The 56,517-nt window shown below is 55.7% G+C and overlaps 5 protein-coding genes across 17 annotated transcripts; 3 read left to right on the forward strand and 2 right to left on the reverse strand.

The window, feature by feature from the left end:
- Positions 1–3,118: 3,118 nt before the first annotated feature.
- Positions 3,119–6,052, forward strand: SSTR2 (somatostatin receptor 2). The gene is made up of 2 exons (XM_054083699.1): positions 3,119–3,188; positions 3,699–6,052. Exon 2 carries the CDS (start codon positions 3,761–3,763, stop codon positions 4,874–4,876), a length of 1,116 nt encoding a protein of 371 aa, XP_053939674.1. The 5' UTR covers positions 3,119–3,188; positions 3,699–3,760; the 3' UTR covers positions 4,877–6,052.
- A 6,818-nt stretch (positions 6,053–12,870) lies between these two features.
- COG1 (component of oligomeric golgi complex 1) lies at positions 12,871–23,198 on the forward strand. Of its 2 annotated transcripts, XM_054082936.1 has the most exons (15): positions 12,871–13,169; positions 14,017–14,261; positions 15,134–15,315; positions 15,656–15,826; positions 15,934–16,087; positions 17,109–17,319; positions 17,449–18,237; positions 18,513–18,659; positions 19,614–19,775; positions 20,095–20,222; positions 20,807–20,915; positions 21,378–21,487; positions 21,598–21,673; positions 22,050–22,089; positions 23,046–23,184. In XM_054082936.1, exons 1-14 carry the CDS (start codon positions 12,912–12,914, stop codon positions 22,065–22,067), a joined length of 2,760 nt encoding a protein of 919 aa, XP_053938911.1. In that variant the 5' UTR covers positions 12,871–12,911; the 3' UTR covers positions 22,068–22,089; positions 23,046–23,184. The 2 variants fall into 2 exon arrangements, with proteins under 2 accessions (XP_053938911.1, XP_053938910.1); XM_054082935.1 differs by lacking the exon at positions 22,050–22,089 and having other exon boundaries at positions 23,046–23,198.
- Positions 23,199–24,213: 1,015 nt separating this feature from the next.
- Positions 24,214–32,829, reverse strand: FAM104A (family with sequence similarity 104 member A). 6 transcript variants are annotated; one of them, XM_054082946.1, is made up of 5 exons: positions 32,628–32,829; positions 30,628–30,724; positions 26,458–26,499; positions 26,125–26,187; positions 24,214–24,456 (listed from the first exon to the last, which is right to left on the reverse strand). In XM_054082946.1, the coding sequence occupies exons 1-5, from the start codon at positions 32,672–32,674 to the stop codon at positions 24,214–24,216; spliced, it is 492 nt and encodes a 163-aa protein (XP_053938921.1). In that variant the 5' UTR covers positions 32,675–32,829. The 6 variants fall into 6 exon arrangements, with proteins under 6 accessions (XP_053938921.1, XP_053938923.1, XP_053938922.1 ...); XM_054082948.1 differs by lacking the exon at positions 32,628–32,829 and adding an exon at positions 29,106–29,238 and having other exon boundaries at positions 30,628–30,726; XM_054082947.1 differs by lacking the exon at positions 26,458–26,499 and having other exon boundaries at positions 32,628–32,828.
- Positions 32,830–33,137: 308 nt separating this feature from the next.
- C18H17orf80 (chromosome 18 C17orf80 homolog) lies at positions 33,138–37,145 on the forward strand. The gene is made up of 3 exons (XM_054082937.1): positions 33,138–34,506; positions 34,923–35,349; positions 35,823–37,145. The coding sequence occupies exons 1-2, from the start codon at positions 33,177–33,179 to the stop codon at positions 35,135–35,137; spliced, it is 1,545 nt and encodes a 514-aa protein (XP_053938912.1). The 5' UTR covers positions 33,138–33,176; the 3' UTR covers positions 35,138–35,349; positions 35,823–37,145.
- Positions 37,146–42,567: 5,422 nt separating this feature from the next.
- Positions 42,568–50,404, reverse strand: CDC42EP4 (CDC42 effector protein 4). 7 transcript variants are annotated; one of them, XM_054082940.1, is made up of 4 exons: positions 50,295–50,358; positions 49,398–49,448; positions 49,138–49,220; positions 42,568–45,141 (listed from the first exon to the last, which is right to left on the reverse strand). In XM_054082940.1, exon 4 carries the CDS (start codon positions 45,004–45,006, stop codon positions 44,077–44,079), a length of 930 nt encoding a protein of 309 aa, XP_053938915.1. In that variant the 5' UTR covers positions 45,007–45,141; positions 49,138–49,220; positions 49,398–49,448; positions 50,295–50,358; the 3' UTR covers positions 42,568–44,076. The 7 variants fall into 7 exon arrangements, with proteins under 7 accessions (XP_053938915.1, XP_053938914.1, XP_053938919.1 ...); XM_054082939.1 differs by lacking the exon at positions 49,398–49,448 and having other exon boundaries at positions 50,295–50,366; XM_054082944.1 differs by lacking the exons at positions 49,138–49,220; positions 49,398–49,448; positions 50,295–50,358 and adding an exon at positions 49,523–50,089.
- Between the last annotated feature and the right edge of the window lie 6,113 nt (positions 50,405–56,517).

Genomic DNA, 56,517 nt, shown 5'->3' on the forward strand with positions numbered 1-56,517 from the left:
GGGTTATATTGGCTGTCGAAGCCGTGTGGGAAGAGGCCATGCATTTCGCCTATATCCAGCCCTGCCAGTAAATTGCTTTTCAGCACAGTGGATGCTTCCCAGGCTAAAGGACAAAGAGGAGTTTATCTGCCAGCACCAAACCAGCTGCTGGAGTAAGACAATGTCTCTCCGAACCAGGGACCACCCAGAGGAACAGATCAGACCCTACACCAGGCTATAATGCAACCCTAAGTCTAGGCAGAATATCTTCAAAAGGCTCAAGCACGGCTCCCCAGTTCAGCTGGCAGCTGCTGTTGCACACCTCGTTGGATGGATATTGGCTCAGAGCAACCCCTTAATAGAGTTCAGCCCATCATTTCATTAGTCTTGTGGACTTTTAATGAATATCAGATCTGGTTTTAGCCAAATGAGTTTGCTGGCTGAAGTCACATAGCTCCTTGGCCCCTGTATCCAACACCAGCTCCCCATGGAGGTGAAAGCCCAGGGTAGAGGGTGGCTGAAGCCCTGAGGCTCCACAGCAGCCCTGTAACCAGTAAGAGGCATCCCAAGATCCCTTTGCTTCCCTGCCCTGGCCGCCCACTGCTCCAGCTCCCTCGGAACAGAGGGAAGAGGATGCTCAGCACCACGCTGGGCACTGGGAGAGCCGTCAGTGATCCAAGGTAAGGGCAGGGCAAGGCTAGGGCTACCTGACCTGACGGGCCACAAACAAGGCTTGCCGACAACAGGGGCTGCATGCCAAGGGACCCCAGGGATGGATGTGACAGTGTCACTTATTCAGGGGAGATACGCAAGGAGGCAGCACTGGAAATGCACAGAGCAAGGCTTTACACTGCCCTTCCCGCTGCCAATGTGCCTTTGAGGGAAGGGCACGGTCAGGACATCCCTTCTGGGCACAGAAAGCAGCCAAAAGACGATAAAACTGAAAGGTCACAAGGCATCAACTCCCTCTCCTGTGCTACGCTGTATGCTACACTCCCTTCTCCCCAGCATCAGGGACAATCTCGGCTCTGCCTGCTCCTTTGCCTGTGTTTCCAGCAGGCAGCACAGCATGGTCTCCTGGTCCATGTGCAGGCACCTTGCCTGGAACAGCATCCCAGGCAGCTGCCGTCGGGGCTCACACAGCTGACACAGAACGGGACAACCCAACCCCAGTGGGCAGCACACAGCAGAGACCCAAATCTCCCATCCTCATCAACCAAACTGTCTTCCTTTCTGTCCTCTCTCCTCACACACATTTACTGGGACATTAATTTCCCCATCATTTATTTCAGGAGAAGCTTTTTTTTCCCAGCGTCCTAAAGATTTATGAGGCTGATTATGATTCTTGCTTGTGCTCCAGGACCTGGTGTCTTCAGATCCACCTTGGGAAGTGGATGGCTAAGTGCAAACGAGAACCCTCCGGCCCCTCTTGCTGCAATCAGCAGCCTTGCTCCAGGCTCTTTGTTCCAAGTCACTCTTAATTTCCTGGTTTCTATTGTCTTTTTGATAAGTGATGGAAAAGGGAGGGGGTAAGAAATAGCTATTATTTAATTGCTTTCAAGATCTCAAACAAACCAGAGCAGAGGTTATCTCCCCCAAACCTCTCTTTTTGGTCTTCCCCTTCCAGTCATCGTTACTGGGTAACTGCAAAGGGAGAGGTTGCGGTAGTGTTGTGTAGCCACCCATGTTGTGAACTTCCCCAGAGACCTAAAAGCTATCACTGCATCACCTTCCCACCTCCCCCAGGCTGTACCAAGCCAGTAAGGACCTGACTCGGAGGCAAGGTGCAAAATCCTGGAGCCAAGATACTCCCAGCTTCCGTAGAGACACTGAGACTCTCCAACACACCTTGGGGGGTCTCCAAGTGGGGTCACAGTGTAGCCGTCACACTGTCATGGCCCTGCCTTGTCCATTCAACCTCAGTGACCTTGGAGACACCAGAAGCTGAGCCTTTTGCACCATTGCTGGAAGCAAAATGTTGCTTCTGCAGCAGGAACAAGGCCAGGGCTGCGTGAGGAAGAGGAAGGAGCCAAGGGATGCATGGCCTTGTGAGGTCTCTTAAGGAAGCCTGTGAATACAGGCAGATCCCACCACCCCTCAGGGGGAACCACAGTCTCTGCATCTACACCACCTGCTGCACAGCACCTCCAGCCCACACCCTATGGCACCTCCTCATGAGCCTCTGGGTTTGGACACCCTTCGCCGTGCATCAACATCCTCTGTGAACAGGAGAGGCTCTGTTCCCAAGCACAAAGCCTGGGGTGCATGGGCAGCTGGACCGTCAGGAGCAGCACCCAGAGGTGCTTTGCGGCCAAGGTGCCCTGCTTGGCTCACCAGGTGCTCGCAGGGCAGGGGGCACAGCAGGGTGGGCAGAGCAGTCAGGGAGGGCAGAGAAGGGAGGGCAGTGGGGAAAATACGGGCAGAGGAGAGCAAAGACAAGTGGGCAACAAAGGCATCACAGGCATCGCAGGCAGAGTAGAGGGGCAAGGCGGGCAGCAGGGCAAGAGGGGGCTGAGCAGCACAGGCAGGGCGGGCAGAGCAGGTTGGGCAAAGCACAGTCATAAGCATGGGCTGGGTGGGCAGCAGAAGCAGAACAGCACAGGCAGGGTGAGCAGGGAAGGGTGGGCAGAAAGGCGCAGGTATCACAGGCAGGGCAAGGTGAGCAGAACAGTGTGGGCAGTGAGGGCAGAGCAGGCAGCAGGCAGGGCAAGGTGAGCAGGGCAGGGCTGGCATCACAGGCAGGGCAGGGTGGGCAGAGCAGGGGGCTAGCAGGCAGGGCAAGGTGAGCAGCGTGGGGTGGACAGCACAGGGTGGGCATCACAGCCAGAGCAGGGTGAGCAGTGTAGGGTGAGCAGCACGGGCAGGATGGGCAGAACAGGGTGGGCAGAGCAGGGCGGACAGGGCAAGGTGAGCAGGAAGCACAGGGAGGGCAAAGTGGGCAGAGCAGAGTGGGTCCCACAGAGAGCGCAGGCTGAGCATCACAGCCAGAGCAGAGCGAGCAGCCGAGGGGCGGCATGGCGGGGGGGGTATGGCGGGGGGGGCATGGCAGGGGGGGGCAGGCGGGGCTGTCCCCGCCCCGGGCCCGCAGAGCCGCCCCGCGTGGGGCGGGGACAGCCGGTGCGCTGGCTCGGTGGCGGAGCCGAGCGGAGCGGAGCCGAGCGGAGCGGTGGGCGCTGGCGGCTCTCCCCGCTGCTCCGGGCACGCAGCAGGTGAGCGCTCGGGCAGCACCGCAGGGACGGGGGTCGCTGGTCCCCTACCCCGAGCGCATCCTCCGGGGGACCCGTCCCGGCTCGGGGTCCCGGTCCCGGCTCCAGGAGGGAGGGAAGGAGCTGGCATCCCGCCGCAAGGCAAAGCAAGGGAGAGGGTTTCCCCCGCACTCGGTGCTGCGGGCATCCCTCGCACACCCTGGGGAGAAGGTTTCCCCCGCACTCGGTGCTGCGGGCATCCCTCGCACTCCCCCACCCCACCGCGGGGACCCCCCAGTTGTGTTTCGGGGACCCCGAGGGCTTGAGTGTCGCCGCGGTGGTGTGTCCAGCCCAGGCTGCTCACCATACACGCTCTGGAGAGTACGGAGGTGTTTTGGGAAAAGATGCTCCTAGGGTCATCTCTCCCGCGGAGCATCTCTCCCGCAGAGCTCAGCAGCAAAGTGGGCAAATCCTCCCCAGGAATCCCTTGATTTCTATGTATTCTCTAATTTCTAGAATCTTCTCTGTCCCCAGAGCCAAAGAAAGATGACATCTCAGCTCCTGTGAGCCAGCAGTGCCCAGGGACCAGCAGAGCCATGGAGTTGGAGTACGAGCTGCCCAATGCCACCGCATTCTGGTTCTCCCCAGCTTCCCCCTTCGACAACTTCTCTGTGGAGGCACCCTCGAACGCATCGCAGAACGCCACGGGCCAGCACTTTGACCTGACCAGCAACGCCATCCTCACCTTCATCTACTTCATGGTCTGCATCATAGGGCTGTGCGGCAACACACTGGTGATATATGTCATCCTTCGTTATGCCAAGATGAAAACCATCACCAACATCTATATCCTCAACCTGGCCATTGCAGACGAGCTGTTCATGCTTGGCCTGCCCTTCCTGGCCATGCAGGTTGCCCTGGTACACTGGCCCTTTGGCAAAGCCATCTGCAGAATCGTCATGACAGTGGATGGGATCAACCAGTTCACCAGTATCTTCTGCTTGACTGTTATGAGCGTTGACCGGTACCTGGCTGTCGTCCATCCCATTAAATCTGCCAAGTGGAGGCGGCCCAGGACAGCCAAAATGATCAATGTAGCCGTTTGGGGCGTCTCCCTGTTGGTGATCATGCCCATCATGATTTATGCTGGGGTCCAGAATAATCATGGCAGGAGTAGCTGCACCATCATCTGGCCGGGAGAATCAGGTGCCTGGTACACAGGCTTCATCATCTATGCCTTCATCCTGGGTTTCCTGGTGCCTCTCACAATTATCTGCCTTTGCTACTTGTTCATCATTATCAAAGTCAAGTCCTCGGGCATCAGAGTGGGCTCTTCCAAGAGGAAAAAGTCTGAGAAGAAAGTTACCAGAATGGTCTCCATCGTGGTTGCTGTCTTCATCTTCTGCTGGCTCCCCTTCTACATATTCAATGTCTCTTCAGTATCCATCCTGATCGTGCCCACACCTGTCCTCAAGGGAATGTTCGACTTTGTGGTTGTCCTTAGTTACGCCAACAGCTGTGCCAACCCCATCCTTTATGCCTTCCTGTCCGACAACTTCAAGAAGAGCTTTCAGAATGTCCTCTGCCTGGTCAAGGTCAGTGGCATGGATGAGGCAGATCGGAGCGACAGCAAGCAGGACAAATCCAGGCTCAATGAGACCACAGAAACCCAAAGGACCCTGCTCAATGGTGACCTGCAGACGAGCATCTGAGAGGATAGCGGGGTTGTCCTTCCTTCGCTCTCCTCTCACCACCTGCTCCCAACTGGCAGTGACATGTATGGAGTCGGGGCAGGAGTGCCAGTTTAGGGGATGGCGGTGCGGACACAGATGGGTGGTGAGGGTCCTTGGCTGGGCTCCTCCGGAACTGCTGGCAGGTTGGCTTTCAAGTGCTGAGAAGGATACGGATCAAGAGATGCTGCCTCACCAGAAAGACAAAGACAACTTGTAGCAATGCAGTGCATTTTAAACACCAAAGTGCTACCATGGGCCACAGCCATCGCTGAGATGGCTTTGCTGGTGTCACCCTGGGGGCTAGTTGGCTTTGGGTGCTCTGCCCCAGAACGGATGCTTGCACATGGACACACACAGAGCGAGGTGACCTCAGGAGGAACCAAGGCCACAGGCATGTGCCAACACATGTGCCATTATGGAGATGCACCGCCTTATAGCAGAAACCTGGTGGGAGCTCCCTGGAGAGTCCGAGCACACTCCCACAGCCACCTTCCCCGAGGAGACAAGGATATTTGGGGCTGCGTTTTGCCCAGCTTATGAGTTACTCCATCACCTCCCTGCTGCCATTTGACTGCATCAGCTGCAAAAGCTGTCCTGCCCAGAGGTTGCACACCGGGATGGAGGCGTCCATCCTGCGGGAAGCAGCTCTGTCACCTCTGCAGCTCTGTCACCTCTGCAGCTCCTCTGGTTCCACCATGCTACTACCCTGCCTGCTCCAGCCCCACCATCTCCCACTGCAGGAGACCCCATTCCCTTCTCCTGCTATGACGTCACCTGCCCACAGGTTTTCTCCTCGGATGAAGGATTTCTCCAGTAGCCGCATCTGCTCCGTGGTCAGTTCCAGGCTGTGCCGGCAGCTGAGACCGCTGCTGTCCCCAGCGAGCTGTGGCCAGGCTGGTTGAGCAGCCACAGCACCATCACCTGGCACCAGTCTCTGGTGGGAAATCCTTGGAAGCATTTAAAGAGCAGAAAAACACTGTAGGGGGTTGGAGCACCCTGACACCAGCTGCAGCACATCCCACTGCCAATGGCTCCCACACCTGGGTGACACCTGGGCTTATTCTGCCCTGGCCACAGCTCTGAGGATCGCTGGGGCTGCTGGCCCCACGGTGCACAGGGAGCGAGCATCGCCCGGTGACAGCCCTGCTCCTTCCAGGCAAGTCACACCGGAGAAAGGGGTGATGGAGAGGATGGGGGACGGGAGGTGGGGGGTGCCGGAGCCAAAGGGACAGGGCAGAGCAGATGACAAGGCTTCCAGTCCCAAGCTGTAAGAAAGAACAGAGCAGCATGTGTCCAGCCCCCTCCATCCCTCTCCTGCACCACAGCACGGGAAAGAGGGGGACATGGAATGTAGCACATGGTGTTAGGAGTGGTGGGTCTGCCTCGGTGTCTGCTGTGTTAGGCTTATCAAGTCCATTCTGGAGCACTCGGCTCTGCTGCTGCCTCTGCACCTCTGGGTCAGCACACAAACCCGGGGCTCAGGAGCCCTGAGCGCCTGCTCCTGCCCCAGCAAAGCTACCCTCCTCAGCCAGTGCAGCAGGAGCAGCGGGGGGGGGGAAAGCCCAGGGGAGCGGGAGAAATGCTGTCTTCCTGCCAGAGCACCCAGAGCAGTTTCTATGCCAGAGGCCAGCCCCTGTTCACAGGCTCCTGCTCCAGAGCTGAGCCGTGGGAACACAGTAGTTTCAGTGGAGAAAACAGCCTGGTCTCACCCACTCTCCTCTTCCCATTCCCACTCTCACATCCCCACAGCAGCCTCATTGCTGGCAGACATGGACCCTTCACATCATGCTGCCAGCGCGGCAGGAGGTGAGGTGGAGCAATGCCCACAAGGTGCCACTGCTTTGGGGTGCTGCCTTGTTAAGCTCAACTCAATGAGAGAGCTCTGGGAGAAGTTTTCCCAAGGCTCTGCCCTGCCTCTGCAGCAAGCCCTGCCCAGGGCATCACACACACCCAACTGTGCCACCCCAGCACCCCTGCCAGCCCCTCAAAAAGACCTCAGAGCTGGGCTTGATGCCTGCTCCCCGGCACAGCTCTGTTGGACACTGGCTCCCACACGGCAGCGCCAGCATTGGGAACAGGGCTGAGGGGCTTTCACAGAGCAAAGCAGAGCCTTTCCAGCATTTGTTTGCTGCTTCTCCGAGGAACACACATCTGCGTTCGAGCACACAGAGGCACCACGCGTTATCAGTGCCGAGCAGGGTATCGGTGCTGAGCAGGCACCTGCTCACCCAGTGCATCCTTGCACGGGTTTCATTAAGTAAAGCCAAACCCCGTGCTCAGAGGCAGCACAGGCTGCCCTGCCGATGCTGCAGGAATTCCAACGCGAGCAGCGTGTCATGCTACAGGGCTGGTGATGGCCAGGGCTGGTGCAGTCAGAGCCCTGTTAGAATAAGGCTTCAGTGTCAGAGCTGCAGCACTGCATTAACTAGGCTCTGGGTATTTCATGTTTGGTGGGCAGTGAAGGAGTTATTTGTGTGGAAAGCAGGGGAGGTGGTGGGAAGAGGGGTGCGTTCAGTCCTGCAACCATCGCACCCGCCAGCACTCACCTGCAGTGGGCTCAGAGTAGGACCTGCCGGCAGCCAGCTTCACTCTGGTCCTGTCTGTGCAAGCCCTGCCACCAACACCGGGACCGATGGGGTGGGGAGATGCCTGTTCCACGACACAAACCCAGAGGAGTCTCCAGTAGGAATCCCTGGCTGGGAGCATCTCCTCTCTGTGCTGGATTAATGTTGAAAATACGGAAAGTGCAGCTTTCTAGCCCTGGGAAGGACCTGTGTCCAGCACTGTGTGTGTCCAGGTCAGCTTTATCCTGGCAAAGCCCCCCAGGCAGTGACCCTGCTGGCAGCTCAAAGCTTGCAGGGGCGCTGTGATCTGAAATATCCTATTCCCTCACTTTGCACCCAGGGGCTCTCTTGGGCTGGAGATAACAGGTGAGGAGCAATGGGCATGGGGGGCTGCCACCAAGATCCCAAAGGCCACCAAGCTGGCATACAGCAGGAGCACAAGGAGGGTCCCAGTTGGTGCCAGGGCACCCCACGGCTGCCCTGCTGTAGCTCACCCTTGGGGAAAGGGTGGTAGAGTGAAACGTGCTGCCTCGGAGGAGCAAGAAGGGAAGGGAGCAACAGCCACAGCCCAACGCTTGCAGTAAAAGCAGCAAAATAAAACCTTCTGCTGGTTCATTGCTGGCTAATAAACAGCAGTGCTGTTGCTGCTGCGAGTCACAAAGTTTTCCTTCCCAGCCACTTGATTTTAGTGGGAACTTGACCTCATATTGGTTGTGTTCTGAAAAGCCTCACAGGGCTGCTGGCAGCATAAAGGGAAATCTCTCCCAGTTATTGCAGAGCGAATGGGCTGATCTTGCAAGTGCTGGAGTGGCTCCACTGCTACTTCACACACAGACTGTTCCCAGGCAGGCGAGGTTCATTACAGCTCCTGCCTGCCGGGCTGGAGCAGCAGGAATGGGTTTATCCCAAATCAGAGGTGATGGGAAGCAGAGATCTGGGTGTCCTGTAGAGCTTCCCGGTATGCCAGGGGCATGGATTGAGCCCCACGCTCCATCAGAGCAGAGCTGTGTGCACAGCAGTGCTGCCTCAGCTGGGGCTGTCACCAGGGGTGTCCCCAACAGGTCGCTCTTGCAAGTGAGTGGTGGTCTCAACACCTGCGTAGCTCCCCAAAGCCCAGGAGAAACCAACTCCCCCACAACTCCGCTGGCTTCCCCCTGTGCAAACGAGGAACTCCAGAAAAACCAAGGGTTGGTTCCACAGCTCACCCGAGCCCCCACAGGACTGACCTGTGTGGAGGCATCCTTGTTGTCCCAACTTCCTCAGCCCTTGGAAGCTGCGGATGTGAAGCCCGGCACTGTGGCTGCGTTGAGCATCGCTGGGATGGCCAGTGCCGCTCCCACCCCCCTAGTGGTAAAGAGCTAAACCCAGTTCCAGGGTTTGGACCTGGAGCCTTCCTGTTGCATCTCTACAGCTCCTCATACCAGCACCAAAGCTGCCTTGGACTTCTTTAAAATAATGATCTCCTAATGATCTCTCACGGTCCTGTCTCTGGAGGGCTTCCCAACTCTCCGTCCCAACAGGAAGAGCCTTGTTTTTGATGGACACTACACGGAGAGGTCTCTTCCCTCTTCTCTCCCTGGACCTGCACGAACACAGGTGGCCTCGCAGGCAGTTGTGCAGCCAGCGATCTCCAGCCAGGTCCATCCCTTGCAACGAGAGGTCCCAGGCTCTGGATCCATGCTGCTGCTTTAGAGCAGAGCTCAACTCTCACATCTCTGGGGGACGTTTCAGCCCTTGCTGTGAATGAACCAATTTCAAACCGCTCAGGAAGAGCCTCCATCCCCTCTGCTGGGGCTGCAGCAGCTGCACCCCTGCCCACAGCTGCTCAAAGCGGGGATCACCAGCAAGGCACAAGCAGGGGACACAGCAGACCCCAAAACAGCACCAGATCAGAAATGAGAGCTGCTGCTTCCTGACCCAAGGACACCTCTGCTCTTCTCCATCAGCGACTGCCCCCAAGCCTCATACCTGTGTCTCCTGTCAGATTTCAGCCTCCTCCCTCCTTGCTCCAGGACCCAGACTGCAAGAAGCCAGGGCAGGAGGACAACCAGGCTGCAGCTGAGATCCAGGGGAGCCTGTCTCAAGCCACGTCCTGACCAGAAGGAGAGGAGGGATGCAAAGCCCCAGCCATCCCACCCTACACTGTGTGGCCAAGAGGGAAGGAGTGGGTGGTTGTACATATATGTATATACTGGATATGCCAGCAAAGGGATTTGTCTTACTGGCGCTGTAGAGAAACTCTGCAGCCTGTGTTTTGCTGTGGCTGCTGGAGCAGCCCTTTCCCCATGCACGCTGGAGGGAGTGGGACCCAGCCCCTTGTGTCCCCACCTGGGTCCCTTGGCTCCCCCTCACCATCCCCGTGTGCCGTGGGACTGGTGGCACTGTGCAGAAGCCAGGAGGAACCACAGAGGCTGCTCCCACACAATAGGTGGCTCATGCAAGAAGGCACAGAAGGGTGAGTTTTAGTCTCTACTGAACACAGGAGCCCTTTCCTGCCAATCTGGGACTGTGGTGATCCGGGGGTTGTCGCCCCAGCAGCACTGCACCATGCTCCCACCTCCTGTACATATATTCCTCTGTATCCATAGCTGTGTTCCGTGTAGTGTGTGTGGGTCTGCTGTACAGCATGTGCTGACTGGAACCCACCGGAGAGTGTTCCTCTGCTTTGAGTCTTGCTTTCTTCCTCCATAGCCATTGTTTCTCAGTGTCTCAGTGCGGAGCTTCCTGCAGCGAAGGCTCCCGACTGCCACAGTCTGTGCCATGGGGGGGAGTTGCAAATGGGGTGGGAGGAAAGTAAAGGAGTTTTCCTACAGTTTCTGACTCTGTGTGTGTGTGTGTCAGAGCCGGGCAGGAGCAGTGTGGTGTAACAAAGGCTTGGATTCTTCTGTGGGAGAAGAGGCACCAGCCCTTGGGTTCCACCGCAGGAAGAGTCTCTCTCCCAAAAACAGTACTTCCCGGAATCCACTGCCCTGTTGGCAAGCAACACACCCGGTTCTTCACTTCTGGGGTGGTCTGAGGTTCAGAGGGTCCATGCAGCAGGAGAGCTGCATTTCAGAAAAGGAACAACTTTCCGCAGCAAACAACTCTCCATGGGGAAGGTTAGGGTTTGAGGCTCCCTGTTCAGAGTTGTCCTTTTCTGGAGAGTTTGCCTAGACTCCTGCATTTGCCCTAAAACCCTACAAGATCACTCCCCAGTCAGCACAAACTTGGGGAGCTGAAGTATAGGCACATTTGTGCCAGATTGAACCCCAAATAAATGGGTCACAGATGAAGCATGACCACAAATACCTCTTAGATACAAAGGGTCACACAAACTCAGTCTGAACAGCTGGAAGGGAGAAGCTTCTCTTCTCCACGTGGCAACAACCTCCAGGATGGTTTTGGTGAGATCAGGGCATGTAAAGGGCCATCACTGGAGGTTTCATAGAATCTCTAGGTTGGAAAAGACCTTTGAGGTCATCAAGCCCATGACAAGGGCATTGGAACTAGATGAATCTTTGAGGTCATTCCCAACCCAAACTATTCTATGATTCTAAGTCCAGTTTAACCCACTTGAGAGACTGGCATTGGGAGAGGGTGTGCTTGGAGAAGAGGCACCTTACCAGGGAAACACAGTGATGTAGAGGAATTGGCTGTGCTGTAAACCAAAAGTCCACTGCACAGGACAGCTTTACCATCAACAGCCTCCACGCAAATAAACCCATTCACTCCAAGACACTGATTTTTTTCCTTTTCTCCCTCCTCTGGTTTGTAACACAAACAGGGTTTTATGGGATGTGAATATCCCAACAGCCTCCACACCCACACTCTCCGGTTACCCCTGCACCTCCTGTGGAGCTGGATGCTCTCCTGCCTCTCAGCAGTGAGCAGCAGGGAGCTAGGGCAGGATTTTCCTCTGGGAACAGGCGTTTGTAAGAAAGCAATTACCACGCTTGCTGCTCCACTGCGTTGAAGCTGGCTGAGTCAGCATTAGGTGCCAAACAGGTCCATTGGCTCCAGGGAGTTCTTCTGGTCAGATTGAGATATAACTATACATAGGCCCAGGTTCACACACAGGGATGGCTCTGGGTTTCTGTCAGAAAACATGAAGTCTCTACACAGAGGCTGGTAGGAGAAAGGCAATACCAAAGCATGCTGCTTTCATTCTGCCTCTGCAGGCTGGAAATACAAGAGATTTCCTTTTAGCCAAGAGGAAAGGAGGCTGAGGGGAGACCTTATTGCCATCTCTAAGTTGGTCTTTTGGTTCCTAACAGTTTCATTCCCGCTGTGCCCCCTGCAGATACACTTTAACCCTCTGTGATTTTGCCAAACCTGAGCTAGGGGAGCACTTTGCTATGGAAATCAGGGCTGGCAGCGTGCTGCTGGAAGTGTTTTGGGGGGAAACTTCAGGGTGTAGAGTGGGGGCTGTTGGACAGGAGCTTGGCATGGCTTGGCCACCCTCAGCCTGGGCAGAGCCCACCCAGCCTCTCACTGCCCCCATTCCTAGAATCACAGAATGGTTTGGGTTGGAAGGGACCTTAAAGATCATCCAGTTCCAACCCCCCTGCCATGAGCAGGGACAACTCCCACTGGCTCAGTGGGTTCCAACCTGGCCTGGAACACCTCCAGGGATGGGGCAGCCACAGCTTCCCTGGGCAACCTGGGGCAGTGTCTCACCACTCTCATGGTGGAAAAAATTCCTCTTTATGTCCAGTCTAAATCTGCCCCTCTCCAGTTTGTACCCATTCCCCCTCATCCTATCACTCCAAGCCTTTGTGAACAGTCCCTCTCCAGCTTTCCTGTAGCCCCTTCAGGTACTGGAAGGTCGCTATAGGATCTGCTCGGAGCCTTCTCTTCTCCAGGCTGAACAACCCCAACTCTCTCAGCCTGTCCTCGTAGGGAAGGTGCTCCAGCCTTCGGATCATCCTTGTAGCCTCCTCTGGACCCATTCCAACAGCTCCATCTCCTTCTTATGTTGAGAATTCCAGAACTGGACCCGATACTCCAGACGAGGTCTCACAAGAGAGGAACAGAGAGGCAGAATCCCCTCCCTCCCTGCCGGCCACGCTGCTTTGATTGCAGCCCAGGACACGCTTGGCCTTTTGGCAGAGCCCACCCAGCCCCAGGGTGCACAGAGCCACTGCGGCACCCGCAGGACGCCGGGCCCGCCCCATTTGCCCAGGAAACATGCAAAACATTAAGGAAATAAACATGACAGCGTGTGCTCTCTCCTCCCCGGGCACCCTGCCCTACACAAAGATGGACACCACCGCAGGAGCGCCATCACCTTGCCCGGCTCCAAAATGGCGGCGACGGCGCCCACCCCCTGCCCGCCCCCAAGGTGGTGGTGCCGCCTACCCCTGCCCGGCTCCAAGATGGCAGCGGCGCCCGCCCCCAAGATGATAGTGCCAGCCCCTGCCCGGCTCCAAGATGGCGGCGGCAGCACCGCCCACGTCAGCGGGGCCGCGGCCATGGCGGCGCGGGGCGCTGAGGCGGAGGCCGAGGCGCTGTTCGAGACGCACACGGCGGCCGAGCTGCGGGCGGTGGAGCGGCAGCTGCGGGCCGGCATCGAGCAGAAGCGGGAGGAGCTGCGACAGATGGTGGGCGAGCGCTACCGCGACCTCATCGAGGCGGCCGACACCATCGCCGAGATGCGTCTCAGCGCCCAGCGGCTCCTGGGCGCCGTGCGGGGCCTGCAGCGGGGCGGGGCGGCGCGGCGGGGCCCGGCGGTGAGGGGACCCCTCAGTCGCCCTTCTTCCCCACCTCTTGTCCCACCCAGCCCCCCTTCCCACCCCCCTTTTGTCCCCCTCAGCCCTACTTCTCACCCCTCTAATCCCCTTCTTCCTCCCCTTTCCCCTCCCAGCCCCATTTCTCCCCCCTTCTCCCCTCCCAACCTCTCTTTCACCCCTCTTTCCGCCTCTCGTCCCCTTCTTCCCCCACTTCCCCTTTAGCCACCCTTCTGCCCCCCTCTTTTCGCCCGCAGCTCCCCCTTCTTTCTCCCCCACCTTCTGCCCCCTCTTCCCCTTGCCAGCCCCCCTTCTTTCTCCCCCCTCTTCCCCGCCAGCCCCCCTTCTTTCTTTCCCTCTTCCCCGCCAGCCCCCCCTTCTTCCCCCTCTTCTCCTGCCAACCCCCTTCTTCCTCCTCCCTCTTCCCCGCCAGCCCCCCTTCTTTCTTTCCCTCTTCCCCGCCAGCCCCCCCTTCTTCCCCCTCTTCTCCTGCCAACCCCCTTCTTCCTCCCCTGCCTTTCCCCGCCAGCTCCCCTTCTTTCTCCTCCCTCCTTTCCCCGCCAGCTCCCCTTCTTTCTCCTCCCTCCTTTCCCCGCCAGCTCCCCTTTCTGCCCCCCTTTTTCCCTCCCAGCATCCCCTTCCCCCCTTTTCTCTTCCTCTCCCCTTTCCTCCCCATCTTTTCACCCTCAGCCCCCTTCTTTTCCCTTCAGTCTCCCTTTCCCCACCCCATTTCCTCCTAGCCTGCTTTTCTCTTTCCTTCTCCCACTTCTCCGCCCACCCCCAGGCCTCCCTTCTTACCCTCCTCTCCTTCTCCCCCCTGCCTTACCCCTATCTTTTTCCCCCCTTCCAGGCTCAGCCGCCGGCTCAGGACAGCTTCTACCGGGCAGCAGCACAGCTCAAGCTGCTGCTGGAGGTCCCTGAGAAGGTGTGGGGGGCTGTGGAAGCCGGCCGGTTCCTGCCTGCTGCCCGGCTCCACCTGCTTGGTGGCCACCTCCGCCAGCAGCTGCAGCTCGATGCTCCCCGTGCCCGCTCCAGCCCCATCCTCGCCCGCTTCCCCATCCTCCTGCGACAAGTGGCTGCTGCCAGCCACCTCAGGTGAGACAGCCTGCCGGCCACAGCTGGCCCCACTGTGGCCACCACAAAGAGATGTTGTACAAGGAAGGTGAGGGGACACGCTGAGTGCCCCGTCACTGGTTAATACCAGGCTGGATAGGGCTTTGAGCAAAATGGTCCTGCCCATGGCAGTGGGCTTGGACTAGGTGGTCTTCAAAGGTCTCTAACCCAAACCATTTCATGAGCCCATGACCTAAGATCCTACTGCTGCCCCAAGGCTCTCACTGCCAGCCACGCTTCCCTGTGGGGCAAGAATGCCTTGTGCAGTCCCAAAATACCCAGATAGTCCCATTTCCATCTGGGTAAAATAGCATTCTTGCTTGGGTTATCATGTGAGGACATAGATCTGTTAGAGCAAATGCAGAGGAGGCCGCAAAGGTGATCCAAGAGCTGGAGCACCTCCCATATGAACTCAGGCTGAGAAAGTTGGGGTTGTTAAGCCTGGAGAAGAGAAGGCTCCGCAGAGACCTTGGAGCAGCCTCCAGTACTGCAAAAGGGGCTACAGGAAAGCTGGGGAGAGGCTCTTGATAAGGAAACACAGGGACAGGATGAGAGGGAACTGTTTTAAGTTGAAAGAGGGAAGATTGAGATGAGATCTTAGGAAGACGTTTTCCTGTGAGGGTGGGGAGGCCCTGGTGGAGGCTGCCCTATCCCTGGAGGTTTTCAAGGCTGGGTTGGATGGGGCTTAGAGCAATCTGATCCAGTGTGAGGTATCCCTGTCTATGGCAGGGGGGTGGAACTTGATGAGTTTTGAGGTCTCTTCTAACCCAAACCATTCTATAGTTCTAAAACTGCAGCCGAGTGTCTCACTTAAGCACCAAGACCAGTGACTATGCCTCTTTTTCCCTTGATAGATCCACCATCCTGCAGGAGAGCAAGTCCTTGCTGAAGAGCCAGACAGTGTCAGACGAGGCAGTAGCAGAAGCCCTTTGTGCCATCATGCTCCTGGAGGACAGCTCTCCACGCCAGGCCCTCGCCGACTTCCTCCTGGCCAGGAAGTTGGCCATTCAGCAGCTTCTCAACCAGCCACACCATGGTCAGTACAATGGGCTGCCTACTTCTGAGGGTCTGGGTAGCCACCTTTGCTTTATCTCCCTCTTGCTCTGCAAGCAAGGGAGTCCCATAAAGCTCACAATGGTGGGGACACAACCACGTGGTGCTGTCACTGGCAGCATTTTGCCACAGCAGCAAAACACCCAAAAAACCTAACAGTGCTCAGGGCTTTACGCCAGTCCTATCTGCAGTAGGGAAGCAGGCAGCACCTGGGACCGAGTCCTTTGCCCTGCAGCCCTTCCCTGGAAGGTTTCACTGGAGCCACAGGGCTGCTTCCACTTCTGCGCAAGGGGCTGCCTCAGCTGAAAGGCATTTCTCTGCAGGTGCTGGTATAAAGGCTCAGGTGTGTTCACTGATGGAGCTGCTAACCACTACACTGTACCAGGCTCACGCTGTCTTCTACACCGTACCTGAAGGGATGCCACCAGATCCAGCCCTGCCCTGCGGCTTGCTCTTCTCCACCCTGGAGAGCACCACAGGCCGGCACCCAGCAGGTGAGTGCCTGGACACCCTGGCATTCACCCTCTGCCTGCCCAGCGATATACAGGCAGAAGGCCACCCTACTGCTAGGCTGATTCCCTCCAACCCCATGTGCTTCCAGGGCGAGGTGGGGTTCTGGAGGATGAGGTGAAGCTGAGCAGTTGGTTCAAGTACCTCCCAGAGTCCGTGGTAGAGTTCCGGCCAGCCCTGCGGACCTTGGCACACCCCATCAGCCAGGACTACCTCAGAGACACGCTGCAGAAGTGGATCACCATGTGAGTGTGACAGCATCCTGTTTTGCAGGGCTCTCCCAGACCACCCACCCCTCTGCGCCAAGGCAGCAGCACAGAGCTAACCCACTCTTTATGCTGCTAGAACTGCCAGCCAACAAGCGCAGAATAAATCAAAAGAAAATCCTTACCTGGCTCATTCAGCTTTTGCTCCAGCACCCTCCTCCTAGGCCTCCCAGCTATCCTGAGCTCTCATCCAGCTGTGTTTTCCTTCAGAATCAACAAAATTCAGCTTATAAAGTTCACTGCATGAGGCTGTCCAGCCCCTCCCATACTGTGCAAACACAGAACTCACTCTTGCCCAGCCATCCTCTCCTTTCATGCAATTCCTGTTTTGTCCATGAGGGTGACAGAGCATTGCAACAAGGTACCCAGGGAGGCTGTGGAGTCTCCTACTCTGGAGATCTTCAAACCTACCTGGATGTGACCTTGTGCAACCTGCTCTGGGTAACCCTGCTTTAGTAGGGACTTTGGACTGGATGAGCTCCAAAGGGTCCTTCCAACCCCCACCATGCTGCAATTCTACCCTTGCTGCCCTGTCTTGGACTGTGGGGGGCAGCCAGAGCTTCTTTACACAGCTTCACCCCTTCCCACCATGCCTTGCCCTGTTGCCTGACGGCCCTGGCAATCCTGTCATTATCCAATGGGAGCCAGCTGGTCCCTGCTGTCAGCTGCAGCCCCCCTAGGATGTGCTTTCTGGCCATGTTTTCCCAGAGTCCCTCTCGGCATGTTGGCATTCTTGGGGTGCCACACTCCCAGCTTCAATGCACATCACAGCCCAGAGTCCTGTTGGTGGACTTGTGGCTTTCCTGCAGGCCCCACTGTGGGATCCAGGGTGCAGCCGCCTCGGTGAGAGGCTGAGCTACTCTCAACCCTGCAGGTGATTCTGCAGGCAGAGCCTCTTACCAACAGGTTGAGAATTCCCTCACCTCAATGTGGCTGATGTTCTCTCCTGCCTCTCCTGGGGCTGCGAGCATGTCAGACTGAAGTAAAACGTTGCCTTCAGGTGCAGCGATGACATCAGGGCTGGAGTCAGCAACCTGCTCATCTATGTGAAGAGCATGAAGGGCCTCGCTGGGATTCGAGACGCAGTGTGGGAGCTGCTCACGAGCGAGTCCGTAAGCCAGAACTGGGAGGCTGTGTGCCGTCGCCTCTTGGACAAGCCGGTTTCCTTCTGGGAGGAGCTGCTGCAGCAGCTCTTCCTGGACAGGCTAGAGGTGGGTGCTCTGTGCCCCTCTTGACTCCATCCCCTGGTGCCTGTTAGCAGCGCTAAATGTGCATTTTAAGTGCTGGGTGGCAGGAGGCACATGTAAAAGCTGTTTTTTTTTCTCCTGGTTCTGTTCCAGACACTGACCAAGGAAGGGTTTGACTCCATCTCGAGCAGCTCCAAACAGCTTCTCACCTTAGCCTTGCAGGAACTTGAAGTCAAATCCAGCACCTCTGCCCTGAACAAGCACATCCAGTTTGAACAGAATGTGGCCCTGTTCCTGTGGTCCGAGAGCTCCAGCGACCTGCCTTCCGACGCCGCTTGGGTCAGCGTGGCAAACCGCAGCCACTTTGCCAAGAGTGGCCTGTCCATGAAGGCCCAGGCACTCACGCCGTGTGTGCAGAGCTTCTGCTCGGCTCTGGACTCCAAGCTGAAGGCCAAATTGGATGATCTCCTGTCCTACCTTCCCACAGACTCTTCAGCCACCAAGGAGGCTGCTCCCGTGGTGCAGCCACACTCTGCCTTTGACCGCTACGCTGATGCCACCACGGTGGAGGGACTGCTCCGTGACCACTGTGTTGCCTGCATCCACCACGTGCTGGGCTGCATGCAGGAAGAGCTCCAGAGTGCCCAGAGCCTGCTAGGGGGACAAGTGGATGCTCCTAGCAATGTCAGACTCAACGCTGTCCTCTTCATGGCGAGACTCTGCCAGTCCCTGACTGAGCTCTGCCCTCACCTGAAGCAGTGTATCCTCGGCCAGTCGGGCAGCACGGAGACAGCGCTGAAGGAAACCCGCTCCACCAAGAAGCTGGGGAAGGGGAAAGCCCAGGAAGTGACACCTGTGCAGGCCAAGTGGCAGGGCGTGAAGGCAGAGCTCCTGCAACAGAGCCTCTTTGCTTACCAGATATGGAGCTCAGCTGTCACCAAAGTAAGGAGCTCCATCTCTTGTGGGTTTTGCTTCCTTGGGTTCCTGCAGTTCAGCGCTGCTGTTCCCTCGCTGGCTGTTCTGAAAGCTCAGTCAGCCTGCAGGGAGGAGGAGGAGGTGGCGTCCAGTGGGATGGTTTCAAGAAGAATCACTTGGGGAGGAGCAGGGGGATGCGGGAGGCCAGTGTATCTGCAGGCAGGAGCAGGCTGCCTGTTTCCTGGTGCTTCTGTTGGAGCTGTGTGTCCTGTGACCGGTTGCATTTGTGTTTTGCACTGTAGGGTCTGGTTCAGTGCTTTACCCACACGTTGCTGCTCGACACAGCTGGCTCTGTCTTGGCCACAGCCACCAGCTGGGATGAAACTGAAATTCAGGAGGAGACAGAGTCTGGAAATAGCGTAACGTCAAAGATCCGGTTGCCCGTGCAGGTATGGGAAACGTTCCCTTGGTAAACACAAGGAAACGGTCTACTGGGAGGAGAAAAGCCCTGGTGTCCAAAGCTTTGTCAGATGGTGCTAACCTGCCACGGAGTTCGCTTGGTGTTGTGAGCAGAGGGCAAATGCTCTGTGGTGCTCCTGTTTGCTCTTTGAGGTACTTACATCCTAAGGACAGAGGTCAGGGAAGGAAATTAGATGCTTGCTGCTGTGTATTCAATCAAATAAGATTGGCCCAGATCCTGTAAAACTGCGCCCAAGAAAGACTTAATGCCTGTTTTATACAGAGAGGCCCCCAGGAGAGAGATTTTGTGGACACTGAATCCACTGACGGGCAGGGCTGCAGCAGTGGGTCTGTACAAAGCCTAGGAGAACCACGGCTTGCAGCTTTCCATAGGCGTGCTGTGGTGCAGGAAGGGGGGACAAGCGAGTAGTGATTGCACAGAGGGAAAGGAGGGCTGGGCAAGAGCGAGTCCTGTGTTTGCACAGTACAGGAGGGGCTAGACAGGGCAACACCCTCTTGAGTGAACCTTACAAGGTGAATTTTGTTGATTCTGAAGGAAAAAGCAACCAGATGAGAGCTCAGGATAACTGGGAAGCCTGCGAGAAAAGCAAGGAAGTAAATAACAAGCCAGGTAACAGTTGGTCAGAACAGGGTCAGTATGATGGAAGAGGCACAAGCAGCAATTTTGTTCTGACTACACTCGGGTGAATAACTCTGGTAGAAGTATTTCTGGGACTTTTGAGGACTTCAATAGCTGTGCCTCCATAAATAAAACCCATGAGATACTTGAGCCATGCTGTGGGGGCAGGTAGGTCTCAGCAGCAGAACTCTGTGGTTCCTGAGGAAATGGCAAGCTCACTTCACAAGAACTGAAGTGATGTTGGGCTGTGATAAAGCTAGCACAGTTTACAGACCACATGAAAATAACTTGTTTTCTTCAACAGCCATCCTGGTATGTCCAATGCCTCCTCTTCAGCCTGTGCCAAGAGGTGAACCGGGTCGGTGGCCACACTCTTCCAAAAGTCACCCTGCAGGAGCTGCTGAGGACCTGCATGGCAGAAGTACTTGCTGCTTATGAAAAGCTTGTGGAAGAGAAGCAGGAGAAGGTACATGAGTAGGATCAGCCCTCGCTCCAGCTGGCATGGGATGGGAGGGTTGCTGAGCATGCGGCGATGCACGCGCTCCTGTCCCTCAGCACAGAAAATATCTGCCTGTGAGAGCTGGAAAGGGCAAGTACATTCTTCTTCTGCCTCCCCAAAAATGAGGCAAAAAGGGATCAGACTGGTACCAGATTGCATGCTTGGAATGGTTCAGTTCAGCTGGTTGTTTCTTGGTGATGCTGTTTTTAAATGTTCCCCCTGAAGCAGCCCTTTGACAGCCCTCTCTGTGGGCGAAGAGCCCTGTTCCTGACTGTCCATTTTGCAGAAAGCAGACACCTTCCCCATGACCCAGAACAGAGCTCTGCAGCTGCTCTATGATCTGCGGTACCTGAGTATCATCTTGACAGCAAAGAGCGAGGAAGCAAAAACCAGCAGGATCAAGCATGACTCCAGGTGTGGTACAGTTCTGGGGTTCAGATAGTTAAAGTAGTTTGTGGGGCTCTAAAATGATTTAAACCCGAGCAGCTGTTGGGGAATGCCTGCAGGAGAGCGGTGCCTTTGGCCTGGTGGGAGAAGGGCAGTGCAGGCTCTAAGCACTGACATCTTCACTGACACTAAGCTTGTGTTCAGAATGTAGGGGGGTGGGATTCTGTGGCTGAGAGCTCAGAGACAGCAGGCTGGTCCCCTCTGAGTATGCAGTGTGTGTCTGTACAGCAGCAGGGACACCCTCAGAGGATGGAAAAGAACAGTAAAGCTTCCACCCAAGAGTTAAAACCTCCAGACTTGAGACCCAAGGCATCTCTCTCCGAGACGTACTGTGGGGAGAAAGTTCTTTTGCAGCAGCAGCAGCCACGTTGGGTTTTGTAATAGCTGGAAACCCTTTAGGCTGCTGCTTATCTGCTGAGTAATTCCCATTTTGCTCAGTCACCTCTTGGGGGCAAGTCCCTCAGGATTTTGGATGGCCAGTGAAGCCACCCCCTTGCCATCAGCAGCCACCACTAGGACATAACCCCTGACAGGCTCCACTCTGCTTGCAGGATCGAGAAGGTGACCGACTTCCTGGAGGCACACATAGATCCCTTTGACCTGGATGTTTTTACTCCACACCTGAACAGCAACCTTAATCGCCTGGTTCAGCGAACCTCCGTAAGTTCAAGGGAAAGGAAGGGATGGATCAGGAAGCAAGGATGCAAAACACATTTTGAAGGGCAGCCAGGGTGGCTTTAGAAACTGCTTCATGCCTAAAGATAATGACTGTCACTGCCTCAGAAACAGGAAAAGCATTTAATGCCAGCTGAAGATAAGAGGAGCTGGCTGAGCTAGCTGCACTGCACGTAATTGTGCATGGAGTCGACTGAACTTTATCTTACAGGACTCAGTGGAGCCTGTGCAACACTAATTGGGTTGAGTAGTGCTGAAACAGGTCTAGAACTCAACTGTGGTAATAACAAGCAGTGCCAATTAAGAGCAAGAGTTAGAGGGGGAAGGGAGACTATGTTCATACTTAAACCTGATCACCAATGGCGTGGCAGCAGACTGGCTAGCAAGGCACTGTGTAGTCAGCTCTGCAGCTACCCCAAACCCAGACCGCTCCCTCATGCCTTCTAGGTTCTCTTCGGCTTGCTGACCGGGACAGAGAACCAGTACACGAGCCGCAGTGGTGCTATGAGCTCCCAGGAGCTCCACAACATCTTGCCGTTGGCCTCCAGCCAGATCAGGTAAGGCACTCGGCTCTTCTGCACTTGCTCACATCTCTGGGAAGCCGGTCTGGGGTCTGGAATTGCTGCCCCTCCATAACCGGCCATATTTCTTTCTTCCACCTCTTCAGATTTGGACTTCTGCCGCTGAGTATGTCGAGCTCACGGAAGAGCAAGTCTGCTACCAGGAGCACAGAAAGAGTTCAGGTTGGTAAAATCAAGCTGTATTAACTTTTTGCCAGCACTCATTCTCCCACCAACAGTAGAGCTTGCAGGAAAGAAGAAAGTAGCCAAGCAGTTAATAGTTAACCTGATTTTTATTTTCGGTAAAATGAGAGAACCATTATGGCAACACAGCATGAGAAGGTTCCAATTTCCCCAAGACCCTCAAAAAACCCCTGATGACCCCTGCATTTTTGGGGTCTGCTGCTCTGTGGTAAAACAGGCAACAACCGCTGTGAGAATGCAGTGAAGACTTACACAGATGAGGCATTTTGAGATCGATGCATAAAAGACAATTCATTTAAAGACAGTTGCAAGGAATGCTGAAGAGTGCTAGCTAATTCTGTGAACTCCTTTCCAGTGGGATGCTGACCCTTAACTCCTGATGAAGCCTGGCTGGGGTATTTAAGCCTGTGTGAACAGAGTGGCTTGCTTCTCTTGCAAAGGCTTCGTGTTGTCCTGTTTCTGAGTTTTATCAGTAGACAGCCATTATGGCTAAAACATCTGCCTAGATGGAGTTCTCTGTGCTGAGGATTGAGAGAGCCAAGGAATACCTCACTGCTGCAGGAAGCAGTAATTAGTAATCAGTTTTCTTTAGCTATTATTAACCTGATAATCCATCTATGAGATGTCTTTTCAACAGGGACAGAAAAGTAAAGGTCTGGTTTTATCAGAGCAGAGCATTACGCGAGATGCTAATGTTTCCTCTGCAGCTCTTGCTCTCTGTTACTCAGAAGCTTTAAGGACCAGACAGAGTATAAGGGTTCTGTAAAAGCCCAAAGCTTCACAATAAAGGTATTCCTTGCCTCTTGCACCTCAGCTGTAGTAGAGTGTAGGTGTGTGGTGTTTTGCTCGCTCCTGCTGCTCCCCTCACCTGCTGTGGTGGCACACGTCTGTTCTGCACAAGCCCCACTTCTCCGAATCCCTGACAAATGCTTGCTCCTCCTTTTATGCTAAAGCAGTTCTGTGGAGGTTGAAGTCCATAGTTACTCAAGAACAGCTCTCTGCAGGGCAACAGCCGTACTCCTGCCATACTGTTACCTCCTTGCTCCAAGAGCAATAGCCCCCCCCCCCGCACTTAATAGTTTGGCGTTTTTTTAAGCATTGAATGACCTCTGAAACGTTACCTGTTGGTGACAGCAGCAAGGCGCTGTGCTGTGGCCGCTCAGAACTGCTTCTGTTTGTCACTAGGCCCCAGAGGTGACACAGCTTAGGCTGTGGGCCAAGCTCAGATTGCCTGGGAAGAGCTGTTCCACTGTAGCCCACGCCTCCTTGCAGCTACTGCAGATGAGGGGATGGAGTAATTCAGAGGTACAGTGCAGTAGTTACTGATGCTTCTGTTCTTAAAAATGCCCAGGTTCCGCCTCCTGCGCTCACAAGAGTGGAAGATGAGGCATCGCGCCCCGGCTCGCTGTTCAGGCAGCTCGTAACCGAGGATGAAGATACAGCTGCATCTTCGCTCTTCAAGCTGGGATGGCTTTCTGGCATGACCAAGTGATGCAATAAAACATACAGCGTTTGTCTGTGTACTCCTCTCTCTCCTCTGGGCAGGGACCGGTGATGCTTCTGGTACTGTCCCAAGAGCAGTACTTCTCCATCCTGTGCCAGGTTGCAGCGTGCCACTTGAACCAGGCACAGCTCAGGCCTGTCCTGACCCTCTGGCTGCTGGAACAGAGGTGTAGCTACTCTGTCACCTCCTGTTTCTTAGAAGTTATTAGCCTTGAAAATCAAATTAAAGAAAATAAAAAAACCCAACCTACACACTGTAACAGAAAACAAAAGATTTCACAGCTAGAAATGGGTACTGGAGCAACCTAAGATTCATCTTCTGCAAAAGCTGCTCCTCTGGCTACTCTATTCTTTCCTCTAGAGGCACTGCGATCCTGCTTCATGAGCCCAGCAGGCTGACAGTCCAGCTGCAGCTGCCTCAGCTTCCCTGTTTCTAGTTCCGCATGTTTTGTTTTCAAGACTGCAGCAGCACAGATCAGCGAGATACAACTCGTCACACACTGAGCTGCATGGAAAGTAGGCATCCAGGGCAGTCCTGAGGGATTCAGGGACTGCACCTACTCTGTCTTTTAACTCTAAATGCTCAAAAAAAAATTATGTTGCCAAATAAATTTTTAACTAGTTTATTGAAATTAAAAAAAGACTTATAAAACTGAAGATGAATGTTTGAGAGAACTTTACATAAAGCAACAAATTGCTAACAAATAGATTTAGGCAGTCGATTGAAGTTGGACATTTTGCAATCCTATAACAGCTGTGGGTTCCTCCATCTCCTCCTGACACGCACTTTAGAACCACCCCAAAAAGAATCCTATAAAAATTGCTTCCAAGCCCCTTTTGCATTGCAATAGTGCAGCAAACCACAAGTAAACAATTTCCTGTTAACCTGTTATTTCAAATATAGACTGAAAAGGCAACAGGCGTTTTGTGCAATTCCATTTTAACAAACTTTTAAGTTGAAATATCAAATCAACACAGTGCTGTCCCTTCACAGAAGGCAGGGAGCTGTTGGTTCATCATGTTGGAAGGCGCCCCCGGCTCTGTAAGCTGTGAAAGTGTGCCTCCTTCAGGATCTGGTTGATGTGGAAGTAAGGGCCTTGACTTAGTGCAGACTGCTCATGGAAGGACTGAGAGGAGACAGGACTGGATCCCGCAACGACTGGGTTTAGGCTGGTTTCTGCACCGCACGCTCTGTCAGGGCTGTTGATGCTACTGCTACTACAGCTGCTGCTGCTGCTGCCGCTATCACTGCTGGAGGACTGAGACAAAGAAAAGGTTAACAGCAAAATCACACCGCCTCCTCTCCTGTCCATAATGAAACACTGCAGGTAAGCAAACCATCTTTACAGTAAGTCCCTCCCTTCCAGATTTTCAGGCTCACATTCAGCTCGATGGACTGATGTAAATCCACCAAGTGCTTTCCTGGCATTCATAGCTTCCGTGATTGCCAACACAGGAGAAGCGTCAGAGCCAAAGGGATGAGTGAGCCTTCTCCCAGAGGATCACTGACCTCTAGCACATTGCATTTCAATCTCGCTTTTAGGCCCACCAGCTCTGCCCCCATGACCCAACATTAGCACTAGTGAAGTTTGCTGGATTCATCCGAGAATTGGAAAATAAAGAACATTCCTATTGAACTGCGTATGTCAGTCAAGGCAGGCAGGGCATGAGGAAATGTTTATCGCTTCTGTGCTAGCAGACGTTTTAGGTAAGCACCATGCAAAGCGTTTTCCTGCAAGTCAACCTTTCTAAAATGAGATCTGAAGCATCCAGAGCAACAGGCTGTTAAAAAAGAAATGCAACACCGATACCCGTTTTAAGTCTTTGAACACCTTGACACACAAACAACTACTCTCCTCCCAGCAAAGTACCTGGAGGGCAATGTTAACTGTCAGCTTTCCATAAGGATTTACCTGTCAGTGAAAGAGTGACAGGCATCTAAGACTTCCACATGCAGAAAAAGAGCTCTTTAATTAGCTCACACAGAGGACAGGGCTTGTTTGCCAGCATTTAGGATAAAGCCATTTCATGGTAATGGCTGAAAGACCATTAGCCATCATTGTCGGTGTTTCAAAGACATAAAACTGTTCGATTTACACGATGTTAAGAGCTGCTAATGAAAGGTTCCGTTAGCTCCAGCTGAAATATTTCATTACGGTGTGATATGCTGTTCAGGACAACATTGCAAATATTCAGACGCTTAAGAATCAGCGAACAGCTGCTTTGCCATCCCATAAGAAGTAAATTCACAAAAGCAGCCACTGTAAGTGACAACAGCTAAAAAAAACCCACACATTTTTGTATGTATTAAACTAAAACCACCAAAGTCAAAGCTTGGTGGCCACAGCAGAAAAAGAAGATAAATTTTAACAAGTCCACAGCAATTTATCAGTCAGCACCACATCCAGCTGCAGATGTAAATCCACAGGGCGGTGCAAACTGCACCCGACATGAAGTCAACGAGCAACTAGAGAGGCCCAGGAAGGCACTAGGTGAATACCTGAGGTAGACCACATATCAGTGCCAACTGGAAACCCCACAGCACCGATTCCCCAATCAATTATGACAATTCAATCATATAAATCTCCTTGTTTTGTTAAGTACCAAAAATGCTTCGGTTCTGTTGTAGTACAGCAAGCGAGACAAGGGCACCAAGGCTGCACCCGCACAGGTATGTTAGGTTCAGCCAGCAAGGAGAGAAAAACAAAACACACGTGGAGTTGTTCTTGAGGAAGCAGCAGATGTAACTACATCAGCAGGCAGCTCCTCTTCCTAACGCTGCTACCGCTAGAGGGAGAGAATGCCAGGACACAGAGGAGCCACGCAGTAGTGCTTGCTAGACCATTTCGTTTCGCACAGAAGCACAAATATTGAAATGCAATGCTGTTAGGCTGAACAAGTCACAGCAGCCTTGGAGAGAAACCCACCGCACAGGACACTTTCTTTCCTTTTAGTCTGTGTTCCTTACTGTTTTTCGTTACAGCCATCTTCTGAAAATCAAGGCAAAAATCAAAATGAGGACCTGGTATTAACGTAGTGCTTAAGTTTCACATCTTAAACATTTTAGAGCGGTTAGTAATGATTATTTTCTGCATATCTAATTGTTTCAAAGCTGAGATCGTGTCCTGGGACGTGCTTCCTACATCTAAGGCTGTTGACAGATCTGGTTTTATCAGACCCTCTTTATTTCCATTTCTCTAATGCAAAAATTCACTAGCGCGTGAAGCCCGTTTATTGCCCAAATCACGCCAAGGACCTACCATTTCCCCAGGCTGTGGTGCACATTCTGTTACGCATTTGGACTACAATTAGACAAAAAAAGAATCCTTAAAGTCATCATGTCAGCAACGACAGGCATCTACACAACGAAACAATGTCTTAAGTGAAAGGGCAAAGGAAAGCAGCCCAGTGAAAATTCGAGTACTTCAACTATCAAAAGGGCATCTTGAAGGTTTACCAGACTCATCAGCCCCTCTTAGGATCGTACTGAGCGGTTACAGAGGTTTTAAATGCTTTCCAAACAAATGTGCTGTTAAATGTATTAATCTGCTGCTCTGTGACATAGCATCTCAACCATTCATGACAGAAATAGCTGCTCAGACCCTGCTGCTCTCAAAATCTTTCAGGATGAGTTTAACAGAGGCATAGTGTGGTTTAATTAGAATGCAAGACCTTCCTCAACAGTCTAACACTGTAAAGTGGCATAGTAGCAAGCTAGACAGAAGCTCTGACTGGACAGAAGCAACTGCTGCCGTGCGTCAGCAATCTCCTCTGGTAGAAGGGTGGGAGTGCAGAGCTCCAGGGAATCCCATCATCAGAACAAAGAGGAACCACAAGAAATCTCGTTTTACAGAAGTTATTCAGGAAGGAAGAGAGTTAGTCAGAACACTGCAAACTCCCTTCCTTCCCAGGGAAAAATCAGAGCAAAGGGAGTTTCAGTGGTGATCCCCCGGGTTGCAGAGCACAACCGCAGACCCTCCTAACTCCCGTGAGTCTCTCAGGATCCACCACAATTCTGCCTGACTTGACACACAGCCAGCAAGGACAGGAGAGTAGGAAGGGTTTCCACCAAGTTTAGAAGCAAGTACCAGAAAAAAACAGCACAGCCAACCTCTGTGTAAACAGAGGACAGGCTAAACGGGAAGCAAAATGCAGTGGCAAATGCTCTGCTTCGCTAATGTTTAACATTTGCTGTAGTTCTAGTCTAGCATTCCCATCGTGTGCCTGAACTGAGCTGCAAAGCAGAAGTTTGCTCTCACCCTCAGGCTGGCTGTCACCTGGGAGTGTGGGAACGGTTTGTTCCAGGAGGAGCAGGAACTCCACATCATTACAGCAATTTGCTAAGAAGCGGTGCTAATAGAAATTGAAGAGCATCTCAGCTTCCCTCCTGGAAAAGTCAGCGTCAAGGATGCCACCTACGCTGGATGAAAGAACAACCCAGTGGGAGCAAATATCCTTTGGCATTGAATCCTAGCTCATGTGAGCAGCAGGATGCAGAGTGTGGGACTGAGGGATAACATCATAAAGCAGCCCACATTTGAACTATCAAGAAAAAAAAAAGTCTCCCTTCATCCTACACATATTGCTGCCGGCTACGAAGAGTATGACAAAAAGACGGAAAGAGGTCCTGGCAAAAGCCAAGTCCGTTTTTAGCTGCCTCATTTTCCACATCGAGGCTGTGGTCTCAAGTAAACCACAGTCTGTAAGGGAAACCACTCAACTTTCGACTGAAGGAAGGCAAAAGGAATCAGCACTGTAGCTCATGTTTCACAGAAAGCAGGTGTGCATGTGCCCTCAGATGAAAAGTGATGCCCTCCTCACGTACTCTTCAAAGCTACAAACGGCTCCCACACACTCACTTTCTTTCCTGGTTCAATATAATAAGTTAGTGAGGGTTTTTAATCAGAAGAGCTGTCTTTGCAAATGGCGAAGTATCAGGAAACCAAATGAAAGTATTACAAATGGCCAAGGATCTCAAAGTGATATCAATCGGAAGCACTTGTGCACCATAAGCACAAGAACATCTCCACTTGGCACAGGAAGTCCTTAAAGAAACTGTCAAATAATACTGATTTAATCTCCTAGCTTCAATTTCTGGGCATGCTCAGTTCAGGGATCCAATGTTACAAGAAAACAAGCAGAAAGAAAAAAAGCTCTATTCATCAGCAGATGACAGTATAAATTTTGTTTTGCTCCCTTGAGAAAGGGAACACTTAAAGGGAGTTATGGGAAAGCTGGGGAGGGGCCCTTGATCAGGGAATGCAGGGACAGGACAAGGAGGGACGGTTTTAAGCTGAAAGAAGGGAGATTGAGGTGAGATCTTAGGAAGAAATGTTTTCCTGTGAGGGTGGGGAGGCCCTGGCCCAGGTTGCCCAGAGAAGTTATGGCTGCCCACCATAACTTCAACACCTGGAGGTGTTCAAGGCCAGGTTGGATAGGGCTTGGAGCAACCTGATCCAGTGGGAGGTGTCCCAATCGCAGGGGTTTGGAACTGGATGGGCTTTGAGGTCCCTTCTGACACAAACTATTCTTCGATTTTTGTAAAATCATGTTTGGCAGGCACATTCCTCCACTTCAGCGTCAACAGTGAGAAACCCTCCTTGCCTGGCCGTCAGAGTTTAATGTGTTAAACACAGAGGTTGACAACACAAGTGCATGCACAAAGCAGAGCCTCGACACCGGCCTCAGCAAGGGAACCCTGCGCTGATGGCGCTGGTGGCAGACAGGCAGCTCATGCCCATGCTCTTCAGTCACAGGCACCCCAAACAGAACCGCCATTAAGGACAGAGTGAAGGGCACCCGCTCTGCGTGGCTACCACAAGGCTAGTTCAATTTCTGCATTTTAGTGGCTTTGCCCAGTCAAATGCCAAGTGTTTGTACGACAAGCAAAGGTGCTTCTGCCACTCACCATGAAGGCTTTTCCCGATATTCTTAATTTCATTACTCCTACTTCAATCCCTTGTTCCACACTAAATTCTTCCTCCTCCCGCCACAAAGCTCGTTTAGCCATTAACTACTCTACACACGAAGAGGTGTTTAACCTGTTGAACAAGTGATTCAGTGTCAGACGGCAAGCAACTATTTATGGTTCTACCCGTTATACCCGAGAAGCAAAAACCATTTTGTCCCAGCAAGTCTGACTTCTGCCAAAACAGCAATACAGGAAGTGGGAACATTCCTCATCACAGTGAATTCCTTCGTGGTGAACATCTCAGCTGTTAGGGCACTTTCCACACAATATCACCGAGTATCCCATCAGCTATACATAAAGGCGAACCGGTTAAAAGAAAGTCACCATCTCAAAAGGGACAGTGGGACACAGAGCTTTGGACCGTTTAAAATGCAAGTATACATTTGAAGCCATTACTGTATGATTATAGATTATGTTTCTCAAAGTTACATAGTACAATACATTTTCTGCAGGCAACATATAGTTAATAAGTCAATAAAACTGCTATAGTTTGTAATTGCCCATTACAGCCAACCTTTAGAGTCAGAGGGCTGGACAAAAACCCAACAAGGACATTTTGAAAACCTTTAAGGAAATCCATTGCATTAATTTCTAGGGACACAAACCAGGAGAGAGTCCCTGTTCCACATGCTCGTTTCCATAAAGATTTTGCCAGAGAAGTACATGGATGATTCAAAATGCACACAGTGAATTTTCAGATGATTAATACAGGCAACAACTCAGAAAATTTGGCAGCAGCTTGGAAATCAGCATGTGTAAAACAAAAAACTATCTCATAGCTAGCAAATCACCCCATCCTGGTACACCTGACATGAGCAATGAAGGACTAACAGTTATCCCATCTTCAGCAAAGGAGCACAGCAAATACGAGCAGAAACCCAACAATTCAAGCACAAGTATCTCAGCCGGGAGCGAGTCTTGCTGACGCCACCGAGCTCCATCAGAGCATTTTTTTAAACATCAGATAAGCACTTCTGCTCACAACAGGCACTCCAAGTACTGCACTAGATGGAATGCTTTTACCACAAATAATCATGTAGCTGTAAGCAAACACACAGCTGGAAAAGCAGGTGGCCAGGCGGACTGACCACGCACTCCTGTAATCCCCTGGTCATCTCCTCAGCTCCAGATGTGTTACACCTCAACTCAGACAGCAACACCAAGAGAAGTGGCAAATGCTTTTCTCCTATCTCCACTTGGGCACTACCTATCAGTGCCTGAAATATTTTAACAGAAATATTCAGACGAAAGATAACAAGGCTCACTTGAGAACATGCCGATTTCCAAACCACATTTTACAGATTTCAGTCTCTGCAGCACATAATGGCTTTGTGACCCCATACACAAAGCAAAAGTGTTTTCATTAACTACTCCCAATGCATAAAATTTCACGGAATATTCCAACCGTTACTTAAATTCAGCATTAAAGGAAACTAAATGTGCCCAAGAAGGCTCTCACCTCAGTGTCCCAAGTGTCCTGAAGGACAGTATTCCTGGTATTACGTTTTGTCTGGGGAACGTGACTGTCATCTTCATTGCCATTCCGTCTCCTCTTCCTGAAGAAAGTTCAAGGAGAAAGGAGGAAAGAAAAATATTAGCAGTCTCCTGATACACCTTCTGGTTTGTTTTCTAAAGGCAACTCTACTAAAAGTGGGAAAACATGATAAATTATCAAAGGATGTATCTAAATCCCTGATGTGTAACGGACTTTCACGTTCTCTTCAGGTTTTGACACAGAATAGAAGGAACAATCATGCTTCTCTTAGAGCAGTCAGGCTGATTTTTCCATGTCAGTGTAAGGGACATGGACTCACACCTACTGTTAAACCCAGCACTGAGCATCCTAACTAAACTCGCTTGACAATTCTCAGCCTTACAACTGCTCTCAGCACTCAAGCACTTCTAAAAATATGCCTGGGACTCTGAATGATATCTAACAGGCTGAGAAAAGAATCCAGGAAGGGTTACAGTGACCATGGTTCCGATAAATATCAAATTCCTTCCATCTTGCTTACGTGAGCTTGCAGTTAGCACCTACAACAACTTTCTTCAACCTCCGACAGCATCTGAAGTCAAGTTCCACTCCTGAGCAACGCTATTTTCCATGCAGGAAGAAAATTATAGCAGAAAACACCTCATGGAAGACAAATCCTTCCCTAGTTCTGGTGTATTTGTCACCCTGGTATGACATCAATACTGCTTCACAGCAACAGCAACGTAGAATTTCTGCAAACCAACATCTCTCAATGTCTGCAGGATTTTAATACTAAAATCACAGTATTTTTCCAACCATACAAAACACGACAAGTCAACCAGGACCTTTTCACACTGAGTACTATCCAAAATCTAGGATGGAGCTTCTTTGTTGGCTAAAAATTAACACACAGCCAAATGAGTCAAAACAGATTTGAGCAAAGTATTTATAGCTGAATCTTCTCTTGCAGACAGACTGTGGCAGCAGACTCAGCTGCCAGTACTTGGCTCACGCTGACAGCCCTAGAGCTGCCTCCTCACTCTCCCACCCCTGGGATGCTCGCAGCTCATCGAGTTCTCCCTCGCACAGGCCCAACCTCCTGAGAAAAGCCATTGCCTCCCTCGCATCACATTCACATTGTCTCTGGATCCTTCCTTCTCCCAACGCCTGCAGTCCACAGGCAAACTCAGCACCTTCAGCCTCACAGTCTGCCATGCTGCTCACGACTCTGGGCATTCACGACTCTGGGCATTCACAGCTCTCACACACCTCCTCATCATCACCCCTCTCGTTTCTCCCTGACCCTTGCTCTCTCTCCAGACGAGACATTCCCACTCCTCTCTCTGCCAAGACCAACAACGCCACCCACTCCCCTGCACAAGCACGATATCCCAGACTCTCTGCATTCTATGCCCATTCAGTCTCGCAAACGCAGCCATCATCACCCCCTCGCAACAACATTCCCCACCACCATGCTCCCAGCTCTCCTTTAGCCTTTACGGAGACCGGGGTCCGTTCCTCCTAGCTACCCCTACCACTAATCCTCTTGCTCAACACACCCTCTCCCACCCTCCCCTTCGCCACCCCCCAAAACCTCCTCCTTCTCCGGTGACCCCCTTCCCTTCCAAAATCTCATCCTCTGCTGCTCCCCCGCCCTGAAACTACCTCCCTCTCCAGTACCCCTCCTCAAAACCTCCCCCTCCAGTGCCCCAGTCCAACACCACCTCCCCTTCCAGCGCCTCCTAATCCTCCCCCTCCAGTGCTCCTCAATCCTCCCCAACCTTCCTCCTCTCCCCCAAACCTCCCCCTCCAGTGCCTCCTCCCTAAGCTTCCCCGCTCCCCGCAAAACCTCCTCCTCCTCCTCTGCTGGCCCCTTCCTGCAAAAGCTCCCCAATCATTGCCCCCCCCTCCAACTACAACCCCCCCTCCGGTTCCGTCCCCCGTCTCCCCTCAGGCCTCGCTCCTCCCCTCGCCTGATCCCCCACCTCTGTCTTGCTCCCCGCTCGCTCGGCAGCGGCTGCCGGCAGCTCATGACAGGCTGGACGAGGCGGGAGGCAGCGGTGCGGCCTGATCCCGGCACGGAGCTGCCACTGAAAAGGAGCCGCTCTTCAGCTCCCCACCCCCACCCGCCGCCTCGGCTCCCACCACCGCTTCCGTTAAAGCCGCTTCCGGCGCCTCCGTCTCCTGCACATGCGCAACACCCGCCTCACGCCGGCCACGCCTTTTGACACCCAGCGACGGGGGGCGGGGCAACGAATGCTGGGGGTATGTGCATGCGCAATGCGGACAGGCTGGACGCCGACTGGGATTGCGTGCGAGGCGGGGCTTTGTGTAGGGGCGGGGCCACACACTAGAGGGCAGGGCAACGAAATTCGGAATGTGTGCGCATGCGCAGTGCGGGCACCCAAACCCCCGTCAGGCTTGCGTGGGGCGGGGCTATGTGCCGGGGCGGTGTTGCGCATGCGCGATGAGCGCGGCGGCGCCTGGCGTCTAAGCGAACACGGAAGAGAAGGGCGGGGCGGAGCGGGGCTGGTATGGCCGCCGCGCCGCCAGGCCAGGAGCTGTGCCCGTACTGCCGCAGGCCTTTCAAGCGGCTCCGCACCCACCTCCCGCACTGCAAGGCCGCGCCCAGCACAGCACCCAGCAGCGCTAATAGCCCCGCCGCGCCCGGGAGCGGCTCCGTCCCCCCAGCGAGCGGCTCGGCCTCTGTCACAGCCGGGAGCCCTTCGGCCCGGGGCGGCTCAGGCTCGGTCACAGCCGGGACTCCCGTCCCTCGGGGCGGCTCGGGCTCGGTCACAGCCGTCCCCACTGCCAAGCCAGGGTCAGGCATCAAGGCGCGGGCCGGTAAGAGCAACAAGCGGCCTCCCAGCCCCAGTGTGGGGCAGGGAAAAGTGGCCGCGGGCGAGCAGAGCGGAGGGTTTGGTCCCAGTCTTCCTTGCCAGCCCGAGGGCCGTAAGGCAGAGACTAATGTGGAGCCTGCGGTGGAGGACGTAGCCAGGTCCCTTGATTTGCTCCCTGAGGAGGTTAAAGATATACCCAAAAAGCTGAACAATGGTGTTAAAATAGTGATTGAGAAGCACCGTGCCAGGGTGGTGAGGAAGCAGAGCGGTTCCTGGAGCAGAGGGGGTACAGCTGGAAGCCACAGTGTGGACCAGGAGCCTGAGGAAGGGCTGAAGCCGGGCGGTGCTGCCAACCACACAGCCCAGTCTGGCCCACGGGAGAAAATAACTGTTCCAGACGTGGCAAACACAGAGAAACATGGTCCTGGAGCTGCGGAGAATGTGGCTGTGAGCTCAAAGGGAGAAAAAGGGGGTAGTTCAAAGGCAAGAAAAATATACGTGCTTGGAGATCCCCCAGAAGCTGACTGCAGAAGTAGCCCTGGTGACCTCGCTCAGCAGGAGGGAATAGAGAAAACCGTGACAGAAGAGAAGCAGATGTACCGAGAAGTCAGTGTGGAATATAAAGCTCCTCTTTCTGCTTTGCATACCAAGAGCCTCCATCTGTCAGCGATGGAGGGGTTCGGAGGTCACAAAGAAGGGACGTCCAAACATTACCTAACCAGCATACAAAAGCTTCAAGAGAGCATGAAGCAGATGGTGGCAGTTTCCGAGCCCATTCTGGATACGAGGAGGGACACGGAGCTGGCACTGGACCAGTTCTCACTCCACACCTCCGAAAGCCAACCCATCTGTCTATCCCAGGCCTCTGGCAGGAGCGCGCCGGCAGGGGCCGTGGGCTTGGAGTGGTTTCCAGACTTGTATCCTAGTTATGATGGGCTGAGTATTTTTCCAGGAAAGCCTTTCCAAGAAGACGTGGGGATCATAACGAAGGCATCAAGGGGCAATTTCTCAGAGGGACAGCAAGGTAATGTAAGAAACAAAGGTCTTTGCTGCTGAGATTTACTGCACTGTCAGGATAAACTCTTCAATGTGAATGGGAGAGGAGGGGTAGGGAATGCTAAGCTGCTGGGTTTGTCCAGAAAGTGATCCCTGAAGGGTCCAGGCAGGTTAACTGTCCAACTCTCCAGCCTGCAGACACAATGGTTTATATTTCTGTTTAGGTTTAAGACAGGCTCTTGCATGTTTGGGCTGGCAGAGCCAGCTTGCCTTGTGGGAGAGGCAATCTGCTCTTCCTTTCTCCACAGTCAATCCCAAACCCAAGTCACTTGCAGCTGTGCTGGGCACCAGCTCCGTGCTCATCATCCAGCACAGGGAACGGGAACACCATATACATTGTCTTTGCTTTCCTACCTTTGCCCACTTTGGCTTCTCATCGCACAGGTCCCCTCTCAGAAAGGCGTCTGATGGATGTGAAGCTGGGGGAGCTCCCCGCCTGGCTGGCCATCCGTGACATTTCTCCCCAGGGGCTGCTTGGAGGAGTGCGGAAAGGTGAGGCTGAATTCCCAGCTCTTGGGGCAGAATTGTCCCACTTAACCCAATTTACTTTCCACAGCCTGGTTGAAGTGGCCACTCTGTGTCTTTATAGAAGCCAATAAATAGACGCATCCATTTGGCTTTGGAAAGTTGCATGGAAACCAGTGAACTCTGTAAGAGCTGGACATATTTGACCCTTGCGTTTCTGTTCCAACAGCCTGGAGCAACTATCACGACAAATACATCAACGTGAGGAGGGGCGGACCAGCAGGGATCTCCATGCTACTGGCTGGATACTGCCTCCTCAGCTACGGCTGGAACTACCAGCACATCAGTAAGATTTTCTTCTTGGTGACTCTCTTAGTTCAGGCAATTCCCCCTTTTGCAGCAGGTGGAAAGTCTGTTTGTCAGTCCTGTTACCTCAAGCTCTGGAATAGTGTAAATACTTCACAGTTAAGACTAACATGAAAGCTCAGAGAGCAGCGTTCCAACCTTGCTTACGTAGGCAGGGGAATTTAAAGTTGATGGTAACAGTTGCTAATTCACAGCTTCTCCCCAGAGAGCACCAGGAGCACATTTAAACCTTGCACAAAGCAGAAGGAAGAGACATTCCAACACTAAGCACCCATTCTCTGGAATGCTAACAAGGGATTTACTGATGTTTATGTGGCTTCCCCAGCAGGACTTGCTCTCACATGCAGCTCTGTAGCACACAAACAGAGGAGGCTGTAGTCGGTCTCCTGCTCCTCGCTGCTGGGCGAAGCATGCTTACAAATGCCTTCTTGGTTTCCCTCCTTCTTTTTCTAGAGTGTCATCGCTGGCGTAAATACCACTGAAGGAGCTGGAACAGCACCTGACGAGCAATCGCAAATATGTGACTGGGAATCAGCAGAAGTGCTCAGCACCGGTGTCCCAACAGGGATTCAGATCAGCTGCAGTGCAGTTACACTCAGAGAAAGTCTTTAACTGCTGAAGGGGCTGCTTTTCGGTTACCTTCCTGCAGCCAGAAGAGTTATGCAGCCTACAGTCACAGCAGGCTGCTCAGACTATTTAGTACTGAAAGGAGAAACTGTTAGAGCTGCCCCTTGGGGCTCTGTTTGCTGTAGAGCGCCGGTAGTCTGCATAACCCCAAATATCTCGCTTTGGGGACACCAGACACAGGGCAATTCCTTGACTTGGGTTGTTAATATAGATTAATAGACACAGATGTTGTAGTTTGTGTTTGGCAGTAAGTTTTGTGATTAATTGTGTGAGGCTGGGCCAGAAAGAAGTGTTTCCTGTGTGTTAGCAGCACTGTGCCCGGCCTAGCCCATCTTTTACTTGCCCCTCTCCAAAGCAAGCACAATGGTGTTTGCTCCTGACTGGCAGGAGAACCGGGGCTGTTCAGACTGGGAAAAAGAAAAGAAGGCTGAGGGGAGACCTCGTCGCTCTCTACAGCTGCCTGAAAGGAGGTTGTAGAAAGGCGGGTGTTGGTCTCCTCCCAAGTAACAAGCAATAGGATGAAAGGAAATGGCCTCACAGGAAGTTTAGGTTGGATATTAGGAAACATTACTTCAGCAAAAGGGTTATCAGACATTGGAACGGGCTGCTCAGGGAAGTGGTGGAGTCCCCTCCCCACAGTTTTAGATGCTGTTTAGGCATGGTGCTCAGGAACATAGTTTAGTGGTGGAGTTGGCAGTGTTGGGTTTACGGTTGAACTCAGCGTACTTTAAGGTCTTTTCGAACCTGAAAAATTTTGTGATTCGGCGAAAGGTAGTCCCTGGAGGGCCCCAGGCCCCTGCTTCACCATCAGTACAGAGCTGGTGGGACTGCCTAGGCTGTGAGAGAAGGACCTTTGTGAAGGCATTCACTCAGACCGCAGCGCCCTATTTCTGTGGGAAGAAAATCCATTGGATTAGCTGTTGTGCCCAAAGGGCAAACCCGTGTCTGCATCAGACAAATGAGGACAGTTAGAGTGCTAGTTGTAGCCTGCCATCTCCAGACCTGTCTGGAAAAAGGTTGGTCATGTTACAGGCATGAAGGGGGAAAAAGAAGCCAAGGAAGAAAATATCTGAACTCTTTATTTAGAAAGCAGTGCAGTGGTGCTGTATCACGAGGTGTTTCACCCAGAACTCCCTCTTGCCAGCAATAAAAGCCTTTGTGAATTTTCCTTTCTTGCTTGGTGCTGTGTGTTCTTGGACACAGTGCTTCTCGATGCCTCCACAGCACACCCACCCCCTCATCTGCCCAGGACCTCAGCATAAAATGGTCCCACACCCCTTCAAACCTGTGGGTCAGTGGTTGCACAGTGCCCGCTTGCACTGCCCCCATCCATACGCAGGCAGCTCTGAAGAGTCCAATTTTAAGTTGCAGTGAGGAGGCTGTGATTTCCATGCTGCGTGTGTGAAGAGTGCAAGAGCTGGTGCTGCATGAAACAAACTGGCTTTTCTAGTCCAGCAACTGTCCCAGCAGCTGTCTCACTGGAACCATCATGTTTTACAGTGTCCTCCTTCCACGGTCCATGCAGGAGCACTCACGTCACTTCCCCAGCAGGATTTCCGGCTGAGTCTTCCCACTGGTACAACAACCTGTCTGCATTGGGGCGGACAGGGAGAGGCAGGTATCAGTTTTGTGCTGGCATAACCCTGTGCTGCATTACCACATGGTGCTCGTCCCATCATTCCCCAGCAAGTCGGCTAATGGGGCTGTGTCTGTGGCACAGCTCTCACCTACCAGCAGCAGCCGGACACCTCTCCTGCAACAAACCTCTGACCCAGAGGGGCTCACTGCCCTCTAGGGCTATTCCACTCCTTGACAAGTGTTCATCATCATTGTGTGCCCCCTCCCTACCATTGCTTGCAGTCAGACCATTTCCTCCTTCCCACCAGCTCACACCAAGGAAGCTTTTTGAGAGCACTGTGAGAGTCCCCACACCACGTGCTTCCCCTCACCATCATGCTTTACCCTCCCTCCAAGGTCAGGATGTTGTTACCAGGCCTCCTAGTCCCAAAAACTCTCACCTTGAAGCAAGTGCCTACTTCAAACAGGCTTTGTGGACTTGGGGGGCAGCTGCTGGTGTCCCACAGCTGTGCTGTCAGGTGCTGGGCAGCGCTGGCGACTGATAAAGGGGGCTCTGTGGGTAGCACATGCTTGCATCCACTCTCCCCTGCAGCAGCCGGATCCAGCCGTGGCAGCCCCCAGGGACAGCCAGCTCCCTGGGGGAACATGGGGCAGGAGGGGCAGTTGACATCTGCCATCCCACAAGAGCTGGGGCAGGAGGAAGGGGAGCAAAGGCTGTGGGGCAAGGGAAACTTGTGCATCACCCTGCTGGGCAGAGGCACAGAGCAGAAGGGCTTCAGCTCAAGAAAGAAGGGCATAGGACCTTCACTGCATCACCTTGGATGGATCCATGCTGCTCATCATCAGCCCGGCCTTGAGGCTGGAGAGAGAGAGGACAGGCTGCTATTCCTGGGGCCATGGCAAGCAGTACCCCCAGATGCCACTGTGGCTCCCACAGTCTCCTGGGGTTGTCCTGAGGCTCAGGCATCCTCAGAGGAATGGGGCTGTCCCTTGCCCACCCACTGCAAACAGCAGCTCAACTTGGACATGAGGGGAGACCAGAAGTGTCTATTGGTCCAGAGGACCCAAAGCACCCTTGTCCTTGGCTCAGCCACCGCAAGGGCCACAGCCACCTCTGCAGGCGGCTCCGCCCAGCCTGCCCCATACGTACTGCATGAATTTGCACTTGGGTCCTTCTGGGCAGAAGCCAGCGAGGTAGTTGGCACACATCACCCTCCGCGTGTGCTTGTACTTGCACAGGGGACCTGGCAGGCAAAGGAGAGATTCCATTTGTGAGGACACAATACCACATCTCCTGCTCCACTGGGATTTTAGAAGCCCAGCTTTCCCCAGCAACCCCATCTCCTTCAGCTCCACGGGGTCTTTGCTGCTCCAAACTTCCACCGGGCACCCAGTCAACCCACTGTGGTTCACCCCACTCTGACTGGGTCACCTCAGAGGTGGCAAGAGGATGGGTCACCAGTGGGTAAGGAACATGGGCAGCTCCTGCTCACCCTGGCACCCATCCCAGCAGCTCACCATGCCTACAGAAGCCACGGTCGTACCAGGGACAGCCCATGGTGTTGGCAGTGGCATCAATGTGCAGGAAGGGACAGTCCTTGTTGTTGCACTCACCTGCGGGAGCAAGAGATGGGGTGGGTGGGAAGAAAAACACTTGCCGAAGTCAAACATAGTGGAAAGTGCTTAAGGACAGGGGCTGAACAGGATGAACAGAGGTGCTCTAGGGAGCCCCCAGGCATGGCCTGGGCAATGGTGGCTCTGGGTGGGCACAAGTGGCATTTCTTCCCAGAGACAGGAGGTGGCATCAGGCACTTGCTTGAGGCCAGAGCTAAGGGACATCGGTGCTGGGTGGGAGAGGCTCACTGGCATTCCCAGCCTGGTCCTCCACCTACCGAACCTGGAGTAGAAATAGCACTCTGGCATCTTGGTCACATCGTACTCGTGAAGGAAGTCGCACTCGTCGCCCTTCTTGCAGAGCCCGCGCAGCCAGTGCTTGCACACCACTGTCTTCTCCCCGCTGATGTGCCGGAAGGGGCACCGCACGCCTGGCCATGGTGTACACCCACTGTCAGAGCCTGTCTGTGCCCCACAGCTCCCACTATCACAGCCCCTCCGCAGCGGGGATGTACCCTGTGCAGCCCCTCCAGCCCTGCCTGCATCCAGGAATGACCTGCCCCATCATCTCCATGCTCAGGACATGCCTTTGAGAGCTTTCTGGGGCACCCAATGGGCTCTGTACGGGGCTCAGTCCCCCACCACTGCCAAGGTCTGGTTACCCTCGAGGTGTTCAAGCCCTCCCTGATGCAGAAGGAGTAGGAACACTCATCCAAAGGGCCAAGGAGAACAATGGAGTTTGAGGAGCATTTCAGGACAGAACTTGCTGACCCACTGGCTATGGGGACATGGACTGGTCACAGACCAAAGAGGGGCCCACCTGGCTCTCTGGTGTCCCCAGGATCTTTCAGGGAGGAGTCAGTCCCATCCCCATCCTTCCCCAGCACTCACCCTTGGTACACAGCCCTTGGTGGAAGAACTCGCAGACGGCCGCCCCCAGCTCTGTGGGGGAAAGCAAGGCAGGGAGATCTTCACCCACCAGCCCAGGATCACCCCCATCGAGAGCAAAAGCACCTCAGCCCTCTGCACTGGCAGTTCCCTCAAAGCTGTGCCAGATGCATCCCTGAAGGAGCAATGCCCAGAGCCAACCTGGCTTCGGGCAGGAGCCCAGGGAGGAGGCAGGACCAGCAGCACCCAGGCATTATGGCAGGCACTGTGTGGGCCAGGAGCACCAGTAAGGGGAATCCCAACACCTCCTACACTCCTGTCACCCTCCAAGGATGCCACAGGATCCAGCCCCAACTTACTGTCCATACCCAGGAAGGGCAGGGGCTGCGCCCCTCGCTGCTGCTCCACATCAGCCTCCAAGTCAAACCTGATCTTCTCCACACCAGCCACCAGCTCCTGCATCACCCCTGCTCTGGCAAAAGTCACCTCCAGCCCAGACCAACTGCAGGCAGGGAGAGAGGATGGCTGCAAAGGGTCTGGCAGTGGGGCTGCCCACAGAAAGTAGAAGTCTCCCAAGGAAGCACCACACTCCTGATCACAGGAGCTACCCTGGGCCCCAGCACCACTCATAAACCTTCCTCCTCCTCCCCAAACCAGAGCAAAACCAGCTCAGGCAGCAGCCCGGAGCCTTCCATTTAGAGGGAGAAGCTGCCCACATCTGATCTCAATTTGCAGCCGTGATTGCCTGGTGCCTCAGCCCAGCTGCAGGGAGCTCAGCCCTGGCCCCCATCACATCCCCCCTAATTGCCTCTCTGCACCGACATCTGCTTTTTCTCCAGCCCCAGCTCTGGGGCAGAGCAGCGGGAGCACGGGGGGCTGTGGGGTTGGCCATCAGCTGGGTTAACCCCCTCGCACCAGAGCTGCTGCTCAGCCTGAAACAGAGCCCACTGTGTGCTCTAACAACACTCAGAAAGCAAAGGACGGATCCCATATGGGTTTTGTGGCACTCTGAGTGCTTTGAGCCTTGCCCGGTGCACAGCAGCACCATCCCCAGCCCTGCTCTCCGCTGACTGATGCCCACCGGGACAAACCCTCATCCTGATGGGAATGGCCAGGTCACACCTTTGGTCCCCACTGCTGGGCCAAAGGCTTGCACGGATGTCAGCCTGCAGCGGCACATGCTGGGCATGGCCACTGTGTCACACTGCATCCCACATCTGTCGGAGACCCATCCCAGAAAAGGCCACGCAGCCCCCACATTTAACCTAATGCTCCGTCCCTCCTCCATCACGTGGCTCCGGTGGCCACGCACATCCCTGACACACGCCCGGAGCGATGTGGCCTGACACATCGGGGATGGAGACCTGCTCCCATTCTGTCATTAGCTATAAATGCACTGGACCAGCGCTGCCTGCCCGCCGGAGCGCTGCCTGCGGGTGCTGCGGCCGCAGCTTGGTGCAGGGTGATGTGCATCCACCCAGCACCGAGCGCTTGTGCCAGCCACATCCCGTGCGCGCACTGCGTCCCACAGCGAGGTGCACACCTTGTCACATAAAGATGGAAGGGGTTTGGGGGAGGTTGTGGGTGCAGCCCCACCAACCTGCCCTCCCCTGCAGCAAGCACTGGTTGGACATTGCTGGCGTGACTCCTCACTAGCCCAGGACCCACTGTGCTGGCTGTGTCCTTGGTCACTCACGGTGTGCTGGAGCCACCACGCTGTCCCATCGAGTGGGGCTGCGTCCCCTGTGTGCTCAGCGAGCCAGTGCACGCTTTCTGCCCCGTCGGCTCGCGGCAGCGTGGTGCTGCCAAGCAGGAGCCTGGAGCAGACAGGTGTCACAAAGATCACGATCGCCAAGTGATGGTCGCAAGCGGACGGTGCTGGGTTGCCGCAGGGTCTCTTCCCTCCCTTTGGTACCAGCGAGCCCTCAGGAAGCAAAAGGATCCCAGGAAGGACTGTGAACCCCAGTGACCTGCCCTGCCCCACTGCCTTGAATCAGAGCATCGGTAAAGGACAAGAGGACCAGGTCTTCCAGCAGCCTGGTGACCTCCAAGGAGGCAGAGACCAGGATCGGGGGCTCAGAGGAGGGGTGCCCAGAGCAGGGACAGGGAGCAGCGGTCCTGGGACTCTGGCATAGAGGCTGTGCTGCAGTGATCAGGGCAAAGGCAGCCCGGTGGGCTCAGAGCCACCAGCTGCAGCTGCTGTTGTTCTCCCCGGCCCGGACAATAGCTCAATGTCCCACGCCACGGGGCGTTGTGTTGGCCCTGGCACACACACAGAACCCCATTGTGCCCCAACCGCGGCACAGCACTCACTCGCTCCCACCGGCTTCACCGGGGGAGATTCTTCCCAGAGGACAGGGGCACCGCCTAGCACCAGTAGGTGTTGGAAGGGCCAGATCCTTTCGTCCCCATCCAGCACGGGCGAGGAAAGCAAAGCCGGGCTTTCCATCTACTCAGGGAAGGGCTCTGCTGCTGCTCCCAGCAATTTGTGCCATCACAGCCCAGCTCCATGAGCAGGACCGCACAGGGAAGGCATCCTCCATGTAGGCACAGCCTCACTCACACTAGAGGCTGAGCTGTGGGGAGTCAGCCACGGGATGGGAACGATGCATCCTGCCAACCCATCCCTCCATCCATCCTCCCTGGGGTCAGCAGGGGCCACAGCAGCCCCGCAGTGCTGGGAGCACCCAGGGCAATCCCAGCCCTGGCACCCAGCCCGTGGGAGCGGGGACAGCCAGTCCTGCCCCGCCATCACCTTCCCTTCCTCCCTGGCTGGCAGGGAGCGGGGCTGCGGGGAGGAGAGCTGCATCTTGGCAGAGACGTTCCTTGGCAGGAACCTGCCTGGCCAGAGGGTCCCAGCCCGGAGCCAGATCCAGCCAGCAGGATCTCACCCATTTCCTCCCACCGCAGGCAGCTCCATGCGATGGGCAGATAAAGCACGGCCACTGCAGGTGCCGAAATGCCAGCCAGGAGACCAGGCTGGGAGGGACAGGCCAGCGGGATAAGGTCTGGGGACGGTGGCAACATAGAGAAAGTTGGGTGCAAACACACATGTCCCCACGCATCTCATCCCCCACGAACTCAGGCCACAGCTGTCACTACCATTTCCTTTTATTCTTTGCATTTGTACATACATGGTATAAAAACCTCCTCTCCCAACCTCCCGCACCAACGTTAGCACTGCCCAGCCAGATCGTCCCCGTGACAGTGGCCGACTAGGACACGGGGCACCAGGGCTCACCCTGGCTCACGGGAGAGACCCAGATGTTCCTCCTATGGGGACAGAGCCATGCTCCCTTCAGCATCCTCAGGAACAGCCAGTACAAGGGGTGGCCGGGGCTATCCCCACTACCCCATGGCTGTATGGAGTGTCAAGCATTTGGGATGGATCCATCCATCTCAGGGATGCGGAGTGAGCCCTTACCATGGCACATGGCTGGAGGCTCTTGGTCTGCAGAAAATTCCCCAAGAAACCCATGGAGCTGGAGCCACCCACAGTCTCAGAGGCTCCCTCTGAGCTCCAGAGCCAAGTCCTTCCTCATGGGAAATCTCCCCTCTGTTAAAACCAAAAGCGAGAGTAAAGAAAGCTAAGTACAAATCAGAGAGCAGTAAAAACTGTACGGTGGAAAAAAAATATATATACATTACTAAAGGGGCTAAAACTTCAAAGCCTCATCTTGTTTGATCCTATATTTCTTTATATGGGCGGGGGGGGAGAAAAGAGCTAATATCCAAAGTCCAATAGAAAGAACCGAAATTGAGTCCGCTTTCCTCTCTGGGACGTACTGGAGCTCTCTGAGGGCTGAGAGCCGTCAAGGCTGCCCCAAGCCCTGGGAGCAGAGTGCTGTCCTGCCACAGCACGTCCGCTGCCGGGTGGGAGAGGGAAGGAGTGAAGAGTTGAGTCTTCCCCGGTGCCACCCGATGCAGCGCTGGGGTGTTTAGCCCCATGTCCAAGCAACCGCAAATGAGAGCCAGACCCCTTGGCTCGGCCACCGGCCCTTTATACTCTGATCTCATCATCGTCTTCATCAGCGAATGAGAACTCCTTGTCGGGGCGTTTCGGGGGGCCCCCGTGGGTCAGCGGCCCAGGGACAGGGCTGCGCTCCTCCAGCCCCGAGGCACAGCTGGACACTGAACTGCTGTCCCTTGGGTAGCGGCCACTGGCACTGCGAGATGGGCTCTGGCTTAGCGGAGCTCCTGCTGCTACCGGGGAGCCAGGCAGGGCAGCATCCACCTCCTCCTCATGGCTCTCCTCTGCCTCCGGGTCTTCATCCTGCTCCCACTCCTCCTTATCCATGATGCTCAGGACATCCCCAAGCATGGAAGGCCCCAGGTCGATGTGGAAGGACATGATGGACTCAGCATGTTTCATGCCCGCCCCACTCTTGGCCACCACAACAGGCAGCTCCGTGATGTCCCCAAAGTCACGCTCATCCAAGCCAGGGCTCAGCGGCCCAGCAGCTGCCCCGTTTGGACGTTGCTGCTCTTCAGGGCTCACCTCCTCGGGCAGCTTCTTGACCGGGCTGGAGGAAAGGCTCTTGGGCAGCTGCCCAGCGCTCCTGTCCACCTCCTTCTCGTTGAGCTGAGGCAGGGAGACAGCGTTCTTCACAAAGAGAGCTGAGTCCCGCAGTGAACCCAGCATGTCCCGCCGGTCACCTCGCGTTACCGACTGTGAACGTTTGCTGCTGCGGAAGCGGCGGGAGAGCAGGCTGGGTTTGGAGGCACCTGGCTCCTCGCCTGCCTCCAGCCCCGGCTCCCCTGCCTTGCTGGTGAGGAAGGAGGTGTCCCCAAAGGCGTCCCCAGCTCGCCCCACATGCATGGTGTGGCGGAAGTCCCCCAGCGGCGCACTGATCATCTCGGCTGTCAGGTCAGCCCGGGATCGCCGCTTGGAGTGGGCAGAGTTGGAGACGAGTTGCTTGAGGATCGGCATCGCTGCGGCGGAGAGGGGCTGTGCTGTGCTGCACCAGGATGGCCAAGACTGAGCCACACGTCTCACAGCCCCCGCTTGTGCTCAGAGATGATGCTCTGGAGCTGGGCTCCCACCAGCGTCACGGACAGGTCACTCCTAGGGAACGGGAGAGAGGGACATGGTTAGGCTTTGAGGACACAGATGGGTCCAGCCCTGCCGACACCAGCCCTCACCCTGTGAGGCTGCAAAAAGTGATCTCACGCCCTCCAACCGCTCTGCTCAGCTGGGAACAGCCTCTACACAGGGCATCACTCCATAATCCCGACACCCCCAAGCTCCCCACACCTCCTAAACAACTGGGTCCCAGACCCCACCATGCAGACAGGACTGCAAGAGAAAGACTTGGGCATGGGGATGTTGCAGGATGGTCCTCAACCCTGCGCCCCATGTGAACGGGCACAAAGAAGGATGCAGGGTGCTGCAGGCACCCGCTGTCCCCTCCCTGCACAGACCCAGCCCACCAGAGTGGGGCACGGCAGCAATCGAGCCCCTTGGAGCTGCGCACCGAGAAGATGCCTGGGATTTTTTTTTAATTGGAAGAAAGCTGGGAGGAGCAGACGCCAGGAGGAATTGGAAACAGACGGCAGGAAGTGTGCAAGGAGGGCGTAGAGCCCCCGGGAGGCACCGCGTGCTGGGGGGGAGCTGGGACAGGCAGGTACCCTGCAGGAACCTCTCTGTGCCCACGCTTGGCAGGACAGGGATGCAGGGACACAGCCTTGCTGCTGTCCTTGAGCACCCCAAAGCTCTTCACTTTGCCACACTGTGCCCACCCTCCCCAGCCACCTCATCGTCACCGCTGTGACTCAGGGGTGGCAGCTGACGGCAGAGATGATGAGGGCTGTCCGGGACGCAGACAGGCACTTTCCTCCTTCCCACAGCCAGCTCGGTGCCACCGGTCACTCGGTCCAGCCCAGAGCCTGTGGCCCCACCGGAGAGGATGAGGACAGAGACCACGTCACCGCATCCCGCGCTTCCCCTGGCGCCAGGCAGCCCCAGGTGGTCCCGGGAGAGGCTACTGGGAAGGAAGGGCTCACGGCCGCCCGCTTCCTCCCTTCGGGCACCGCTGGCGACACTGTGGCCCCGTGACACGCAAAGAGAAGGGACATCTCTGAGCAAGCCTCGGGACAGGGTCCACGTCCCTCTCATTGCCCATCCGGCCCCAAGATGCAGCTGAACAGCTCTGCCGGGTCAGCTGGAAGCGAGTCACAGCCCTGCAGCCCACAGGCAGCGATGGCAGCAAGGTCCCACACAACCCAGTCCTGCAGTCCACTCAGCCAGAGACCACAAGTTGGCTGCAGCATCTGCCCCACAGCTGGCGAAGAGCTCTCACCCCATACCCCTTCCCAAACCTGCACTCAGATGTCCATCCATCCCTCGCTGCAGCAGCAGGGCCTCTGGAAGGCTACAGCCGAGCTGGCCCCATGCAGGCAGGATGGACTCTGACCCCACACGAGTGCAAAGTCCCAGTGCGCAGCCCTCCTGCGCACAGCTTCCTTAGGGGGCTGGCCAGGGCGGGCATACCCTACGGCACGGCGTCGACGGCACGCGGCCACGCTCACTATCCATCCCTATGTAGAATCCCACCACCCCACAGAGGTGGTGGCGTGAGCCCTTCTCAGCAGGGTGACCAACTGCGGCAGAGCCCCAGGGATGGAACGGCACATGGGAAGTCTGCCTGGGGGAATCCCCAGTTCACCCCCAGCAGCTGGGGGAAAAGAGAGAGAGCAGCCGCACCACCTTCTCCGCACCCTCAAACTGGGAGCAGAAGGGGTTTCTTCCCCTCCTCGCCCCAACAGAGTGCAGACAAGCAGCTCACTGGAGCCCTGCTCCCCTCACCAGGATCTTACACGCCCAGCTGAGCGTAGGTGCATGTGCGTGGCACAGACTTTCTCCCCTTGCAAGGTCTCCTTTCAGGCCAGCATTCCTCCAGCCTTTGGTTTTACATAAAACAAACACTCCCGGCGAGCTCCCCAGCTGGGCCAGGCAACCGTGCTGCTGATTTAGGCCATCTGGGGACTGTCCCTCCCTTGTATTTAGATTTCGGGGCCAAGTTCAGCATTTGTGAGATACTTTGCAAGCCGCAGCAAAGGGGCCACCGGGAGGTTGGAGCGTTACCGGCGCGCCACGGCACCGTCCCAACCAGCAGTTCTCCATCACCACCACAGCTTCCAAACAAGCCACTCCATCCCTTCAACGATCCTGCCCACAAAGTCTTTTCGTGGTGGCCAAGATCTCCCTGTCCTTTGACGTTTTGCTCCCAGTTCACCGGGAGAAGTGACAGCAGCGCTGCGGGATGCTGCTGCCCACACAGCCCGGCTGCCGGCCCCATCCTGCCCAGGAGGAGTGGGACACAGAGCCCTTTTCTCCTTTCGCTCCAGGAGAGGAAAGCGGATCCTGTGATATTCCCACTGCTGGGGCTTTCACAAAGGAAACCAGGCCAGGGCTGCTTCACTGCCACCGCCTCTCCAGCTACCTACCAGGGAAAGCTGCTCTGTAACCCGAGAGACTCTGCAGGCAGGCAGGCTGGCAGTGCTGCCCGTCCTGGGGCAGCGAGCCCAGAGCATAGCCAAGTCCCAGCAGGGCTTCAGAGAAAGAGAGGGTGGCAGGTCCTGCAAGCATGGCTCAAGGACAAGAGGTATAAAATGAACTCACAGACCTGGCATCGTTTCCCACCTGCCCTCTCAAACCTTTGGGAGCACAAGCTTTAAGGAGCAGGAGCCTCAGGTCGCAGGGGACACAATTTCCCCTGTGAATGGGTGGCTGCCTGCAGGATAGCGGGGTTCTGCAGCCACTGCGGAGAGTGGGACAGCCCTGATGGTGTGGGCTTCCCACAAGTCCCCCCCCCATCTTCCTCATCCCATCCTGCTCAGCACCAGTCTCCCATGGGGTCCAGAGAACACCAGTGGCCTTAGAAAGAGGCCAGTGCATGGGTGTGCATGGGGGAAATGCCGAGTCCAGTTGTGCTCCCACAAGTCCTGTTCCTGGCTCATCCTGCTCCAAGACTGGAAAAGCCAAACCCATGGAGGGGGTGGGGGGAAGCATCCCGGCCGGCCTGGCTGGCTCCAAACAAGCCTCCCCAGCTTTGCCATGCAGAACACCTCAGGCAGCACCCTCCAGCCCAGAGATCAGAGGATGCTCTCCCCACCCTGCCAGCTGCTGGGACAGGGGCTGCTCAGGACCGGTTGGTCCCCCCTGTGCCACCTGGGGCCAAGAAGAACCTGCACGCCAGGCAGGGAGGGCACGCTGGCAGCTCAGCCCCACTTTCTGATGTGCTGCATCCTGGGAATCCGGCTCAGGAGGCCCTTTGATGTTACTGCCTGGCAGACAGCTGCCAGAGACAGGGCACAGATCACACCCTGCCACCACCATCCCCGTGAGGGGACCAGCCTGTTGTCACACCCTCGCGTTGGGCTCCCGGCAAGTCTTCCCAGAGCCTGAGGGCAGACGGTTCTGTTAGTGTGGGCAGCCCAGGCGCCCCGGTGACCGCCTCCTCCCCGGCGCAGGTGACAGGTCTGGTCCTGTCCCTGGCACTAGGATGCCGCTGCAGTTCATCCATGGGATGTGCTGAGCAACGCTGGTAGCACCTCTGGAAGCAGAAAGGCAGCCGGCAGCAAGCAGCGGAGCCTGGGGCCAGCGAGACGGCTCACCAGGGTGGGAGTCAAAGTTTGGCTCTCACCAGGGTTATCGGCACACCGATCAGCGCCAAGCTGGGAAACTCACCGCTCCAGTGCCAAAAGCAGAGCAGCACTCCCAGAGGGACTGCCGACAACCGGGAGCTAGCCAGAGTTCAGCAAGGAACTATCAGTACAACGTGCCAGAACACGCACAGGACCATAAATCCTCCTGCTACGAGGCCACGAACCAGCCCGCGGCTCTCCAGGGCGAGGAGAGGACGTTTCCAGGGGGAAAGGTTATCTTCTTGCTGCCCTCGGCTCCGTCTCTCACAACAACACGGGCTGGCTGGGGTCCGACAGGATACTGGGGGCTAAACAGACCTCTCGACCTCTGCCTGGCTCCAAATTCCTGCGGTTTTGCTGGGGTGGATGGGAAATAAACAGGCAGGCTTCCCACGGCTTGGCCGCAGCACCCTACCTGCCAGTGGGGCTGCACACTCCGCAGCCAGCCAGCTCGGGGGGCCCAAAACCGCGCCGGCTGTTTGCGCTCACCACAAAACCCTGGGAACAAAGGGAGAGACCGCCGCGGTCAGCACAACGCTGTCGGCAGCGGCGTGTAGCTGCCGTTGGAGCCGTTGGAGAGAGCCCCATTGCCAAGTCACCCATGGCATAGGGTTGGGCAGCTGGCGATGGGGATCCAAGTCTTGTTCTTTCCCCTCAGGACCCAAACTCACTGACCATCCTCGGCGTTAAACCTCAGCTGGATGCAATCCACGGTCTCCGAGGGAGCTGTGTCCAAAACAGACTTGTTTACTGTGCATCCAAGTAGGGAGAAAGCCCCGTCCTGGGGTGTAGAGACTTACTCTCCCTTCGCCGCCTCGCTCCGTGCCTCAGTTTCTCCACTAACTGCAAGCGATCCCAGCTCCCTTTGCACAGCCTTCCTGATCTATAGTTTCGGCACTCGGAAACATCTATACTCCTCACTGCTGCTGCTGGGGTCAAGCCAGGGCGGCAGGGACTGAACCCCACTCCCCACCAGCACCCGTTGCCCAACAGCCCCGGCTCTCCGGGCACCGGGGAGCGGGTTTGGGAGCCAGCCCCGTGCCTGGGTTTGCAGAGCCAGGCAAATCCCTGCTCTTTGAGCACCCATGGGAGCCGGGATGTGGTCCCAAAGGGTGGTGAAAGGGGAGGCTGGGAAGCCCCGATCCCTGTCCCAGGCTGCGGGAGGAAGGGCTGGAAGGGGATTTCGGGCAGGTCTGACTCAGCAGCCGGGCAGCCCAGCCCAGGGGTGCTGCTGGCCCCGCTCCAGGGACCTTTCCGAGAAGGACCTTCGGGCAACCACCGCCCCGGCTGTGGCCACCGGGCACGGGCGAGCGAGCGGCCACCGGGGCGGGGTCCGCGCTGGCCAAACACGGCTCCGCATCCTGTTAACCCTTTCGCCCACGGTGAAAGAAGGACCGTTTCCCGACGCTTCCCACACACACCCCCCCCTCCACCCCCCCCATTCCCGGGGCTCGGAGCTGCCCCGCGGACCCCACCCGTAAAGACAATAGCAAAGCCCGGCTCCGGTTGCCTCTCCCCGCACAGAACCGAGGTGAACCGAGCCGAGCCCCCCACCCCGCGGTGCCCCCGTACCTGCGCGCCCCGGACGCGCTGCCGAGCCATGGCCGAGCCGAGCCGAGCCCAGAGCTGCTCCCCCCACCCTCCCCGGTATGACGTCATCGCCCCACCCGGGCCAATGGCGACGCGACACGTCACGGGGCGGGTCCCACGCCCGCCATTCAAACCTATTGGGGGAGGGGGGGGTGTGAGTGGGGTCCCGGGCGCGGCAGCGTCTGAGGCGGGGGGGGAACATAAACGGGGTGCCAGGCTGATCCATGAGCGAGGGGGTGGGATGGGGTCCCTGGATCCCTTCCCTCAATGGGGTCTTCAATCAGCCTATCCTGGGTAGGGCGTCCTGGGTGCCTTCCTTCAGCGGATCCCTCGCCCGTGGATGTCACCCCAGCCTGGGAAGGAGGGTCCTGGATCTCTCCCCTCAGAGGGCCCCTCGCCCGTGGAAGTCAACCCAGCCCGGGTAGAGGGTCCCTCGCCCATGGATGGCACCCAGCCTGGGAAAGGGAGTCCTGGATCCCTTCCCTTGGGAGGTCCTCCACCCATGGGTGCCACCCCAGCCTGGGTAGGGGTAGTGGGTTCCTTCCCTCAGGGGGTATCTATGCCATGGATGTCACCCCAGTCTGAGTAGGGGGTCTCTCACCCTTGGAAATTACCCCATCTTGGGTAGGGGATCCTGGATCCCTTCCCTCAGGGGGTCCCTCGCGTATGGATGTCACACAGCCTGGGAAGAGGGTCCTGGATCCCTTCCCTTAGGAAGTCCCTCACCTATGAATGTCACCCCAGCCTGGGAAGGGGGTCCTGATCCCTTCCCTTGGGAAGTCTCTCACCCGTGGATATCACCCAGCCTGGGAAGTGGGTCCTGGATCCCTTCCCTCAGGGGGTCTCTCGCCCATGGATGTCACCCCAGCCTAAGTAGGGGGCCCTGGATCCCTTCCCTCAGGGGTTCCCCTGCCCATGGATGTCATCCCAGTCTGGGTAGAGGGTCCCTTGCCCATGGATGTCCCTCCATCCTGGGCAGGGGTCCTGAATCCCTTCCCTCAGGGGGTCCCTCGCCTACAGATGTCACCCCAGCCTGGGAAGGGAGTCCTGGATCCCTTCCCTCAGGGCGTCCTTCACCCATGGATATCACCCCAGCCTGGGAAAGGAGTCCTGGATCCCTTCCCTCAGGGAGTCCCTCACCCATGGATGTCACCCCAGCATGGGTAGAGGGTCCTGGATCCCTTCAGTCTGGGGGGGTCTCAAGTATGATCCCCACTCCTCACTGACAGAGGTCACTCCCTATGGGCTGGGGAAGTCCCTGTTCCTTTCCCTCGGAGTGTCTCGAATGGGATCCCTGTGCCTCACCCGCAGACATCAACCCCCATGAGGGTAGGGGGTCCTGGATCCCTTCCCTCGGGGAAGGTCTTGAGTGATGTCTCCGGACCCTCCCTAGACAGGCGTATCTGCAGGGATGGGGGTGTTCCAGATCCCTTCACTCAGGGGGTCTCGAGTGGGACCGCTGCATCTTGCCCATGGACATCAACCCCCACGAGGGTTGGGGGTCCTTGATCCCTTCTCTCAGGGGGGTTTTGATTGGGGTCCCCAGTGCAGAGCAGGGTCTGGCTGCAGCCCTGGCAAACCGGCCAGGGACCGAGGAGGTGGGGAGTGACAGACTGTAATTAATTAAGGGCAATTAAGAGCTGAACTGAGCCGCCATGAGGAGGTGGGTTCAGCCCCAGGGCAACACAAAGGCTTCTGTTCCGCTCATGACCGTGAGACCCACACTCGATTTCTGCCATTCCGCAGCTCCGCTGCTCCATCCCACCTCACTTTTCCATCCCCCTTGGGGGTCGTAGGGCTCCCCCAGCCCCTGGGGCGGCTCAGTGGTCCATGTCTGGGACATGACGGTGGGGCCACCACAGCCACCCCAGTCCTTGGTGATTTGCTGAAAGGGAGAGTGCAGGGATGCAGTCGCTCTTGGGGATTAAGGCGAGACCTTTGTGGGAGAAAAGGGGCGGGAGAGACAGGATTATCCGGCATCTGCCTAATGCAGCGTTTCTTGCATATTCCAGAGCGTCTAGAGCCTCTGTGAAGCGAGCCAGGCTGGAGCATAAGTGGGTGGCAAGTTGTGTCTTGGGATGCCCTGGCTGTGACCCAGCTCAGGTGCTGGGACACGATGCTGTAGGATCTCATGTCATCAGTGCATGGAGCTCCATTCCCTGGGCTTGGTGGCATTGAGCAGAGGAGCCGTGACTGCGGTGGAAGCCAGAGCTGGGCAGCACTGGGTGCTTTGATGGCTCATCCAGAGCAGAACCTTCCCTCCATGGGAAGGGCAGGAGGCCACTTGCAGCATAATGCAGAGCCGTAGCTCTGCAGACAGTTGAGATGAGGGTGGCACTGAAGAGATGATGGATTGGCACAGCGGAGAGGCTCTGCCGAGATGAGCACCATGGCCAATCCGCCAAGGACATCTCTGCCAGTGCCTACATTCTGCTTCCCAGGCCATGCTGCTTCCTGGGCTCACAACCAGTGCCGTTTTCACGGCTGGTTTCTCTGGCAAATTTTATTTTCCTTGCTTTCCGTACAGGGAAACTGAGGCATCAGGCAAAGCCTTGTGCCCATGGTTGAGCAGAGGTCTCCTGGGAGCCACTGCTGGATGCAGCTGTGGGTGAGGAGGAGGAGGAGGGTTTGCCAGAGCCCCAGCCAGCAGCAATTCCCACTCGCGTGGGGCCAGGGCACATCAATCGAAGGCTGGCACAGCACTGGTGCAGCACTGCTCACCTCACCTGATGCTGTCACGGGAGCACAGTGCTGGCTGAGACAGCGCAGTCAGGAGGGATTAACATCAGCCAATTTGTGGGAGCCACCGGCGAAGGCTTCTGTGGGGTGGCCTAACTCTGGCTGGGAAGAGCAGGCACCCACTCAACTTGAAAAACCGCTTGGGAGAGATGGGCACCCTCTCCTCTCCTCTCCTCTCCTCCACAGCAGCTCAGGCTACGTAGAGCCCCTGGGCTGGATTGATCCCTGTGGAGATGGCAGTGAGGTTGGGGTGCTGGGAGGTTCGGAGCGCAGAACGTGTGGCTGCAACACTCTGACCCCTCCTGAACCCACTGCCGGTTCCTTTTGCTACTTCTCAGTAGCTTTTGAAACCAGAGAAGAAAAGAAAGAAAAAAAGAAAAGGATTGAAAAGCACTTTGAAAAGCAAGGCAGGGAGAAGCGCCCGAGTTTCCCGGCAGCCCCGTCCCCTCCTCCTGCCGCCAGCGCCTGCCAGCTTTGTCTGCCAATGCTGCCTTGGCCGTGCAGGAGATGCTGCTGAGGGAGCAGTGTTCTTTTCTCAAACCCCAATGCCGCAGCAGGGCATGGGGATCACTATCCGGATACCTCAGGGTGCCAGGGATGGGGCATTGCCCCCACAGCCCCCCTAAACCCCTTCAGCCCTAGACCCCAGGGCTGGCCACTGCCACAAACCTCCCCAATAAACCCCACCAACCCCCTGGACCTCAGCTTCCACCCATAAATGTGGGGGTTTGTCCCTTCCCTGTGCCATTTGCCCAGCAGTGAGTGATTATCCAGCTAACCAGCACACCCGCTCACCACCGGCACCTTGGCACCTATAGATGCATGGGCGAGCGCCAGGACAAGCCGTGCGCAGGTCGGAGCCTGCAGCCGCCCGCCGTTCCCAGCCAGCACGCTCCCCTGGCTGGCACTGCCAGGAAATAGGCTCACACAACCCAGCAAATGCCCAGAAACCCATTGCCCGGCCGTGGTGCAGCAACCCCAGCTTCCCCGAGGGATCCTGCCTGGAGCGTGGCTGCTGCAGGGATCCATCGCAGCCAACAGCGCCAGTGGAAACCCCTCCGCTGGCACAGCTTTGGTGCAGGGACCCCTTCAACCAGGTCACCAAGGCATGTGCTGGTCACCCACACCTGCGGGACAGGGTGCACAGACCTCGATCCATCCTCTCTGCTGTTCTCCTCTCCTCACCACACCAGGAAGGTTCTTCTGCCGTCCCAGCTTTGCCTGTGCCGTGAGCTTTGCAGCCTGGAATGGCACAGGAGGCAGCAGAGCCCGGGGCATGTGGGGCTCTGAGGATGCACCGAGTCCCACCTAGCCCTCAGCATGGCAGGAGGGGCTGTCCCTGTCCTCGCTGCCCAAGGCAAGGGAGAGGTGGGGACACTCGTCTCTGCCCTAAGAGCTGTCAGGAATCGGGAAATCTGGAGGAAAGGGAGAGCCCAGGCCGCAGGGCTGCTTCTCCTCCACCACACTGAGCATTTCTCTTTGCTCTGATTACACCTTGCTTAATCTAGTCTCAATATGGACAATTAACTGTTACTATTCAACTCCTCCAACACCAATGCTGCTTCAGCTAAAATACATTAAAAAAAGGTCACAACTCCCATTTCTGGCAAACAAACATCTCCCCATCACATCCGGAACAGCGAGTGGGTACCACTTGGGTGCTGTCTCATCTACCCTGTGAGGTCTGAGGGTGCAGCTTCTCCCCTCTGCCCGACTTCAACTCGCCAACCCTGATAAGCGAGCAGTGCTCTGCCCTTGGGAGAACCAAGCGCGAGTCAGGAGATACGTCAAGGACGATTCGATCCCTGGGGACTGATTGCAGCCGACAGCTTGCCCTTCCCGTCTGCCGTGCAGAGCAGCCTGGAAAACCAGCAGTGCAGGCAGCAGAGGGGCTGGGCAGCCCAGACCTGCCCAGAGGGGCCAGGGCAGAGCTCTTTTGGAAAGAGCTGAGACAGAAGAGAGCTGGATGTACTTGGAAAGGAGCACAGCACCTTCCCCTGTGGGCGCAGCCAGTCCAATCGCATCTGTGCTGTGGGGAAACTGAGGTAGCATAAGTGGGTGAGGGCTCCCACTGGCCCTGAGCCCATCTCTGCTGTGGCCACACCACGCTTTGTGCCCTGCATGGCTCCCAGATTGTCTCCAAGGATGTTCCCCAGGGAACAGAGGACAAAACCACTGCTGTGGCGGGATGTGGGATATGCCACTTCCTCAGGTGCTGCATCCATCCGCCATGGGAAACCTCAAGCAGAAAGGTATCATCCTGGTTTCACCACCATCGCTGCCACCGGGCCTCAAGTGTTTTGGCCACAGCTGCACTGACAGCTTCACCTCCCAGCATGGCACTACCTCCAAACCTGCCATGGATGTTGCTGCACCTTCTGGCTTCTCCTCCCTGTGGCCAAGGACAAGCCAGGCCAGGATGGGTGAGCTGGGCTGGGACTCTGCTCCGTGCCACTATGCTGGGGAGCACACACAGACCCCATGAAGGTACCTCCTGGGACCCACATCCCATTGTCCCTGCAATGAGGGGCGTGTGGAGGGACCACATTGATGCTCACAGAGGCTGGCACATGCCCTGCGCAGAAGGGGAGCATCCCTCACACCGGGAGCATCCCTCCCATGGGGAGTTCACCTGTGTTGCTCGACTCCCCAGACCTGCTCTGCCCCATGCTTCCAGCAGTTCCGCACCCCAGCCCCTGTGGGAGGTAGGTCTCTCTTGCTCAAGCTGGGATGCCTGGGGCTGGAGTTGGGCTGCAAGCGAGAGGCAGAATTTTTCTGGTCAAACACAGACCCCCCTTTCCACCCCTGTGCCAACATCTCCACCTGAGCAGGGTGCCAGAGCTCCCCTCGCTGCCCAGGGATGACATGGGCACCCCTGGGTGCTGTGCTGCCTTCAGTGCCAGCTCCCAAGTAGGTCAGATGAGTCACCTGCCAGAAATGCCCTCTGCTCCCCGCCAGCTTTGGAGCCGTGGTGAAGCACCGAGGCAGGGACACTTGTGCCAGTGGCTGCAGCTCAGCAGTGATGCCACCACAGCATCCCCCCTTTTTCCCCATTCCAGGCGATGGGAGAAGGGGTGCTGCAGCACTGGGTCATGTACCCCCAGCTCAAACCAATCCTCAAACGCAAATCACTCCCTCTGGCAGCCCCAGACCCTTCCCTGCACTGGGATGAGGGCCAGGCATGTGCCTGCAACGGGCTCCGAGCCCCTATCCTGCCAGCATGGGGGTGTCCTGTGGCAAGGGGCTGTGCAGACCCCACAGCCCACAGCCAAGGAAGCAGGTGCCAGTGCTTTGCTGGTGCTGTTGGCAGGCTGAGCCTTCCCCAATCCTTGGCTCCAGACCCACGCTGTTTGCTGCCGGAGGGATGACAGCAATGAAGCCTGAGTGCGTCAGCTGGATTTTCCTGCCAGGTCTGAAAGCAAACTGCCCCAGGAGAAATCCCTGGTGCCGGTGAAGCAGGACTGCT

Source organism: Cuculus canorus, chromosome 18 (assembly GCF_017976375.1).
Source record: "Cuculus canorus isolate bCucCan1 chromosome 18, bCucCan1.pri, whole genome shotgun sequence".
Taxonomy (NCBI): domain Eukaryota; kingdom Metazoa; phylum Chordata; class Aves; order Cuculiformes; family Cuculidae; genus Cuculus; species Cuculus canorus.

Coding starts and splice junctions, on each gene's coding strand:
- SSTR2 (XM_054083699.1), top strand. CDS start 3,761: ATGGAGTTGGAGTACGAGCTGCCCAATGCCACCGCATTCTGGTTCTCC.
- FAM104A (XM_054082946.1), bottom strand. CDS start 32,674: ATGAGCTGCCGGCAGCCGCTGCCGAGCGAGCGGGGAGCAAGACAGAG. Junction 26,500..30,627: donor AGGACACTTGGGACACTGAG/GTGAGAGCCTTC, acceptor GTCTAATTGTAG/TCCAAATGCGTAACAGAATG. Junction 26,188..26,457: donor CACCACAGCCTGGGGAAATG/GTAGGTCCTTGG, acceptor CTTGATTTTCAG/AAGATGGCTGTAACGAAAAA.
- COG1 (XM_054082935.1), top strand. CDS start 12,912: ATGGCGGCGCGGGGCGCTGAGGCGGAGGCCGAGGCGCTGTTCGAGACG. Junction 18,660..19,613: donor AGATCCGGTTGCCCGTGCAG/GTATGGGAAACG, acceptor TTTCTTCAACAG/CCATCCTGGTATGTCCAATG. Junction 19,776..20,094: donor TGGAAGAGAAGCAGGAGAAG/GTACATGAGTAG, acceptor TCCATTTTGCAG/AAAGCAGACACCTTCCCCAT.
- CDC42EP4 (XM_054082939.1), bottom strand. CDS start 45,006: ATGCCGATCCTCAAGCAACTCGTCTCCAACTCTGCCCACTCCAAGCGG.
- C18H17orf80 (XM_054082937.1), top strand. CDS start 33,177: ATGGCCGCCGCGCCGCCAGGCCAGGAGCTGTGCCCGTACTGCCGCAGG. Junction 34,507..34,922: donor TTTCTCAGAGGGACAGCAAG/GTAATGTAAGAA, acceptor CTCATCGCACAG/GTCCCCTCTCAGAAAGGCGT.